This window comes from Astyanax mexicanus, chromosome 5 (genome assembly GCF_023375975.1).
Source record: "Astyanax mexicanus isolate ESR-SI-001 chromosome 5, AstMex3_surface, whole genome shotgun sequence".
Lineage (NCBI taxonomy): Eukaryota > Metazoa > Chordata > Actinopteri > Characiformes > Acestrorhamphidae > Astyanax > Astyanax mexicanus.
This window is the reverse complement of record NC_064412.1, coordinates 9,568,543-9,640,631: the sequence shown is the minus strand read 5'-3', so window position 1 is coordinate 9,640,631 and position 72,089 is coordinate 9,568,543. Positions and strand designations below refer to the sequence as shown.

Here is a 72,089-nt window from a genome sequence, read left to right as displayed (position 1 = left end):
CGGGTCCCACAGACCCGAACACCACACAAGGGTTAATCTAAGATTGAGCAGAAAAAGTGTCTGTAATGAAGACCTGAAGTTTAATTCCTGATGATCGTTCCTTCAGTTGGGAGCAACTGCTTTTTGACAATGAGTGTAAATGTCCCTGCACTTATGATAAGCAGTGTATAAAAGCCTGACTACAGTACAAACAAACCATTAAGAGAGCAGAAGAAGTCTGAAAGTGCTCACTCTCACTTCTGCAGTCCTCGATGTTCTGGAGGTCCAGGGAAGTCTTGGTTTGCTGGTGCCGGCTGCAGGAGAGATTTGCATTCTCCTGGTCTCAGAGGTGCAGTTCTCTCAGCCTCTCAGCCACCTGTTCCACTCTCAGCAAAATGAAGGGATAATGAGAGAGAGAGGAGCGGAGGGAGGGATGAGAGGGAAGGACGGGGCCTGTAATGTGGCATTGTGGGCCAGTTTAGAGCTGCGCACTGCAGAAGGAAAGAGACGTGCAGCTGACAGTTTGTTGCTGTTGTGACAAAACCTTATAACTGAATTTCTGAAATGGAAACTTTGCACAGGTTGCAAATGCAAAAAAGTATCAACTCTAATTTACATCAATTTAATTGCCATAAATATAATTAATGGAATTTGTTTGTTATCTTCTGTAAAAATAGTTAATCCTTTATTTAATTTATTTTTGAGGGTAATAAATTTATATTAGTATAATTTATATTAGTAGGAACTACACTGTAAGCCCAGATAAGTTGAATTTACTTAACAAAAATTGCCTTAAAAAAAGTTAAGTAATGGGTTATGAAAATTTAGGTTAGCATAACTTAGAACAGGGGTGTCCAAACTTTTTTTGTTGGGGGCCAGAAGGAGAAATATATTTGAAGTCACGGGCCACACTCTGTAATAAAACAAATAATGAAATATACCACTTTAAATAATACTTTGTTCCTGATTATTTCATTTACAAACCATTTTACTTGAATTGCTATCTTTATCTTTGACAGTGTTGTGTAAACTAAGATTTTTCAAATTGATGCTTAATTTCATGATGTCTCTTAATATTAAACTCCTTAATTACGGCAACTTTAGACTCTTTGCCCCCGTTTTTCTGCGCTAGAAATGCGCACTCTCTCCGCTTTTAGACTCTTTGGCTCATTTTTCTGGGCTAGAAATGCGCACCCTCTCCGTTCTTAGACTCTTTTGCCTGTTTATCTGCGCTAGAAATGCGCACCCTCTCCGCTTTTAGACTCTTTGGCTCGTTTTTCTGCGCTAGAAATGCGCACCCTCTCCGCTTTTAGACTCTTTGGCCTGTTTCTGACACCTAGCATTCAAACTTTGAATCGCACATTATAAAAACCTGCTTAACAGCGGGCCAACTTTCATTCTATTTCTAAAATACCTCGCGGGCCGCTCCAAAACAGCAAACGGGCCGCAAATGGCCCGCGGGCCGTAGTTTGGACACCCCTGACTTAGAACATAAAGTTATTACAACTAAAGGGGAAGTTGATTTAACTTTTTTATTTTTATAATACTGTAAGACTGGATAAGTTGAGATTACTAAATTTTTTTAAGTAATGGGGAATGAAAACTTAAGTTAGCATAACTTAGAATATCAAGTTATTACAACTAAAGGGGAACTTGATTCATTTCTAAGGTAGCCCAGGGGGAATCACTACACACTGATAGTGAGTGTCAGAAACGAAGCTGCCAATGGCAACAGATTAAACTCAGTTATTATAAATTGGTTTAACTGAAAGATCTCAGTATATGTGCCCACAAATGTTTAACTAACTCAAAATAGTTGATTATTGTTTAGAAATATCCAATTTTATGTAAAACAGAACTAAATCATTTAAGTTCAAACAACGTGTGGGTTTACAGTGTAAGTTGCAACCTGTGTTGTGCACGGACCTTTTTTACTAGTGCTGTTATTTTCCGCTGTGAAGATGTGTGAGTCGGGAGAAGATTATTTACCCCATTAAAAGAGTAAAGAGAGTTGAAGACTGTTTAAAATGGATTTACATCGCCTGTACAGAGGTTTCCCTCTTGGTTGTGTGTATTAATGCTGTATTCAAGCATGCACATTTTAACATTCGATTTCTGATGTATGTATCATTGTAACATGTGCTTGTTTTGTGATCTGTGTATTTAAACAGTTTGATGGTGGATTAAAGAAGAGTGAAGTGCAAGCACAAAAAGATTCAATTAAATCCATCAGTGATCAAATAACTAAAGTGTTGTGTGTTTCCTGGAGGGAGTGATAATCAATATAAAGAGATAGTATTCATGTTTGAGAAATGTGTGTTAGCTCGTCTTAGAAATTCTGTTTTCGGATTTTACATTTGCATATAGTGCAATAGTATTGAACTGTGATTTAAGCCTTAACCAACACTATAGGTATAAGTATAAGTTTATCTGAGGTCTTAGAAAGGATATTATCCTGCTTTTGTTGGAGTAACTGTCTCTACTGTCCTTGAATTTTTTCTACAAGATTCTATATTATATAACTTGAGTACTGAGTTAAGAGACATTAACCAATCAACACCTCCTCACAGAATTTGTCATTATGTCTTTAATATTGAAATTTGTGCCGAATATAAGATAAAATGGTATAATAATCTCAATAATCTCTCGTCTGCTTTTTTTTCCATCTGGACAGAAGATTAACTGATAATCTGATTCATTGCAAATCATTTTTGTTTTTTTGAACAAACAGGACAGATAAAGCTGAGAGACAGGTTGAATGTGTTGGTTCGTTTTTGACTGGTGGTTGCACATCATTTATTAATCTGTCCCTGGCTTTTTTTAAGTATTTGATACACCATGGAATTTGTTACATTTCAATAGCTCCTGAACAGATGCTTCAAAATTTGGCAAGACTTTGTTAAACTAACTTTATCTACAAAAAATAGTGTTTGTGTTACTTTTTAAAGGATTACCATATATAAGAATTACACTTTTCAGGAGACAACGTCAATGAATCAGTCGATTAAATCCTAATTTGCCAAGAGTGCTCATAAAGTGCATAATAGCTGTGTCACTATGACTGATAACAACAGTTAGGAGTGGGTGAAAGAAGAACGAGAGGGGAGATATTCATATCTTCAGGGGGTTTAAACTTTCTGAAAATCATTCATCAATTAGAAAAAAAAAAACATTTAGAGCAGCATTATGTGAGAATTGGTATTTTTCTCTAATGCATTTAGCCACCCATCTTTTCACATGCATTTCTGGACAAGCTGAGGTATACAGAACTGTCACTGAAAGTTGATTGATGATTGATTTATACAAATATGGCTACATATACTGTATCAGCATTATGTGAGAATTGGTATTTTTGCTCTTGGGCTCCCCTTGTGGGAATTGTGAATTTAGCAACATATACAGCTCTAGGAAAAAGTAAGAGACCGTTTAAAAATGATGAGTTTCTTTGATTTTAACTAATTGAAAAGCTCTGGAATATAATCAAGAGAAAGATGATCAAAGCCATCAAACCAAGCTGAACTGCTTGAATTTTTGCACCAGGAGTAAAGGCATGAAGTTATCCAAAAGCAGTGTGTAAGACTGGTGGAGGAGAACATGCCAAGATGCATGAAAACTGTGATTAAAAACCAGGGTCCACCACATATTGATTTCTGAACTCTTAAAACTTTATGAATATGAACTTGTTTTCTTTGAATTATTTGAGGTCTGAAAGCTCTGCATCTTTTTTTTTTCTCATTTTCTGCAAATAAATGCTCTAAATGACAATATTTTTATTTGGAATTTAAGAGAAATGCTGTCTGTAGTTTATAGAATAAAAAAACTATGTATATTTTACTCAAACATATAATCTATGAATAGCAAAATCAGAGAAACTGATTCAGAAACTGAAGTGGTCTCTTAATTTTCTCCAGAGCTGTATATACTGTAGCAGAATCATGTGATAATTGGTATTTTTGCATTTAGCCACCCATCAAGAAGGAAACTTTTTATAAATGCATTTTGGATGAGTCGAGAGATACAGAATTATCAGTTCAAATTAATTAATCACTGATGAATGATTTTACACCAATATGGCTTAGGATATGCAGTTTTCCGCAGTTCTTGCAATCGTTGTTCTTCTCAACTGTGTTACACAATGAAATTTCTGGTGTGGCAAATCCAGAGTAGCAGCGATATAGATGCTATTCTACGTATTACAGTTAATGAAGCATCCACACTATTTTAAAGCTGTTATTTTCTACATAATATTGTTTTAAGTGATCGACCCATCCTATGTGGAAGCATAAAAGCCGCAGCATGCAACAGTGTCCCTCATGTACAGTTTAAAAAAGCTTACAGTGATTACACACACTGGGTAAAACTCCTAGCGAGTGATGTAGGCAGTTTGACACATGGTATAGGAGCTGATAATGATGTAGGAGTGGAAACACCAGTGCAGTGCTTTCAGAAGATAATCAGCCAGATAACAGGGCTTTAATAAAAGGGCACACACATACACATACACACACACACTCAGTGTACTTGGTAAGTGGGAGGGTGTGAAGACCAGATGTACTTCATTAGGACCACTGTTACAGTGTGGATGTGTGTTTGTGTGCTCTTTTATTAAACCACCATGTGTGAGTCTGTGTGTGTGTGTGTGTGTGTGTGTGTAACAAAGTGACAGTAAGGAAACGAGAGGATGAGGGTTCTTTCATAGGTGCAAAAAAACACACAAAGCAAGCATGAGACTTGGCTCCAGCATGACATTAGAAAAGATTGAATAATTCTATGGATCATTCGCTTTCGTGCATCTGGGGAAATCAGAGCTTATCAATGTGTGGAAATTTCAGATTTGAGCTTGTCGCTCCTTTGAGTGGAATTCAGCCTCCTGCCAGGGTTTGTGGCCATTTTAAAGCTGAAGTTCAATTTCTGGAGTTTTCAGTCTTTTACAGTAGGCAGGATCTGTTCATGTTCAGTGTTTTTAGATGGTAACATTTACCTAAAAAGGTTCATAGTTACCATCAGTGATAAATATGGGTTATTTCTGTTTTAATACTTCTCTGCCATTCGGTCATTAACAATAAGTGCAACTAGTGCCAGAAAAAAGAAGCATGTGCATGCTAGCATATGCTTTATCGGTACCACTCTAAAATAAGACTACCTTTATAAAGGGTTTATAAATGGTTTAGTTTATTAATGGTTACTAATTAGGTTGTAAATGCCTTTAAAATCATTAATAATCAGTTATATTCATACGTAGAAATGTACATAGAACTGCTGTTTGCCAAATAGTGAACCCACAGAAACATAACTGATTATTAACGATTTTAAGGCATTTACAACCTAATTAGTAATCATTAATAAACTAATTGTAAACCATTTATTAACCCTTTATAAAGGAAGTCTTATTTTAAAGTGGTACCGCTTTATCTAAGCCAATCACGCTTTCTTGCACTGTGAAAAATGAAAAGCTAAACCAGCTTAAAATTATAAAACAAGTAATTACTTGTTATAACTAGTGATAACTAAACTTAATTTAATTTACCACATGCAATTTAATTTAGCTGCAGAATATTTGATACTGTTGAGTTTTCAAATTGCTCAGAGAATTTTTTGAATATTTAACAGAACGTATGCATATGGTGTGTTTAAATATAGGAGGAGATATTTTATTCATTGTGATTTTAATCTTACTCCTGAACTTACTTGTTTTTTTTTTTTTTTACTGAAAACATGGATATTTAACCTTTTTTGTCATTTCTTGATATCAAAACAAATCTATAGAAGAAGGCAAGTGCAGATTAAAAAGAATGTTAACACATGAAAACAAAACTCACCTATGACAAAAACAGGTTCCAGTCACTTGCATGGCCACAGGTGTATAAAACCAATCACCTAGGCATGCAGACTCCATCTACAAACATTAGTGCAAGAATGGGTCTCAGGCTCTCAGGAGATCAAAGAACTCCAGCACTGTGGTACTGTGATAGGATGCAGCACCTGTGCAACAACAGGTCCAGTCGTGAAATTTCACTACTCACTACTAAATATTCCACAGCCAACTGTCAGTGATATTATAACACAGTGGAAGAAACTGGGAACGACAGCAACTCTGTGCTCTGTCAGTGTAAAATAACTACATCACTACACCCCTCCAAACTTCATGTAGCTTCAGGTTAAATTAAGAATACTAGAGCATAGAGAGATTTGTTGAATGGGTTTTAATGGCCGAACAGCTCCATCCAAGCCTCACATCACCAAATAAAGCAATGCAGGTGAGTGGATACCTTTGGCAATATAGTGTATTAAACAAAGCCAGAAATGATTACCACAGGTCCTGGATCAGACAGGGAGCAGTAAGAGAGCAGTCTCCTCCAGCAGCAGGTTTCACTCATTGGTAGTATTAAGTGATGATTGAGAGATAACGAGCAGTGCAGCTGTAGATGAGTCTTTAAAGAGAGAGAATTTAAAGGCACATAGAGAACCGTAGCTCATCTGTACAGCTGTGCAAAAGGTCACAGGCATCAGACTCAGGAGAAGGTCAGCTGTGCTGAAGTCACTTGGCTGCACCTCTCTGAGAACTCTGCTTTACTGTGATTTTATGGGATTAAAAACCATTTCAAACATTTTTGAAATGGAACATTTGGAACATTTTACACCTTTCTTTCTTTCTTTCTTTCTTTCTTGCTTGCTTTATTTTTTACAGGAGAGGTTTTTGAGGATGGAGAGAGATGGAGAGAAAGAGAGAGAGATAGCATTACTCCAGTTTTACACATCCAGTCCATCCAGGTTCCAGTGCTTACAGGCTCAAAAGTAATTGGTCAATCATCTGGTGAGCAATTTCATTGCCAGATATGTCATTTTTCCCAAGCACTTACATTCATCATCATTACATTCACACATAAAAAAGACATATGGCACAAACCAGGAATACCCCATAGAAGTCATTACCACACACAGTGGACAGTGCAGTGTGTCTGACTGGAAATGTCCATGCAAACAGACATCAGACAACCACTTTCAATGAATCTGAGCTGAAAGTACTCTGAAAGTACACTTCAGAATTTCAGAACTTCAGAATGCACTTTTTTCCCCAGAATGTACCAAACTGTTGATTTGGCCACCTGTAACATTTCTCTCTTGTGCATTTCTTCTTTTTTCAGGCTAATGATGGTCTGTTTCTCTTCTGTTAAGAGCTCCTTTAGCTGCATGTTGTGGGTTCACAGCAAAAGCATGCAAATGCAATTGCCTCACCTGGAATTAACTGCAGACCATTTTACCTGTTTAACTGATGGCGAATTATTTAATCTGGTAAATAAATATGTTCAGAACGCTGTATGTTTTATTCTGTGTACATTTAACTCCTAAATATCATTGGATCCTCTGAATTACGAGATCATTTAAGGATAGTAATTAAAAAAATGCGCTACACCAGGAACTCTGTCCGCATCGCGTTTTAGATTATTGTACTTCTTTACAGAGGATCATTAAAGTATTTAAACAGGTGAACACTCTTTTAAAGATGGTTGTGGAGTATCACTGTCATGTTTTAGTGATTTCCTGCTGTAACACTCTCAGTTCTCCCGAGTAAGGGCAGTTAGTTCATTATTTGGATCAGCTGTGTGTAATATGCTGTAAATATACGACCAGTGTTTGCTGGTGTTGCGCCGAAAAGAGTCCCCTGCTGATATCTGCAGCTGAGCTGGGAAGTCAGTTTTTTTACTCCGCTGTAGCATTAGCTTAAAGCTAGCATTTTTCTCGCTACAACTCTTAAACGATCTCACATCAGTGATGTTTGGGAGTAAAATGTACACTGAATTAAACATACAGGGTTTAGAACATATTTAATTAGTACACAATGTGATAGAGTCATTTTTTGAAAAGTCCATTCATTTTCCTTTTAGGAAAAAAAGGCTTGGACATTGAAGCCATACAAGGACTACAGAATGACGCACGACTTCAGTGGTCTACTGCATATGGAGACCACAAAATAGCTTGTGAGATCATTTGTCTAATTACTTTTTATCTCCTGAAATGAGGAGGCTTTATAGATAAATGCTTTTAATTCAACTTCATACGATATTTTTGTTCAACCCCTTGAATTAAACCTAAAAGTCTAAACCTTAAATGCATATCATTTGTTTCAATTTAATTCCATGTCTGGTGTCATGAAGTGCTCAAATCATGAAAATTGTGTCACTGTCCAAATATTTATGGGCCTAACTGTATGCATGGCAGTGTGTGTGTGTGTGTGTGTGTGTGTGTGTGTTCTGGTGGAGTAGAGTTGTAGGTGACCTTTTCTGTGCTGTAGAGGTGGCGTCTCTCTGACAGTGTGACAGAGAGAGCAGCAGTCTGCCTATAATGGATGAGCTCTCTCAAGGTTAACACCCCCCCACACACTCTCTCGTCCTCCTCCTACTATCATTCCTTTCTCCTTATTCCTAATCCTCTCACTTTTTTACAGATGTGGTTGCTGCTGTTCTTTTACCACTCTCCTTTTACTTCTTCTGTCTCTCTTTCCCACCTCACTTTTCCTCCGGTCTCCTCACACCTCCTCCTCTCCTCTCATTCATTTCTTATTCTCACTCATCATCTGCAGACATTTCTCACTCATTCTTTGGTCTTAAAATGGATCTCAGTGGCTCTCCTTCTTCATCAGCATCATCTTAGCTCATCTTCTTTTATTACTGTGGATGCAGAAGGCACATATTTCCTGGAGGCCAAACTAAATTTACATCTATACTGAATTAATGTTACATTTTACAACACATAAAATAAGGCATTATACTTAAACATAAACACATATGAGTTAAATATGAGTCCAACATTGAGACTTTATCATAATGTGGCTTTTTAATGGACGTTAACAGTCCAACATTGAGCCTTAATAACATAAGGCCTTTTTAAAGGCTTTTAAACAGTCCTACATTGAGCCTTAATAACAGTAGACCTTTTTAATGGCTTTTAAACAGTCCAACATTGAGCCTTAATAACAGTAGACCTTTTTAATGGCTTTTAAACAGTCCATTATTGAACCTTTATAACATTAGGCCTTTTAAGGGCTTTCTAACAGTCTAACATTGAATCAAATATTAGGCCCATATATGTCTCTGAAACAAAATATGAGGCAATTACTACACCGATATAATGGATTGAGTAAAATATTAGAACTATATAATCACAACGCATCATGATAAAAAAATGTGCTGATGTGCTTTGTAGGAACAGACGATTTATGTTCTGTTTTTTGTGAAATCTCATGCATGTAATAAAATCGTAATTACTAAAATATGTTTAGAAATTATTCAGGGCAGTAATACAGCTCTAGAAAAAGAATTAAGAGACCACTTAAGTTTTTGAATCAGTTTCTCTGATTTTGCTATTGTCATTTAAAGCATTTATTTGCACAAAAAAAAAGGAACAAATGGCTGAAATAACAAAAAAGATGCAGAGCTTTCAGACCTCAAATAATGCAAAGAAAACAAGTTCATATTCATAAAGTTTAGAGTATAGAATTCAATATTTGGTGGAATAACCCTGGTTTTTAAGCACAGTTTTCATGCATCTTGGTATGTTCTCCTCCACTAGTCATAAACACTGCTTTTGGATAACTTCATGCCACTCCTGGAGCAAAAATTCCAGCAGTACAGCTTGGTTTGATGACTTGTGATCATCCATATTACAGAGGTTTTCAATCTGGTCAAATCAAATAAACTCATCATTTCTAAGTGGTCTTTTATTTTTCCAGAGCTGTCTCAAAAAATAAATAATTTAACATGCTAAATACTGTAGATTAAACCAGTTGTGATTTTTTGATTTAGTCTACAGTATGTTATAAATTAGTTTTGGCTGTTGTTAACATGAACCAATAATAACTGTTAAATTAGCAGGGAAAAAAATCACATTTACAGAAAACACTTTGCCTATAAAGTTTATCTCGCACAGCTAAACTGCACAGCCGTAACATGCTCTTTGGGAACTCTTTGGGCATCAGAGCAGGAAGTATCTTCACAGCCACCACATTTATTGTCTCCTTGAACAAAAAAAAAAGAAAGCAATTAACATCACTTTCTACGTGTGTTACTCAGCTGTAAATGAGAAATTCTGGGAAACATTATGTTGTAATTGCAATGTTAGTGTCGGGCTCTCTAGGCGGCGTGTGCTGTGTTAGCATCGCAGAGCAGATATGAAACCCAAAACGGCCCTCGCATCTGTGACAAACACCATTCTGTCCTCATCCATCACAGGTGCCAAACTCAAACATTCATCACAAAGTTTGCAGATCCCTGCTGTTCTCATTTCTCTGCTCTTCACTTAATCTCTCCCTTTCTGGTTCCGCGGCCGTGTAGCGCGGCGGAATATTAGTTCTTTGTTTTTTGTCCGTATTGGCAGCGGAAAGATGCTGAGCAGCCGTAACAGAACCACTACATTAATTAAATACAGAAATTTGCCTTACTCCGTTTAGTTGGCAGGATGGGCGCTGCTAAGATTGATGAACTTCTCCTGGATATGCCAGCGCTGCGCTACATCTATATCAGAGCTTAATTGAGACAGAATATCTATTAGGTGAGAGGTATATATTAAGATGCCAGCTTCTGTATTCTAATCTCACCTCCTCTTATTTCCTGGGATCGGCACTTTGTATGGAAATGATGTTCCCAGCCGCACGCAGCAGTAATGCTAACATGAGCGTCGAGAGATGTGAGGGACTTCTCACACTCACATTCTTTCCTAAGGAGTCCCACATGGCTTACTCTGAACTAATAAGGTCCATGCTATTCACAAGGAAATGTATATGTGTAAAATGCTAATTTCAAGAATATTTATTTTCTTTCTTTTTCCATTTGGCCCTTTTTGTAATGGTTAAGACATTGTGGAGTCCTGGAGTGCTGGCATACTGATATCTGCTGAAATACACCATCAAAAAATTTATTTATCATCAAAAAATAGTTGCACCTAGACAATTACCAAGAAAAAGAAAAGATAAAGTTAATGACGTTCATATACATTAAATCCCTTGGCAAATACTAGACAAAACGTCCGTAAATTGACATGTATATGCTTATATAAAGCAAAAAAGTGCCAATGGGATGAACAAAATGAGTGAAGTAAGATTTAAATCAAGCAAAACTTCAGCATAAAAGAATCAGCATAACTTGACAGGTGAGTTAAGACAGGTGTTTAAGTATCTAAAATAGGGTGAAAAATCTAAGTAAGTCTGATTAAGATCATTATGCGTAATTTATTGCCTTATTAATGTTTTTTTTTTTTTTTTTTTTTTTTGCAGCTTATGTAATGCAACAGGCCATACGGCATGGAGTTGTAATTTCTGTATCCTGCTACAGTATTTTCCATCCCATGTATTTTGAATATTCCTTCAGACTTTTTGTAGCATCCCACTCAATTTCAATTTCAGTCTAGAATAGGTCATGACATAGCATCTGGGTCTCAAGAAAAGACAGCAAACAGTACATCAAAGGTCCAAAATCTAGTACAAAGTCTTGTCTGGCCAGTGAAGATAATCTTTTTAATACCCCATATCCCAATATCCCATTAACCTTGTCCTAACCCAGCCAACAACTTCCTGTGTGCATCATTCACACCATGACCAATTATACTGATCAGCAAACATTTAAATTTTTGGTAGGAAAAGTTGCCTGAATGGCACAATTACGGTAAAGGTGTGCATAAAATGTGTAGTCTTTGCCTGACTTCATATACACTCCCTGCCCAAAAAAAAGTCACCACCTGGATTTAGCTAAGTAAATGATGTGGGGTTGATGCTGCCAAGGGCGTAGGAGCAGGTTTGATATTGGGGGGGGACACATTTGCCAATATGAACCCAAGCCCACCCTATAGTTTCTTAGAACAACATTTGTGGAAATTACTTTTAATCACAAATAATATTTTTTTTTCTGTATTTTGTTTTTCATTAGTTAACAAGGTGATTTTACAACCTAAACATGTTACTTTACATTACATTTACTGTTGTAAGAAAAAAATTATGCAAATACATATACATATGACAAAAATGATCAGTTATCACCTAATATTTAAAATAATATAACAGATTTGGTTATTATTATTATTATTATTATTATTATTATTATTATTATTATTATTATTATTATTATTATTATTATTATCATGTATTGGCATGTCAATTCTGTTGTATATTTACATTTTCTCCACTCTCCACTCTTTCTTTCATAAAGATTTTAATTATAAATGTCAGGACATGTGGCCTTACTGTGAACCCTGTTCTTACATATTCTACTGAATATTAACACTGTTCTACATATTCTAGAGCTTTCTCTGCTTTAAAGACATTTAATAAAGTAAGTGGTGGTATGATGTGTCTAATACACTGCTGAATATACATGATTAAACTCAGTAAACTCAGTAAATGACTTTTTATTAGCTGATCAGCTGGATCAGGTGGAAAACACAATTTTGGGGCAGTGATCAGAGTTAAGAAACTGCTTTAAACTACAAACATAAAGTACTGTACTAAATTCTGACTATCCACTACATCTGGCTTCTAGATAACTAGTTAACTAAATGAATTTTTGTTCATTATTGCTCACAGTAAATCCTGTAATCCTAAATTAATAAAGACAGTTTAAAAATGAAACAGTAATTAGCTGATCAGGTACAGGGCAAGTTGAACATTACGTATATAGTTTATTTTTTCTTTAACGTTGACTTCCAATCTATCTAATTCCAAAGTTAAGCTAACTCACTCACACAGCTGCAGTTTATTAATCACAGTGGGTTTAAACTGTGTGCTGATTTAGAGTCTTGTATTTTTAACCAGCTATCAGAAACATCATCACAGTTTATGTGGTTAGCCTATCGTTACCTTTCTTTTAGAAAAATCCCCGTATATCCAGATCTTAATCAGCTGAAGCTGCTGCAGCCCGATCCCGCTGCTAAATCTCACAGCGAGGGGGCGGGGCTTCCCCCACTAGCACACCGCGGGCCGCAAAACCAGCAAGCTGATTGGCTGTTTGTGCTGAGAGGCGGGACTTAATACCTGAACCGGCTCCGTGATTGGTCCGGTCTGTCTCCTCATTAATAGTACAGCTGATCTGAGCGAAACGATATAATTTTTGGGGGGGACAAATCCACCTGTTTCCAATATTGGGTGGGACATGTCCCACCCATCCCCCCCGGTTCCTACGCCAATGGATGCTGCAGTTGGTCTGCAGGTTTAGGTTCAGCAACAGTATGTGCTGAAAGAATGAGGTCAGCTGACTACCTGAATATACTGAATATAGACCAGGTTATTCCATCAATGGATTTTCATTCCAAGATGATAATGCCAGGATTCATGGGGCTGGAATTGTGAAAGAGTGATTCAGGGAGCATGAGATCATTTTCACACATGGATTGAGAGAGTTCACCACAGAGTCCAGACCTTAACCTCATTGAGAATCTTTGGGATGTGCTGGATGGAGAAGAGCTGCTTTGTGCAGTGGTCAGTCTCTACCATCATCAATGCTGCTGCAAGATCTTGGTGAAAAATTAATGCAACACTGGATTGAAATAAATCTTGTGACATTGCAGAAGCTTATTGAAACAATGCCACAGTGAATGTGTGACCCAATCAAATCTATAGGCGGTCCAACACAATATTAGAGTGTCTAACCGTTTTTTTTTTTTTTTTTTTTGGTGCAGACATTAAATAAATGAAATGCATACATGAAATACAAATGATAGAACAAACGTAGCTTTACATTAAACAAAAGCCAATACAGAAAAAAAACACAGAATCTGATCTTCCTACTGAGTTAACAACACAGTCAAAGCAAGCTCACCTCTATGATTGCATAGCCCACTAAACCTACATCTTTTTCCAGAGAGAAAGATGTTGGCTGATACCTGAAAGTATGACATAATGATACTGCAAAACACCTCTATAGTCACCATAATGTGCCTTAATCTCGTGTCTAAAAATGGCATAACTGCTCTGCGCCCAGCAAGAGAAGCCAGCAAAACACCACTATCACTATTGAACGATCAGAATTTACACAACATCAACATCACGCAACAATTTACTCCATTGATTTCTGAGGAGTGTATGGGAGATGAGCTCTGCTGAATGGCGAAGAGTTACAAAATGACCCAGAGTGTGACGCTGGGCTGAATTAGAGTGGTCGATGTAATGTGATTGCTATTGCTTGTTCTGATTACTTCTGCTAGGTTGTGTGTATGTGTGCGAGTAAAAATGAAGGTTTGTGCTGTTATAAGTGGTCCACATATAGAGCAAGAAGAGATGGAGATATGGACCGAGAATATGAGACCCCTGCATTTCCAACTTAACCGAGAAGACAAGAGAAAATGAAGAACATACGAGAGAGAGATGATTACCCGAGTGTGAGTGCTTCATGCTCGGGTAAATCACCTCTTATAATGACTTTCCACCCAAGGGTGCCCTCTGTTAGACCACTGCTTAACAGTGCAGATGTGTGCTCTACAGCTGGGATTCAGGTTCAAATTCCAGCTGTGACTGGGAGAGACTATTTTATTGCCTGTTTCTCTTTGTTGTTCAATGTTTGAGCTATTTGAGCAATATATATGAAAATTGAATACAGTTCTGATAATGTTTGTGATACAGGATATGGTTAATATCTGTTTCCAGAGTAGTTGTGACTTAGGCATGTTATGTTGGCCATATACATTTTGATTAAATGTAAAGTTGGTTATTAACAATGTATTCGCTTGCAAAATTAAACAAAAATAAATGTCTATGAGTAGCGGTGTTGGGCACGTTACTTTGAAAAAGTAATTCGTTTTAGTTACTTGTTACTTCTCCAAAAAATACTCCACTATAAAAGTAACTAGTTACCAGTAAAAGTAACTATCGCATTACTTTTGTGTTACTCACCCCCATAACCCCCACCTTCTCAGAGCATGTTTCATAAGCCAGATGAATAGAGTGCACGACAGCAAAGACAACAATCATTGCTTAGGAGGTTCTCTCATCCTCCCCTCCCTTGTGACTCACACACACAACGCACACACTTGCGCCTTTGTCTGTATGCGCAAAGTAAAAAAAAAAAAAGTTCATTGAGCGGCTAAAGTACCGTGCAGTGACGGGGTGTTGGAAATGGTAACAGCGTTATAGTGACAGAGTAATTTGTTAGATCACTCGTTACTGAAAAAAGTAACAGCGTTAGTAACTCTGTTTATTTCAACGCTGTTCTTCCCATCACTGATCAGTAGTCATACTTATTATGCTTCCATTAAAACACCAACCTGGCAACAAACAGTAGAGCATGGGCAGGCCTAGCTCACCTTGAGAAAGCTACGGTTACCCCAGGCACAACCCAAAAAGTCTACCATAGATAGCTTACTGTAAATATTATATATCAATTAAAAATAGATGAATTACATCATATGATTTAAGGTAAAGACATTTTATTTCCAAACCATATATTGATCACACCTTTTTTACCCACTACATACAGTATACCCCTTCACTTCTAACACTCTTTGCAGAGTATTTGATCTGGTCCGGTCCGTCATGTACAAAAGAGTTTATCCTGCCAGTGTTTTGTTTGTTGTGTTTATGACCCTTTTCATGCATCTATTATATTTTTGTTCTCTGATACTGCCCTGCCATGCTATTGACCTGGACTGTCTCACCCTCCTTGGTAAGTTAAGTTTTGGATTGTCCTTTTTCAATAAAGCCTCTTTATTTAATCATGGCTTGTGTCATCCCTGCCTAGTCCTGACACCTACAATCTGAATCAGTACATGATGATTTTTATAATCAAGTGATGTAGGTGGATAGCTGTGCTGAACTTTAAGTCAAGAGTTAATTACTTTAATTATTTCCTTCTTAACCTGTTTGAGAGCATCAGTTGTAAAGTTGTGAAGAGGTAGAGTTAAAGGTATACAGTGAATGGCTCTATTTGAGTAATGTTCTTATCCATATTATGAGAAGCAAGAACTACTTAAATAAGTAAAGAAAAAAATACTTTTTTGAAATGAAGGTCAATCCAAAAAATGTTAAGAATTTTAAAAACAGTGCAATAGTGCGAAGACCATCAAAAATGTAATCATGAAACTGGCCCTCATCAGGACCACCCCAAAGCAAGAAGATCGAGAGTTCCCTCTGTTGCACAGGATAAGTTCATCAGAGTTAACAGCTTCAGAAACTGCAAGTAAATAGCACCTATATATACTACATGATTCCTTACGTGTTCCTTCATAGTCTGGATAGTAAAAATAAAAATAAAAATATTCAATAAGAAGTTGTGTCCAATATTTTGGCTGCTACTGTATAAACTGAATAATATAAAATGATTATGGATTACTCTTAAAATGACAATCCAAATAACACAGGTGATTTTAAACAAGTTAAAATGATAGTAAGCTATATTTTAATTGTGCAGTCTAGCCCTAAACATTAGGAAGCAAGGGCTGCATAGCTGAACAGCAGCGCATCTCCACCTGCAAGCTGCCATTGAGGATGGATTGTAATTCATTTCCAATAAGGTGCTTAAGCACGACTCCTAATCAGAGGTTTAATTACACACCGTGCTCATTAGGGAGATAGTTTGGTGAAAAAATACCTGCATCAGGCCAGACTGCCCACACAGCAGTATTTTGTCGTTAATATCAACCTACAGGTATTAGCACAGCGAAAACACATCCTTTCAATTGCATTTGCTTGCAATTTCATGTTGTCTTGCTTATCAGTATTGCGAGCTATCGAGTGTAGCATCTCTATACACATACTTTGAAATGTTGATCCTACATTATTTCAATCTTAATGTGCTACTTGACTTAATGGTACCATAGAATGTACAAGTGCATTTTAAGCTTGCTTCCCTCTGGTTATGACTTTTGTTGAGAATTTCATTTTTCAGCAGGACTTGGCACACTGCTCACACTGCCAAAAGTACCCATTGCTCTTATATAATATTCTAATTTTCTGAAACACTTATTTTTAGGTTTTCATTGGCTGTAAACCATAACCATCATCAATAATAAAAGCTATAAACAGCTAAAATAGATCACTCTGTGTGTAATACATCTATCACACCTTGCTTACAGGTGGGGGTAGTTGTGCCTCAAAAAGGTAGTGGGTTGTAGAAAAAATCATGGCAAACTGTAGTAGCACATCCAGTGCAAGCGTTTTTATTAGGTGAAAGATGCAAAAAAATAATTTAAAAATATAGTAAAAATATCAAAACAAAACAAAATCTATTTACAAAAAAATGTCTTAACTTCTTAACATTGGATCATATATAAACCAACCATACACTGGAAAATGAGGCCTTAAATTGGCCACTGTTGGTCTACACAACCCAACCAACCCAAAGTATTTTCCACTGCAGGGGAATACATTACTAAACAAGCACACAAACAATAAATAAAATATTAGTTATTGTGCACAATAATGTGCCACAACTCTATAAATAAACGTGGGCAAAAAAAACACAAAACAATAATTAAAATCGTATGAACCCCCTAAAAAAATGTTATGGCCCAAAATGGGGCCTACTCAGCATGCCTCATTTTGCTTAGGCACTATTTAAGGCCAGCTAAAACTGAGATTGGGCCCGTCATCTAGATCAGATGAAAGGGTAGGAGTGGCATTTGTTGTCCCAAATCTGGAAATTGCAGTTACTAAAAGAGTGACTGATAAATTGGCAGTGTATACAGCGGAGCTTGTGGCAATATGGCAGGCATTACAATGGGTGGAGATTCAAAGACCAAGTAAAATAACAATTGCATCAGATTCGAGTTCAGCGTTAATAAGTCTGAAGAATGGACAGTCTGACTCAAGGCAGGATATTGTTTATGAAGTGTTACATATTTCGAATAATCTGGTCAAGTCTGGAATAGTTCTGTCATTTATATGGGTACTAGCTCATGTGGGTGTAGCAGGGAATGAGCTGGCAGACCAGTATGCTAAGCAAGCAACACAGGAATCCACTGTACAAATTCAGATACCATACAGCAAAGCTGAAATTAAAAGCATAATTAAAGCAAAAATATCTCACAAGTGGCAAAACGTTTGGAACACTGGGCATACTGGATGTCAGTATTATAATATCCAAAATAAAGTTGGCAGGGGCAGGTGTGCAGGTAGATGTAAAAAAGAAGAAGATGTGTTCTCTAGAATGAGGCTTGGGCATACGGCACTCAACAGCTCGCTGTATTTGATAAGAAAACATGTTGATGGAACTTGTGAGTGTGGTGACAGCCAGGAGACCATAGAGCATGTACTTATACAGTGTCCCAAATACAACAGGGAAAGACAAAGACTAGCTGTGCAGTTGGAACAAAAGCATGTCCAGTTTAGTCTACAGAAGGTACTGCAACTAAGCTCAGGTGACATCTGTTTCAATTACTTACGTTGTTTTTTAAGGGACACAGGTCTAATTAGCAGAATTTAGTATGTGTGTATTATTGTTATTATTTTTATTATTACTATTATTATTATTATTATTATTATTATTATTATTATTGTTGTTGTTTTTTGTTTTGTTTTTTTTTTGGACAAATTAAGTTCTTTTATTAAAAACAACTGACGCACACTCCAGTCCAGATGGTGGCGGTAATGCTCCATATACGTTGGTTGCCAACCGCCATAAACCTGAAGAAGAAGAAGAAGAAGATTGGGCCCTTTGCCAGACCAGGAAGAAAACACAGGAGCACATGTGAGCATGAAAATGTAATAATTGTACCTGCGGCTATTAAAAAAATAGGTATAGCCCAGTAGCAAATGTAGCAGGAGGGGTTTTTGTATTTACCCCACCTTTCTTCAGTCAGTAATGATGTGCGGGCACTTTAATGTGCTGGGCGGGACTTCTATTTCCTATATACAGATGGTTGATTTAGCGCGGTTTTTGGCTCACTTCCAAAAAATTCCAGCGGCGTTGTATTGTGCTCTTGTGGGTCTAGTTTCACTTTCAGTTTCATAAGGTAATTCTGCTCTGCTTATTATTTTATTAATTCTCAAATTGGCTATTTTAAATGGTTTAATTAAAAATTGTGTATTTTCTCACCCAGACTGTGCTGATTGTGGCCTTTAGCTTCTCACAGTGCTGCTGTTTTGTTTCTCTATTTTTGTTGTTAATTTTCTTTTGTTATTTTCTGTCTTATCCATTCTTTGTTTTGGATTATTATTTCTTTGTTCAAATTTGGTTTCTTTTTTGCCTGAGTTTGTATTCTATTTTTATAATTTTGCTTTGCGTTATCAACCCTAACTATCTGTTGCTTCTTTTTGTTTTGTTTGGAATTGGGGTTGATTTCTTATTGACTACGTTCTCATTTATGATTTGGTGTCTTGTCATTTATTAAGTATTTCTCATTTGTTTCATATATTTGATTTCTTTATAATTTGAGTTTGAGTGTTGGTTAATTTGGTGGGATTATTTTATTTTGAAGATTAGTGCAGTCAGTCGACTGTTTGGATTACTTTAATTTGGGTTAAATTTTGGTTATTTGGGCTTTCTTCTCTTTCTTCTGTTTAGCAGAACTGTGTGTGTGTGTGTGTGTGTGTGTGTGTGTTGTGGTGGTTGTACTGTGGTGTGTTAAAGAGGGGCTGCGAGAGACCAGGACTAAATAAGATAAGTGCCTTTCTCTTTTATATAGTTGTTGCAATTAATTGTGTAGTTTTAATTTGAAATATAGTTCTGGTAAAATTATTAGTGGTCTCTCCCCTCTACCATTTGCCATACTTAATTTTGTTTCTTTTTTGGCTGGACAGGAGCTGTGGGCCAAAGTGACAGAGCTTGGGGTGTGGAGTACCTTTTCACCATTCTGTAGTGTAGAGCACTTGGTGTTTGAGATATGCAGTGCAGTCACGTGTGGTGTGTGTAGTGTAGGTGACCTTGTATCCTTTTTCTGCTCCTTTCTGCCGCGGTAAGCCCTCAGTCCAGTCCTGGCCTGAGTCTTAATATTAATTTGTCTGTCCAGTGTTTGTGTGTGAAAATGTTTTAAAAATAATTGTTAATAAAATTGTGTTTAAATATTTGGAACTCCGTCTCTGGTCTCAAAGTGTTCTAGATCTGCGTGTCTTTAATTTTCTTGGCTTTAAGGGCCAGTTATATTTCCTAGGGGTGAAATTCCCTTAGGTGGTGTAGTCGTGCACTATTTACTATAAATATTTATTAGTATTCTTACCCTCTCTTGCCACACAAACTTAAACTGTAAAATGTGATTAATGTTCTAAGTCAGCAAAATGTTCAACTTCTAAAGTGGGAATTAGTGTTAACTGAAAAAAATTGCTGAGTAAATGTTTATGCACTGAGTAAATAGAGCAGGGACAGAACAGGTCTGAAAACTAAATGTGAATTACTGAAATAAAGTAACTTTTCAATGATATTCAAATTTTTTGTATTGTAAATTATATTGATTTATTGCGACAATTTTTGAAGTTGTTTTGTTGTTTATGCTTTAATAGAATAAGTGTGTTGTACTTACCTGCTCTGTTGAGGTTTCCTGGGGGACTGGCGGCCCGCCAGCTCCTTCTCTTGTACTAGCCGAAGGGCCCTTGGCCTACTAAGAAGAGGGGGGATTTCATCTCTTGTGATACCTGTGGGGAAAGAAATAATAATGTAGTTTATTAAATAATTATGTATACTTACCTTATAGTTCACTATGATACTAAGATATGTCTGTATATATTTTTGCTGCAGTAGATTGTGTAAGAAAGTGTGTAAGTGATTGTGTGTGATTTGTAATTCACCCCTGCTTATAAGCAATGGTTCAGTCCTTCTTAATTAGGGGCGGGGCTACAAGTTTAAAAGGGGCTTCCTTTTGGAGGGAAAAGGTTTGGTTAGTTGGTTGGTTGGTTCTCTTGTTGTTCATTGTGTTTGGCTTGGAAATCTGTATTGCTAGACCTACTGGCTGCTACAAGTCAGCATTATTTTTTTTGTAGCACTGCTTACAAGTCCTCCTGGAATTTAGTACTTATTATTTCTTTATTTTCTTTTAGTATATATATTTTTTCTCTTTTCTATTTTTTTTTCTTTGTTTGATTGTTAAAGCTGTTGAATCACTAATAAAATCACTGGGATTTGGAACTTACCTGGAAGCATTCATCTCACTCTTTGTGGCGAACTCCTCTTCAGAGCCTCCACACGACAGCACGTTCACACATGAACATTGTATTTTTTTGTAATGATTCTCAACTTCTACTGGATAGTTTTGCTGTCCTGCTTGGCAGTTTGTAATTGGATAGGTAAAGCTATTGTAGCCATTGTGGATTCTGTACTTTTAAGAAGTCTACATTGCATTGGATTAAAACATAGCTGGGTTAAAAATGATCTCTCCGGTAGACAACAATGCATGGCCCTGAGACATACTCAATCAGAGCTGCTACCAGTACAAATAAAGAGTGTATTATTTAACATCCATATTAATGATGTTGTCACCACCATTGCTGATTGCAAAGTGCACCTGTATGCTAATTCTCTAGACTTCAACTGACTCAGACTCTGAATCAGAGTAGCAAGAGACTAAACAAACTACAGCATACTTTTAATGTTTAACAATCTGTCATGGTCAGAACAGAATAGCAGACAAGCGCAGATACTGATAAAAACAATAGATGTTTATTATAAGAATAAACAGATGTATTCAGGGTCGATACAGAAACAAGGGTGATCACCAGTAGACAGAGCAATGAAGACAAAACCATACCATAAACGAGAGACAGTCCAGAGTTCATACACAAGCAATCCAGTATCAGAGATAATCCAAGAGGCGGTGGTGAAAGCACAGTCCAGGTCATACACAAAACAATCCAATATCAAAGGCAGAGGCAAAAATCGGCGTCGGGAAACAAAAGGCAAGGTCATACACAAAGTAAACTGAGACAAGAGATAAGTAACGCTTTGTATGAGGATAACCTACAATACGCGGCGATGAAGTCTGTTTGGCGTGCACCTTTATAGTGCCAGTAATTAGTATTCGGGGCTTCCTGGTGGAAGCAGGTGAGGTGTCACGTGATCAGGTGAGTGCGTGATGTCAGCGGGTGGTGCATTCTGGGTAGTGTAGTTGTTAACCTGAGAACCTCCGTTAGAGCTGGGTGTGGAAGGGACAGAGGAGCTAACAGCACCAGACGTGACAGTACCTCCCCCCGAGGGAGTCGAGACGGAGACGGAACGGGGACGACCACGACGACGTCCACCCGACGGGCAGGGAGTACCGGCGGGAGGAGCAGGAGAAACCACAGAGGTGCCAGACAGGCGGGGGATGCGAGACTGGGAACCCCGACGCACCGGAACCGAGGAGGAGAGTGAGCGCTTGGGACGCCCACGGGGTCTAGGAGCAGGTTTACCAGGGTGACGGGCATGAAATTCGGCCAGAAGAGCAGGATCCAGCACATCCCCAGCGGCAACCCAGCAACGCTCCTCAGGGCCGTAACCCTCCCAGTCTATGAGATACTGGAGCACACCGCCACGCCTGCGGGAATCCAGCACCTCTCGAACCGCATAGGTAGACGAAGCCTCCCCCTCCACTGCCGCGGGCGGCACGTCGTCTGGAACACCCTCAGCCAGCGGACCTGGGACAAGAGGCTTGAGCAAGGAAACATGAAATGAGTTATGCACTCTGTACTGAGAAGGCAACTCAATCTTATAAGTAACGTCATTGACTTGTGAAAGAACTTTAAACGGGCCAATATACTTGGGTAGTAGTTTCCTACAGGACCCCTCAAACCTCAAGTCCCGGGTCGACAACCACACACGATCTCCGGGCTGGTATTGGGGGGTGGTACCTCGGTGTCTGTCAGACTGCTCCTTGTATTTGCGCAAGACCTCAGAAACCTGCTGATGTGTTTCCTCCCACACCTGCTCACTCCGCTTCATCCAGTCATCCACGGCGGGTACATCGGAAGACACAGCTGTCCACGGAGCTAACGGAGGCTGGTACCCCAGAACGCACTGAAAGGGTGTAAGACCAGATGTGGAGTTAGTGAGTGAGTTTTGGGCTATTTCCGCCCAAATGAGATACTGAGACCACTCTGTAGGATGTTTGAAACAGTACAATCTAAGAAATTTTCCTAATTCCTGGTTAACTCGTTCACATTGACCATTGCTAGTGGGGTGAAAACCAGAGGTGAGACTAACGTGCACTCCTAAGTGTTCAAAAAAGGATTTCCATACTCTGGAAGTAAATTGAGGACCCCTATCGGAGAGGATGTCCTCCGGAATACCAAAGTGTCTAAAGATGTGTGTGTATATAGCCTGAGCTGTCTGAAGAGCAGTGGGTAGTGCTGGAAAAGGGATAAACTTTACTCCCCTAGAAAATCTGTCAACAACAGTAAGAACAGTGGTGTAACCCTCAGATTCAGGTAGGTCTGTGACAAAGTCTACAGCAATGTGTGACCAGGGTCTGTCTGGGACGGGTAGAGGAACTAGCTTACCGGCTGGAAGGGTTTTGGGTGTTTTGCATTGTGCACAGACAGAACAGGAAGCTACGAATGAGTGTATGTCAGCTCGCATGGTTTCCCACCAATAGCGAGCTGAGATCAGTTGCAGCGTACGTGTAACCCCTGGGTGACCAGAAGTAAGGGCAGAATGTGCCCAGCCAATGAGTCGTTCGCGAAATTGCTCAGGTACAAAAATCTTGTGAGGAGGACAACCCTCCGGAGGTGGTGTGTTAACTGAACCTTGCTGAATAAGATCGTCAAGTTCCCATCTAATGGCAGCTATACGAACTGTGGGTGGTAGAATGCGTTCTGGTTCGGAAGGGTGGCTACCCTCATTTGACGAACTGAAAACCCGGGATAATGCGTCAGCTTTAGTATTACGGTGACCTGGACGAAATGAGATAGAAAAATCAAATCGCGAGAAAAACAAGGACCAACGAGCTTGACGGGGGTTTAGACGTTTAGCAGTGCGTAGATATTCCAAGTTTTTGTGATCAGTAAGTACGGTAAATGGGTGTGCAGCCCCCTCCAGCCAGTGACGCCACTCCTCTAGAGCCAATTTGACAGCCAATAACTCTCTATCCCCTATACCATAGTTGCGCTCAGCAGGTGACATTTTACGAGAGAAGAAGGCTATGGGATGTAGCTTAGGCGGTGAACCGCTGCGTTGGGAAAGAACAGCCCCAACGCCAGTATCAGATGCGTCGACCTCGACTGTAAACGGTAGTTCAGGTTTGGGGTGCATGAGAACTGGAGCTGAAACGAAAGCAGCTTTTAACTTATTAAATGCCTGGTCGGCTTCAGGAGACCATTTAAGGATCTTAGTGGCGTTCTTAGTGAGTGCGGTGAGTGGGGCAGCTATACTGCTGAAGTTACGAATAAAACGCCTATAAAAATTTGCAAATCCCAAAAAACGCTGGAGATCTTTGATGGACAGGGGAGTGGGCCAACTAGTGACGGCGTCTACTTTACAGTCATCCATAAGAACTCCCTGGGAGCTGATAACATAGCCGAGAAATGCGACTCTCTGAAGATGGAACTCGCATTTCTCGGCTTTAGCATAGAGATTGTTCTCCAATAAACGTTGGAGGACCGAACGAACATGCTGCACGTGAGAGTCAAAATCAGACGAATAGATCAGAATGTCGTCTATAAAAAGTGTGACGAACTTGCCAATCATGTCTCTAAAAATGTCATTCATAAATGACTGAAACACGGCGGGGGCGTTAGCGAGACCATAACTCATAACCATGTATTCATAGTGGCCATTAGTAGTAGTGAATGCAGTTTTCCACTCATCCCCCTCCTTAATGCGGATTAAATTGTACGCACTACGCAAATCGAGTTTGGTGAAGTAAGAGGCGTTGCGCAACTGTTCAAGTGCACACGGAATGAGAGGCAGGGGGTACGCAAATTTTTTAGTGATAGCGTTTAAACCTCGGTAATCTATACAGGGCCTCAGTCCACCGTCTTTTTTCTTCACAAAGAAGAAACCCGAACCAACAGGAGATTTTGACGGGCGAATGAAACCCTGAGCTAACGCTTCGGAAACGTAATCTGTCATAGCCTTCTCCTCATCGAGAGTAAGGGGGTAAACTCTAGCTTTGGGTAAGGTGGCACCCTCCACTAGGTCAATGGCACAATCACATGGGCGATGAGGAGGCAACTTAGTAGCATTGTCTTTACTGAAAACCTCAAGCAAATCAGAGTATTCGGGAGGAATAACAGGAGATTCAGAAACATGGGGACTTTCCACAGTAGTGGACTGAATAACTAAACTATCCAGAGCTAAACAATGTTCATGACAGTGAGCAGACCAAACCGTGATATCCCCATCGCGCCAGGAGACAGTGGGATCGTGAGTCTTCAGCCATGGCATGCCCAGGATAACAGGATGTTCGGTGCAGGGAAGCACGAAGAGTGGTAGTTCCTCATAATGGAGAGCGCTGGCTTGAAGAGTGATGGGCAGAGTCTGCAGGGTAACCGGCTTGGAGCGAACAGTCTTTCCATCAACAGCATGGATGGCTAATGGACGTAGAAGTTCTCTGGTGGGTACTCCATGCTCCTTAACTAGGTCCAGACTGATGAAGTTCCCCTCCGACCCGGAATCTACAAGCGCTGGGACAGAGAGCATACCAGTAGGTAACATAATATTTACAGGCAAAGAAAAACATTTAGAGCGAAGGATTGTGTTATGCTTACGTACCACGTTAGCGCGTGGAGAGCACTCCACGCGCTGTCCCAGGGCTGGAGCTTTCACAGGTCGGGTCAGGAGACCACACTCAGCCTTGAAATGCCCGGCCTCCCCACAATAAAGGCATAGGCGAAGCCGGATTCGACGCTGTCGCTCCTCTGGAGTTAGCCGGGTTTTCTGGATATCCATGGGCTCTGGGGCAGGCAGCGCAGCTTTCTCCGGAGTGGGAGCGCGGGTCAGAGACACAGGAGTGTGTTGAGTGCGAGGACTGATCTTGGGTCGGCGCGAGAGAAGTTGATCCAACCGGATCGACAGTGAGATGAGCTGATCCAGGGTCAGTGAATCATCTCTGCAGGCTAATTCCCTCTGTACATCTGGGTTAAGTCCGCATCTAAACACGTTGATCAAAGCAGCGTTATTCCACCCACTACCAGCTGCAAGAGTGCGAAACTCCAGAGCGTAGGAAGCCACCGGCTTCTGACCTTGCTTTAGAGCCAGCAAAAGTTCTCCATTAGATTGTCCATAACGCGAATGATCAAACACTGAGCGGAAAGTAGCTAAAAAGTCAGTGTAACTAGCCCCAGAAAGTTTTTCCCAAATAGCTGTAGCCCACTCGAGTGCCTTACCAGAAAGCCGTGAGATAACAAAACCGATCTTAGCTTTATCGGTTGTAGGCGGTGAATTACTGAAAAACACGGAGCATTGTAAAAGAAAACCGCTGCATTTTTCCGGATCCCCATCAAACAACTCCGGTTTAGAGACAGAAAATCCAGGCACAGAAGAGTTAGCGTTAGGCATACTGGGGGTAGCTAACGGGCTAGGGCTAGGCTCAGTTACGCCTCTGAGGTGAGCTAGCAGCTCAGCTAGTTGTTGCTGCTGCGTGGTTTGCTGGCGGGCTAGCTCCGAAACAGCTTGGGTCACACCAGCGAGCGTTTGCTGGTGCTGACCGAGTAGCCTCCCCTGGTTGGCTAAACCAGATCTAATAGCCTCAGTATCTGCTATCTGATCTTGTACGGCCGCGTATTCTGTCATGGTCAGAACAGAATAGCAGACAAGCGCAGATACTGATAAAAACAATAGATGTTTATTATAAGAATAAACAGATGTATTCAGGGTCGATACAGAAACAAGGGTGATCACCAGTAGACAGAGCAATGAAGACAAAACCATACCATAAACGAGAGACAGTCCAGAGTTCATACACAAGCAATCCAGTATCAGAGATAATCCAAGAGGCGGTGGTGAAAGCACAGTCCAGGTCATACACAAAACAATCCAATATCAAAGGCAGAGGCAAAAATCGGCGTCGGGAAACAAAAGGCAAGGTCATACACAAAGTAAACTGAGACAAGAGATAAGTAACGCTTTGTATGAGGATAACCTACAATACGCGGCGATGAAGTCTGTTTGGCGTGCACCTTTATAGTGCCAGTAATTAGTATTCGGGGCTTCCTGGTGGAAGCAGGTGAGGTGTCACGTGATCAGGTGAGTGCGTGATGTCAGCGGGTGGTGCATTCTGGGTAGTGTAGTTGTTAACCTGAGAACCTCCGTTAGAGCTGGGTGTGGAAGGGACAGAGGAGCTAACAGCACCAGACGTGACACAATCTGCCTTTTATAGCCGTAAACTCGTTTTAAATTAGTTTCAGGAATTAAAAAAAAGAAGCTAAGTGTGTTATTTTACAGGCCTTTTAGTATTGATTCAATATAATGAATTGCTAACCTAAATGTATCTATCACAAAATCTATGAAAATTATAGAATATTCTAGACCATCCCCTTTATTTTACAAAATATTTCTGTAAGATATATCTATTGAGTTGGCAGGGACAGAAACTACGCTGTGAAGATTTTACCATCAAACACACAAGAAGCTAATATAATAATCAACATACTACTAATACTATATATGGTGAGTTTGCAGCCTGTTTAAGTGTTCGAACTAAGCTGATGATAAAAACCTCTCCCTTTGGTTAAACATAGATTGTTCTGGTCTCTTAGTGGGGAGTAAATAAGTTTATTCTTACAAGTTCTCTCAGTGGGAGAAAGAGTCTTTTTACAATTTTTTACAAATAGGTGTATGTGTGGTTGGGGAACGAGGAGGGCACAGGGGTCTCTTTTATTTATGTTAGGCGCTGACCTAGATCAGGTCGTAACAATTATACTGTTCAGCTCATACTATATATAGTCTTCCAATATTTGTAGCTACCTATGTGCATAACCCCAAAAGCAAATTATTGCATTTTGCAGATTTTTTTGCTACATTTGGGACCAGGAAAAACTGTAAACCTATATCCCATACACTTCACTGATAGGAAGATGCTGGCCAACTGACTCTTCCTTGCATAGGGAAAAATTAAAGCAGAATGACCTTACATTTGACCACTGTTCTGTTCTACTCTGAACACTCTGTTTTTGATCAGTATTGCTGTAGTCTTTCCAAACCACCTCTTTTACAGGTCCTACACCAAACTACACCAATCTCTTTATATTCTTAATCTCCATTTCACCTTTTTCTTTTTCTTCTTCTTCTTCTCTCTCATTATTTCGTGAGCTGCCCTCTGCTGTCTGCTATTGTTTGCTTTTGTTGTCACAAATCTCTTCATGGTTGGGTGCTGGTGCTTGCCTACCTCTGAATTAGGCTCTTTCCACTGTATAAACTCACCAATATTTGGCATAATTATCTAAATCATCTTGTTTTACTTCTTTCTGTCTTCTATACTAACCTGCTGCCCACCTCTATGCTGTCCTGCATTGGTTTATTCATGCCACACTGCAGAGATTAATTCAATGTAACCTTTGATTGAACCATCACTGTTAATATTGTCTTGTGGTACAGGAGGAGAGGGAATATCTGTGTTTTTTTTTCTAGCACTGTTCAGAGCCTGAATGCACCTCCAACATAAACAGACATGCAGTTTATATAATGCATGCTTTGCATGTTTTGGTTGCTGGAGTTGAGCTGGGATGGCACGATTCGGCTGTGCACAGCTTACACATCTGCTCATTTGTATTTGTCAAAGAACGTAACACATCGTGCATAGATGAAAAGAGGTTTGCCACGGCGCTTTGTCTTTTGCAGAAAGCTGCATTACAGAACAACACGGGGGGGATAACAGCATTTCCACTTGACCTATTGCTCTATCAGTAGAGCTAGTATACCTCTGGTCTTTTTTGGGGGCCATCCCTTTCTTTGTCTTCTTTTTATATCTCCGTTTAATGAAAGTCATACACCATGGTGGCTTGAGGCCACACACTTTGTGCCATTTCACCTGGGCAGGCAGTTGTTTTGGCTGCAATACCTTCTAGAAAAGCTTCCGCGCTCTCTCACTATCTCTCTCTTTCTCTCTCTCTTTCACACACACTTCCTCTCTCTCTATCAACAAACATCAGACAAATGGGTAAAATGACTCAGTGACAACATGTGGGCGCGATCCCTCTTTTTCTCATAGTGTGTGAGGAAGTGTGAGTCTATGTGTGTGTATGTGTGTGTTGTGGTGGTTTGGTTAATAATCCCCTGACCGTTTCATTATAGTAATCAGAGAGCGATCGGCCAGTGCTGGCAGGATGAGTAAGAGCTCACACGCTCGCCTCATTAACTCACACACACACACACACACACCACACCACCACAATGCTCACCGACAAATTGGAATTGCCTTTGCGGTCGGCAGCCCCCTCAACACCCTCAACCCACCCTCTCTCCTCTCGTATCTGGCCCTCTCTCCTCAAGTATCTCCTCTGCTATCATCTTTCTCCCAGTCACATTACTTCTCCTCTTCTTCTTCAAGCAGCAGATGGAGGAAAGCGATGGAGAAAGAAAGAGACCATAAAATCAATGGGCTGATATCAGTTACTACTCAGCTTTAATCTGCATTCCTCTCCCTGTTATTATCTATAAGAACAGAGACTCCAAACAACTGTTGTACACTGACCATCAAAACTGAAGCTGTAAGTACAAATCCTCACATGAGACTGCTTTAATGAAAGGGTTTGGCAATGTTTCCTCTTTTCCCAGAAGAAGGGATGTACCAGATGTACAGATGTACAGTCCCATACCTAATTAAAAGTACAAATATTCCAGTTATACAATACTTAAATAAAAGCTGAAGTATGATTTACATTGCTCATGTAAAAGCAGAAAAGTACACACATTAAAAGTGGGTTTATCCTTTTTTTTAATTTTATACATTTAAATAAGTTTTCCTATTTATAGCAAAACCTAAAACTAAGATCATCAGATGATAAATGTTGTAATATGTGGTTCTTATGCCTGATACCCTAAAGTGAATATTTTTGAATATTTACTTATATAGTTTTAGTATTTTAAACTAGCATAGCCATCTAAAATCACAGACTTCAGATTAATTATGTTGGTTTCCAGTTATTTACTGATTTTGCTGGTTGGAAATTGGTTCTAAAGTTACAGTTTAAAGTTACAGTTTATCAAGTTAATACAACCTCTCTGAGTGTTGTCCATTCAGATTTGGAAACCTATTTCTCATATTACTGAGTGATATGAGTTTTGCACTCATTGTTCACTATTAATCTGTATTTAATATAAATCAATATTAGACAGTATTATCTAGCCTTTGAATGTGCTAAATATAGCTGTGTGCCAACAAAATGTTTTAACACCTGGCTTCTCCATGTATCTGACAGAACAGTTTCTGATACACATTTCTGACACTTTTACTTCAGATCTGTACAGCAATCTGATCTACTGAAAGGCAGAGGAATATGTTTAGCTGTTTATTAGACATTATTATCCAGCAACAAAACTCACTCAACTCAAATGTGTGATACCAAAAGAATGAACTAGATCTATTGAGCTGAAGGTCAGTCTGCATGAGTGTGTCCGTTTAATAGTTTAATAGTTTTAATGACATTAGTTTGGAGAAACCAATATTTGCTTGAATCAAATAACAAAACCGAAGCTCAGTGGAGTTTGAACATTTCAGAGATTCATATTTACTATAACAGCAGAACGTGATTATCTGATTAAATTCTGAGTGATGTATATATGGTGTTTGAAAATTTTAAGTGTGATTTGAAAATATGTGTGTTTGAAAAATAGATTTTTTTCTGAATGAGAAATGAGAGAGAGAGAGGAATAAAGCAAGGTAAAGGCACCAACAAATCTACTGAAGTTCTGTAAAAAAGAAAAAAAAACAGTGTAGTTGAGCCACTAACTGGAACAATATTTAAGTAAGGAAATTTTAGGTGAATAAATATGTGAATAAATATGAATAAATAAATTTGCTTGAATTAAATAACAAAACCGAAGCTCAGTGAAGTTTTAACATTTCAGAGAGTCATATTTACTAACAGCAGAACGTGATTATCTGATTAAATTCTGAGTGATGTATATATAGTGTTTGAAAATTTTAAGTGTGATTTCAAAATGTAGTATTTATAAAATTTATTTATTTTTTTCTGAATGAGAAATGAGAGAGAGGAATAAAGCAAGGTAAAGGTACCAAAAAGTCTACTGAAGTTCTGTAAAAAAGAAAAAACAGTGTAGCTGAGCCACTAACTGGAACAATATTTAAGTAAGGAAATTTTAGGTGAATAAATATGTGAATAAATATGAATAAATAAATTTGCTCAACAATAAATGATGCCAAAAAAAAAAATATTTTATCTCACTAAAAATAGATCAAATGTTGATAAGAAAGCATGAGGCTCCAAACTTGGAGAAGGGAAGACAACAGACTGATACTTTCAGTTTTCTATTTTTTTGTTTGTTTGTATTTACTTTTGGTTCATTATGAAGAAATTCGGAGCATCTATCTTTGGCTGCCAGTGAACTTTCTGTTTAGTGTCTGTAATTTGATTCCTCACTTCTGTCCCTTAAGCACAGTGTGACAGTTCGAGACTCTCACTGACCTTTTTAATCACTGTAGTAAAACTTTTCCATCTCTAAACTGACTGGAGGAGAGGTGCGGATTGTTTTGGGCTTGTGGCAAAAAGCACTGAACCTGGAAACAGCACCCATTAGACAGCAAAATAGCATCTTTAAAACGAGACACATCGGTTTGAGGCAGAGCTGAAGAGCTTTTGGAGAATTCAAAACTCTCTCATTTTCTCTTGCGCTCTCTCTCTCTCTCTCTCTCTCTCGCTCTATCTATTTCTCTCTCTATCTATCTCTCACAGACACACAGATATTTGGTTTAACTTGTGCCACTTATGCATGATTGACAGCTGGGACTGGCATCACCCGTCAGAACTAATGACAGGGATGTGAGACGTCGTTATCTCAACACATACCTAAGCACAATCAGATGTACAGAAAGTTTGCTTTTAGCAGCTGCTTCCTATACCACACTTCCCATTCTCTTCACTCTGCTTCTCAGAACATCTTTAAAATGTCTCCATAATATGCATACTTCATTTCTGGAATTGTACATTTAAACCATATCCAAATACAGACTGATCCAATACCCCCACAATCCTCTACTGCAACCCAAAACTCATTCTAAACTTTACCTGAACTTAACTAGCCTAAACCTGAATTTGGATGATTTTTCTCATCAGATATAGACAAATATATAATGCGACATCCAATCTTTGCTTTCATCAGATATAGATAGATATATAATGCGATATCAATCTTTTCTCTCATCAGATATAGACAGATATATAACCAAATATCCAAGTTCTTCTCACAACAGGTATACTACAAAACAAGCAAACCTCTAGCAAACAGGTAATGAGAAACCCAAAAGTGAAATATAAACCTCATTAACCTCATGATTCGAAAAAACAATCCCCAAACCCCACCGAACCTGCAGTGAATACCTTTTCTTGCAGCACTCTGATTAGCCTGCAGTTAAATAAGCAGCATATTTCCACTCTCACTGACACTAATGTTATCCAGACTGGACCAGCAAACTGCTCAGCCTCAGCACCTCCTTCATCTCTCGCCAAACTGACTTATGGAGGGAAACTTCAATAAGCCACTGGCTAATGCAATTAGCAACAAAGAACACCATTCATTACAACAGCAGCAGAGTGGATACAATACGTGGATGCACTGAGTGCTTGTGTGTGTGCTCGTGTGTGTGTGTGTGTGTGTTTGTAAGAGAGAGACAGAGTGAGTCTGAGGATCAGGGAGTAAGGGGGACATTTCATTAAGTGAAGAGGTAGTCTAAGATATGATTGAGTGAGAGAGAGAGAGAGAGAGAGAGAGAGAGAGAGAGAGAGAGAGAAATGCTAGAGGATATTATCTCTTTCAGGATGAATGCACCGCTTGCTCTGAAGTACCGGAGTCAGGGGAGCACATTTATGGTTATGGAATATTTAAGATTGCCTGTGGAGAAATTCTCATGGAACACACACTGTGGTCGGTAACACGGTCAAAACTGTGGAGCATCACCACAGACTCTATGTTGCATAAAAAAATGCTCCTGGGTCAGCTGTGAATTTCACTACAGAGACCGGTAATTAAAAAACGTGTCTGAACCTGACATTGATCTAATAATATTTTCCTTTATATATGTTTATTATCCAACATATTTGACCACACAGAAAAGTCTTATTGCATGTACAGTACAGGCCTTTCTTTATTTTCATGACTATTTACATTGTAGATTCTCACTAAAGGCATCAAAACTGTGGAGTTTTATGTACTTAACAAAAAATGAGCTAAACCTCCACAGTCACCGGACCTGAACCCAATACAGATGGTTTGGGGTGAACTGAACCACAGAGTGAAGAAGGCAAAGGGGCAACAAGTGCTAAACACCTCTGGGAACTCCTTCCTTCAAGACTGTTGGAAAACCATTTTAGATGGCCACCTCTTGAAGCTCATTGAGAGAAAGGAGGCAAAGCAGTAATCAGAGCAAAGGGTGGCTATTTTTTGTTATTTCAATTTTTCTGTTAAGTACATAACTCCAGATGTGTTCATTCACAGTTTTGATGCCTTCAGTGAGATTTTACAATGTAAATAGTCATGACAATAAAGAAAACGCATTGAAAAAAAAAATAAGTGTCCAAACTTTTGGCCTGTACTGTACATATACACTATATTACCAAAAATATCCATTAGCCTGCATTGTCTTGTTTGGTGATATGAGGCTTGGATGGAAGCCCGAACAATAAAGCTATCTACTGTTCTCTACTGTTGTTGATCTAATCTGAAGCTACATGAAGTTTGGAGGTGTGTAGTGATGAACTCTGAAGCTACAAGAAGTTTGAAGTTGTATAGTGATGAACTCTGAAGCTACATGAAGTTTGGAGGTGTGTAGTGATGAACTCTGAAGCTACATGAAGTTTGGAGGTGTGTAGTGATGATGAACCCTAAAGCTACATGACGTTTGGAGGTGTGTAGTGATGATGAACTCTGAAGTTACATGAAGTTTGGAGGTGTGTACTGATGAACTCTGAAGCTACATAAAGTTTGGAGGTGTGTAGTGATGAACTCTGAAGTTACATGAAGTTTGGAGGTGTGTAGTGATGAACTCTGAAGCTACATAAAGTTTGGAGGTGTGTAGTGATGAACTCTGAAGCTACATGAAGTTTGGAGGTGTGTAGTGATGAACTCTGAATTACATGAAGTTTGGAGGTGTGTACTGATGAACTCTGAAGCTACATAAAGTTTGGAGGTGTGTAGTGATGAACTCTGAAGCTACATGAAGTTTGGAGGTGTATAGTGATGAACTCTGAAGCTACAAGAAGTTTGAAGGTGTGTAGTGATGAACTCTGAAGCTACATAAAGTTTGGAGGTGTGTAGTGATGAACTCTGAAGCTACATGAAGTTTGGAGGTGTGTAGTGATGAACTCTGAAGCTACATGAAGTTTGGAGGTGTGTAGTGATGAACTCTGAATTACATGAAGTTTGGAGGTGTGTACTGATGAACTCTGAAGCTACATAAAGTTTGGAGGTGTGTAGTGATGAACTCTGAAGCTACATGAAGTTTGGAGGTGTATAGTGATGAACTCTGAAGCTACAAGAAGTTTGAAGGTGTGTAGTGATGAACTCTGAAGCTACATAAAGTTTGGAGGTGTGTAGTGATGAACTCTGAAGCTACATGAAGTTTGGAGGTGTGTAGTGATGAACTCTGAAGCTACATGAAGTTTGGAGGTGTGTAGTGATGATGAACTCTGAAGCTACATGAAGTTTGGAGGTGTGTAGTGATGAACTCTGAAGCTACATGAAGTTTGGAGGTGTATAGTGATGAACTCTGAAGCTACAAGAAGTTTGAAGGTGTGTAGTGATGAACTCTGAAGCTACATAAAGTTTGGAGGTGTGTAGTGATGAACTCTGAAGCTACATGAAGTTTGGAGGTGTATAGTGATGAACTCTGAAGCTACAAGAAGTTTGAAGGTGTGTAGTGATGAACTCTGAAGCTACATAAAGTTTGGAGGTGTGTAGTGATGAACTCTGAAGCTACATGAAGTTTGGAGGTGTGTAGTGATGAACTCTGAAGCTACATGAAGTTTGGAGGTGTGTAGTGATGAACTCTGAAGCTACATGAAGTTTGGAGGTGTGTAGTGATGAACTCTGAAGCTACATGAAGTTTGGAGGTGTGTAGTGATGAACTCTGAAGCTACATGAAGTTTGGAGGTGTGTAGTGATGAACTCTGAAGCTACAAGAAGTTTGGAGGTGTGTAGTGATGAACTCTGAAGTTACATGAAGTTTGGAGGTGTGTAGTGATGAACTCTGAAGCTACATAAAGTTTGGAGGTGTGTAGTGATGAACTCTGAAGCTACATGAAGTTTGGAGGTGTGTAGTGATGAACTCTGAATTACATGAAGTTTGGAGGTGTGTACTGATGAACTCTGAAGCTACATAAAGTTTGGAGGTGTGTAGTGATGAACTCTGAAGCTACATGAAGTTTGGAGGTGTATAGTGATGAACTCTGAAGCTACAAGAAGTTTGAAGGTGTGTAGTGATGAACTCTGAAGCTACATAAAGTTTGGAGGTGTGTAGTGATGAACTCTGAAGCTACATGAAGTTTGGAGGTGTGTAGTGATGAACTCTGAAGCTACATGAAGTTTGGAGGTGTGTAGTGATGAACTCTGAAGCTACATGAAGTTTGGAGGTGTGTAGTGATGATGAACCCTAAAGCTACATGACGTTTGGAGGTGTGTAGTGATGATGAACTCTGAAGTTACATGAAGTTTGGAGGTGTGTACTGATGAACTCTGAAGCTACATAAAGTTTGGAGGTGTGTAGTGATGAACTCTGAAGTTACATGAAGTTTGGAGGTGTGTAGTGATGAACTCTGAAGCTACATAAAGTTTGGAGGTGTGTAGTGATGAACTCTGAAGCTACATGAAGTTTGGAGGTGTGTAGTGATGATGAACCCTAAAGCTACATGACGTTTGGAGGTGTGTAGTGATGATGAACTCTGAAGTTACATGAAGTTTGGAGGTGTGTACTGATGAACTCTGAAGCTACATAAAGTTTGGAGGTGTGTAGTGATGAACTCTGAAGTTACATGAAGTTTGGAGGTGTGTAGTGATGAACTCTGAAGCTACATAAAGTTTGGAGGTGTGTAGTGATGAACTCTGAAGCTACATGAAGTTTGGAGGTGTGTAGTGATGAACTCTGAATTACATGAAGTTTGGAGGTGTGTACTGATGAACTCTGAAGCTACATAAAGTTTGGAGGTGTGTAGTGATGAACTCTGAAGCTACATGAAGTTTGGAGGTGTATAGTGATGAACTCTGAAGCTACAAGAAGTTTGAAGGTGTGTAGTGATGAACTCTGAAGCTACATAAAGTTTGGAGGTGTGTAGTGATGAACTCTGAAGCTACATGAAGTTTGGAGGTGTGTAGTGATGAACTCTGAAGCCACATGAAGTTCAGAGGTGTGTAGAGATTGGTGTAGTGACTGCAGAAAGTTGGTGAACTCTGTGCACTATGCTCCTCAGCATCCGCTGACCCCGCTCTGTTATTTTACACTGACAGAGCACAGAGTCGCTGTCGTTCTCAGTCTCTTCCACTGTGTTATAATATCACTGACAGTTGGCTGTGGAATATTTAGTAGTGAGAAGTGAAATTTTATGACTGTACTTGTTTCACAGGTGCTGCATCCTGTCACTGTACCACAGTGCTGGAGTTCACTGATCTCCTGAGAGAGACACATTCTTTCACTAAAGTTTGTAGAAGCAATCTGCTTATCTACAGTAGGTGCTGTTTTTATACACCTGTGAGGTTAATGATTCAGATGGTTAAGTGACTGTCTGGAGAGGGATTTTAAGAGCACATAAATATAGAATTTAATATCCAGCATCCAATCACAGGTACAGATATAATTTAATAAGACATTTTAGATTTGATACCGCTATTAAATATTTGCTTTTTTCCTGTGTGGTTCTTTTTATTGTATTTCATCAAACACAACTTTAATATTGTTATTATTTCCTTAAATAAAAAACTGTATTCAAATTCAGTTCACTTACTGTAATACCAGAGTCATGATAAGGAGCAACATAAGGAACCCAGACAAAACCCTTAATAGTTGCATGCCTGTCAAGTCTACCGCTTTGGCCAGGAAACTACTATATATTACCGCTCTTTCCCACTGCCCTTCCATATTAGTATTTTCTCATAAATTTCCTGTATTATATTAAATAATAATAAAAACATTCCAAACTCCAAACTAAAATGTAAATTTCCCTTATTCTTAAATCCAAACTCTTAACAGGTGACAATTAGCACTATATTACCAGAGTTTAATGTGTAGTTTCAATGTTTTATGGCCACATCCTTCATAACAAGCATAAAAAGGATAGCTAGTCGTTTGTCTCATTAGATAGCTAGCTAACTTTCCCTTTCCACCTTAAATGGTGCAACAGACAGCAGGGGCTGCAGCATTAAAGGCAGAAAGGAAAAAACTAATAAAAAACAAATAAAAGCTTATCAAAGCTTATTTTAGCCTAATAACAGATAAATAAAGCCTTGGAAAATAATAATTAATTTCTGCACCATTTCTCCCCTTTCTGAAGACATACAATGCCCTAAAGTTAACTAGTTAACCAGCAGCAGCAGCTAGGTTACTAAACATTAGTGATCCTGTTGACGTATTGGGTGCTTGAAGGGTTGTCCCAATTTGGGGTAAGTGGTAGGGCCAAGGGGTGAATAGAGCATGCCCTCTAAGTTATTTTCAGACCATGCTGACATAAAAAACCTTACTTTCTATATTTTTATTCTCTAGCAATGTAAATAAAGACATAAAAATAACCCTGGCAGCTTCTCTGATCCAATTAATCAGCTGATTAATCATCAGATTGGCTCTAATCAAGTTAAACACTGGAAATCAATAAAACTCCACCCTGTGCTAAGCCTTTTGCTAAGCCCGAGTTTTCACATCATTTACTGTATATGAATAAACATGAATAGACAGATTTTATTTAACAAACCTCATGCGAATAAATAAACGAGGCGTGCAGTGAATAAATCAGAGGCACCAGTTTTAGGATACAGCCTCCATTCGAAGTGTGAAACCCCACCCTGCTTCTATCAGCCCAAACTGTGAGCAACTGCTAAATCGGCTCCACAGGCAGATGATCTCCCCGCAGGCTGTACTTGATCTCAGCTTCCTCAGACTGGGAGCTCTGCGTGCTGAGAACCAAAATTAGCGTCGAGGGCATGTAAACATGGTTAGCACATGCAGCTTTAGTGGATTACTTTTACCTGTACAGACGACTGTAATATATCATTCATTTAAAAAGATTGATGAATCTTATTCATTTATTAAAACTGAATATTCACCCTTCAATCCAATTGATTCATAAACTCCACAAATTCAATCTCTTCATAAATTTTATCACATTTTCTCCCCAGTTTGGAAAGCCAATTACCCCACATTTATCCCCCTTTCACTAGTAATGCCTCAACACTAAGAGGATGAAGACTAGTGAAGTCATCCACTGCCTCTTTTCCAACTGCTGCTGATGTAGCATTGGCGAGTAGAATCACAGCACACTCAGAGGAAAGTGCAGCGATTCAGTTTTGATACATCAGCTCACAGATGCCTGTGCTGACCGACATCACTTTAGGAGTGATGTAAGAGAGAGCGCCATCTACCCACCCAGAGCATGGCTAATTGTGCTCTCTCAGACTCAGGCTGCTGATGGCAAGCAGCATGATCCAGGATTCAAACTAGTGATCATCATATCATAGTGGCAGTGCCCTAATCTTAATCTGCTGGACCACTCAGAGCACCATCCAGAATATTTTAGTGCTAAAATTATGAGAATAATAATTACATATGTTTACTTACTTAACTGAGACACAATTGTGTTTTTTTCTGTTGAGGCTCTTCTTAAAATTGAGTGTTTCTGACCATTATCATTTGCATGCCCGTCTCCAGTTTGGTTGGGTCTTCTGAAAAGAGCTATATTTTAAGCAAACCTGGATGTGTAGACCCATGATGCAGGAACCTGAATCAAATTCAAAGATTTCAAAGAGTCAAAAGAGTCAAATGGTGAATCAGTCTGTGTGATTCAGTGAAAGGAAAACTCTGGATATTCGGGATTCAGTTCGGGATCTGATTCTTCAACTCAACAAACTCGAAGCAGCATTTCTATGTCTGATGTACTTATACCAGCACAACTCACACTAACACCTCATACACCACCACCATGTCAGTCTCTCACTACAGTGCTGAGAATGTATAACCACCCAAATAATAATGGCTGTTGGTGTGGTGAAGCATTGAAAATCAGGGTGAAAAAAGGGTAACTATATATGTAAAGAAGCTGATGGATTACAAAATACTCCTATATAATCAGTGGAGCTAATAAGATGGACAGTGTGTGTAAAAACAAGGTGGTCATAATATCATGACAAAAACCAATACATATACATGTATATAAAGGACTAGAGACCCAGGCTTAAGTAAAGTACAAGTGCTCTATCAAAAAAGGTCTATATGCGACCACAGTGTAGATAATACCAAACCCTTTTTCTCTACAGAAAAATATGTTTTTTACATTGTGAAAACTTTGAGGACTTTGGAGACTCCTCCTACAGGCCATTTTGTGATTTTTCCTGTCCACTCTCTATTCCACTTAATAATTTCAGATCAGTAACAGAAATCCACCCCAAATTCTGTATGTTTGGAATTAGACATAAAAACTAGACAAATGTGATGAAACTAATGGTGTGGAGGACATTAAATGTTTTATTTTTATTCATTAAAATATAGATTTTACAATGAAGCTTAGGAAAGCACCAATTTTATGATTTTTATTCATTTTATTTTGACAGTTGCAGATTTACAGTAATGTTTCTTATCAAACATAAAAGCTTTTTAGGTATTGTTTGAAATAGAAATCCTTAAGATGTTAAATATTAGGCAAAACATTTGCAAAAAGGCCTGCCTGTTAAGGGGTTAAGCTCCACACATATGTGGAAGTACTAACGTGTTCAACATACAGTATTTTAACTTTAGCATTGCAAGTAGTTAATTGTAAAATGTAGTAGTGAAGTAGTGAAAGTAAAAGTACAGTACTGTGTTATTAGTGTAGTTATTACAGAAAGCAGTGGAAAGTTCTCAGAGTGAAGGGACGAACGGGAGCAGGGAGGTCTTAAGTACAGTAGTGACTTAGTTCTGCTTTGTTACTATACATCTTTGTGTAAACAGTTTATAAGATCATTTTTAGGCATGACACCCTAAATACACTTCTTTAATGATCAATATGAGATGAGTATAGTGATGAGATTACTGGAGAGTCCTGAGTCAGGCAGGGTTTTTGTCAGTGTACATGTTGTTACCAGCACTCGAAACAAATACGCTGGTATTTCCTGTAGTGAAGACTTTTGCTGTGTTCTGTTTAGGGAAGCAGACAGGGCTCACTTGGCAGGGGTGGCCTGTGCTGCACAGACGGAGGAGGAAAGGTGACCCTGTGTGTGTTAGTGTGTGCGTGTGTGTAAGTGTGTGTGAGTGTGTGTTTATTTGCAGAGGCAGGTAACAGGGCACACAGACAGCGGCCACCCGGGAAAGAGGGGATAGAAGGAAAAGGGATACCACGTCTGAAGAAATGAAGGAGAAAAAATGAGCGAGGAGAGAATGTGGGAGGTGGTGGGGGGGCTGGTGGGAGGAACACGTGAGGTGGGCTGTGAGAAGCTTTGTGCTGTCTGATGCATTTATATCTCCTGATTACAGTCTGCGGAGAAGATAAGATTCTAGATAGTGACTGGAGTGACAGCAGATCGGGTGTGTGTGTGCTCACTCAGGTGAGATGGAGTGAAAGTGATCTTTGGGTGTTTGCACTTTACGTGTGTGTGTGTGTGCGTGTGTGTGTGTGTGCATTCAGGTGAGAAAAAGAAGGAGTGAAAATGATTTGTGTGTGTTTTGCACTTTGCCAGTGTGTGTGTGTGTGTGTGTGTGTGTGTGTTTGCTATTCCAGATGTCAGCATTCTCTCTAGGCCGTCTTGACAGGATGGCAGTGGCAGCACCAAACAACGCCACACACACACACACACACACACATGTTGGTTTCCATGCTGGATGGGGACCAATGTTATGAACGTCACCTGTGGGGACGACCCTTTCTAAAGGTACTAGAGGTACAAAAATAATAATCCATACTTACCGATTTTTTGTAAGCTTATACACGACTTCAAATATCCAATTTGAGCAAGTAAGATGTCATGACCATGCTAAATGGGGACCTTAGAAAATCAAGTTAACATTAATAATGGGGACATAATTTTAATATTATCTGCATATTATTTAAATAATTCACACAAATTCCAGTGTGTTTAGTGGGGACCTTGCAAAAACAATAAATGCATTACAAATAAATCTAAATCAGGTTTAATCTACAGCAAATTATAAGATCCTGAAATAAACAAAAACATGTTGAATTTTAGCTTAGCTTAAATGTTCATAAATGATGTATAGAGATTTAGCATGTGTCCAGCAATAATACAACACAACCAGATTCAAAGATAGAGAAATAAATATGATTAAATAAAATTCTAATTGGTTATTAAAAGTGGGAATTGGTATTTTTTTACTCCTAGCCTCCATCTACAGCTGATAAGTGCCCTGGACTGAGGGAGTAGAGTAATATTACAGGATTTTACATGAATATGAGACAACTTTATATTTCTTGTTACAGTGTTTGTACCATCACTATGATACAGTTAGGTAAAACACATAATTGGGTAAATCAAAAAACATTTGTTTCCATTTGCATAAAAGTTCAAAGAATAGTGGAATTTTCCATATATTTGCAAACTCATATAGTCAATCCAACCTTCAAACACTTTAAGTTCCCACTGTTAGAGCTTTTATTTTCTTTTTTTTTCCAGATACAAGCATTTGTTTTTATATTTTTATCCACAGTCAATCACCCAGCAACAGGTTTAAGCACTTTCACTATCACAACTCAATGAAATCCAGTTGTTATGAGTTATGTAAAGCTGAACTCAAATTAACATCAATTAACACTGTATATATATAAAACATATACATACAACAGAACAACCACCAATGTGGTATATTTTGCTGAAGCATGAACAGGAACAAAAATGGTCCTACCTGAAAGTCTTTACATTTTTTTCTGGAATTTCCTCTTGTGTGACATAATGCGATTATGGACATAAAATTTTACATTCTGCCATTCCCTGTTTTTAAGGGCTTCTGGTTCAGCTCTTATGCACTTTTCGCAGTCAGCTTTTCCAGGAACAATGCAAGATGTAATGAAGCGCTTCATGTGCTTTTCCACTGCCTGCACCTCTGTCTGCTGCCATGGAGTCTTCTTTTGCAAAGGTTTACCTTAAAGTAGTCAGAAAAACACGTGTTATAAAAAAAAAAAAAAAAAAAAAAAATCCAGTTCTGCATCTTATATCAATATGTGCAAGCATCTACAGTATAGTAGGGGTGAAACGATTACTCGAGTAAATCGAGTAACTCGATTCACAAAATTGATCGATTAATTTTCTGTGCCTCGAGTAATCGTTTATTTAATTAATAAACTCAGCGCGCGGTATTTTCGCGACTTTTATTTTGACAACGCGCTCAGCGTTACGTCACCCTGCCCGGGAACAAGGAGACGGAGGTTTGAGCAGCGGCAAAAATGGAAGCGACGAGAGAAAACAGCGATTTTAAAGGAATAAAAGCATTTTATGTTCGAACTGTGACCTGTACTCGGTGCAGTGCCAAAACAGTGCGTTTTAATGCTGCACCATCTGAGCCGAGGACACCCGAGACGGGAGGACGCAGAGAGAGCAGGTAAATATAACTTATAATAAATCAATGAGATTAACGTTAATGTGAATTAATAACAAAACGACAGCGCTTTGGAGTGTGAATTAATAGAAGCACTGTCTATAATGTGTGGTTAGTTTATTAGAACAGAGACAAGTTCATACGTGCTTTATGTAAACAGTAAACACAGCGCTGTGGAGTTCTGAATATAAACAATAACAATGTTAAAAGTTAGCTAAACTGAAGTTACTTTGGCTGGAAATTAAATGCTTGATTTCTTCATCTAAGAGTACATTTGGCCAGTGAGACAAAAAAGTATGAACACTGTTGTTTATAAGGAAGTGTGTCTCTTATTTATTGGGTAAAATATTGATTACCACTAGTGTCTAATATGCCCCAATGTGATAGGTGTCAATCTTAATAAATGCACGGCCATGACTTTATTATTAGAGTTATTAGTCTTAGTGATGTAATTAGACCCAAATAGTCCAACATATAAATAAAGAAAAAAGCAACATTTGTAATACTTGTGTGTCACAATTATTGCACAGGTCCTGATATATTTTGGAGAAGCGGCTTGGTGGTAAAAGAATGCAGCACACTGATCCAACACTGGCAGAACTGACAACGTCTCAGAAGCTAAGATGCACAACACAAAGACGATGTTTATGCCTTTTTTATTGATTTATACACTATATTTGTTATTTACAAGAAATCCAAATGTGAAAGTAATGTAATTAAATTTATTTTTTTTATTGTGGTATTTATTTATTTATTGTGTTTTATTTATTTGTATTTGCAATTTGGAAATGTTGTGAATTTAAAATATAACTTATCTAAAAAAGGAAACCAATTGGTCATTCATTATTGAGTAAAATTCCTTTTTAATTGCTCTTTAACAAAAAAAAGTTTTATCCGATTACTCGATTAATCGAATCGATTTTTCAGTAGAGTACCCGATTACAAAAAGAATCGATAGCTGCAGCCCTACAGTATAGTACATGCTATTTGCACTGGGTACAGAAACAGCTTTATTTCATGCATCCTTAATCCCTAGTTTAACTTTTTTTTGTGCAGTCAGGTTGATTCAAAATTAATCTCATTCATAACTTTTTGCTAAGAAAGTATTTAAAACTGTAAAAAAAAATGTAAAAAAAAACCTTTGAGAGGTAGAAACAGAGATAGACAAGACGTCTTAGTAGGAGCATTTCCATTAAAAAATGTGAAGGACTTAAGAACACCAGTGAGGCTAACCAGCAAAAACATAATTTTTTGTACAGAGCATAAAGAGTCAACTATGGAGCAATGGAAAAAGGTCATGTGAAGGTCTGATAAGTAAAGATTTACCCTGTTCCAAAGTGAGGGTTCATTAGTGTAAAAAGAGAGACAGCTGAAGTGATTCATCCATCATGCCTTATTTTCTATTTTCAAAGTTAACAGCGAAGCACTAATGCAAGTCGCTCTGGATGATGATGCCCGCTAACTGTGGTATAGAACTCACCTTTGGATGAAGGATTTTTAGTACTGACTTCTGATGATGGTTTGTACCTCTTGGAGGGTGGTGGTGGTGGTGGTGGAGGCATTTCTTCCCTCTCTGCAGGAGGAAGTGTCTCTTCTGCCAATAGTTCTATAAAAAAAAAAAACTTAAAAAATATAACATTTTCAGAAACATTTAATCTTCACATACACAAAGCTGAATATAAGAAAAATAAAATCCTCTGTTTATTGTCTAAGTTTACCCCCTTTCAAAGAACAGTCTAATTTTTATGGTTGGCTTATTTTAACTGAGACAAATGTATTAAAATGGTCTGGTGCTGTAAGAGAGAACCAGTATTTACGGCAGTTACTAACTGATACTCATCACAGCACACTACCATCAGTTCACTGCATTAAAGCAGAGCTGAAAACAGCAGAAAACTATAGAATACTATAGCCTGGCAATATCAGTTTGTGATGATGTAAACCACAGGAGGTGAAATTAGATAAGTGGTTAGGAAGTGGAAAGGACTTGTATTGAAGAACTTTGGGTTTGGTGGATTTTGAGTAATTTATTTAGGTCTATTCTCATTTGTAGTATGTAAATGTAGCCCCCTTAGGTTAGTGGTAGGTATTGCAGGTTAGATTTGCCCAGTCATGTTCTTTTCCTTCATTCCCAAGATGGCAGTTTAGTGGAAAGATGTGTGAAGACACAATCTGATTAATATCTTATGTTTAGTTCGCCATCCACTGATTTTTGTGTTCTGTGTGCGTCCAAGGACATGTAAGTAAATGACTAATGTCATTATTTCTAGTTAGATGTATTTTGGTGCAGTTTGATGATGGTTGGTAATTGTAATTATGATGACTAGCCAACCACATGGCAATGCTAATTAGGTATATTTTCTGCTCTTTCTGTTTGTAGAACCTCACACACACACACACATACCACACTCCTAATGATCCAACTGCACCAGTGTGCAAGTATATGTAAAACCTTCTTTTATGGCGAATAAATATCCAAGAATTTGACAGAGAGCATTTTGACTGATGCCTCACAGCGGTCACCACTCCCACAACGAGTTTGATATAATTATTGGAACCCCTCATTACAGGACTGTTAGTAGGGATGGGCAATATGGAAAAAAATCTTATCACGATATGGCTTTTCCATACCAGCCGATATCGATTTGTATCACAATATAAATCAAATCACTTTCTTTTACACTTAACGGTTTCTTTTTACTCATAAGTGAGAGAATAAGGAAGTTATGGCTAAGCTCACTAGCAGCTCAGAGTCTTGTGGACAGACACAGGGATGTCCACATCTTACCAGGTGGGCACAAGGTGCTCAGACAGCTTTTAAATTAATTTTAAAAGTCATTATACATCCACACAGGTCCAGAGTTTAGTCTTAGCCTTTTGACTAAAATGTATAATAGTTTTAGTTACATTTTAGTCTATCGGATATTATTAGTTTTACTCACATTTTAGTCTAGTTTTAGTCTAATACATTTTGGTCATATAAAAAGTATGTATTACATATGTTTTACTGTTTTTCTATTTTATATTTGTTGTTATTTTGAGATTATTTACTGCTAATGTTTATTAAAACAATAGCCTTTAAGTTTTGTTGCATTTAAATTATGCTACATTTAAATATTTTAAAGTAAGTGAGCTGTAATGAAGGAGGGAGGAATAAAGTCAAGTTTCTAAAATGAAACACTTCTCCTGCAGTACAGATTTATACTAACATTACTGGCTTTCAGTAGACTAGACTACATTACTTAACAAGTGTATTTAAAACTCATCCAGTTTAGTAACAGCAATATTTATCTCTTTTCAAATACAGCTACACAGATTATATAATCTTCTTTATTTAGTAAAATATCCAGAACAACAGACTCTCTATCTGTTAAAAACTAAAAACACAGAGACAGAGGAGAATTCTGCTCTCAGGGTTTTCTAACAGAAACAGTAAGGGGTTAGGAAAAAATGGAAAGTGCTTCTTTTCTGTGCGTTTATATACTAACCCATCACTCGCGCTGAAGTTAACGTTAATTTACACGGAAAGTGGATTAACACGGCTAACGTGTGTTACCCATTAGTTTATTTATCAGACAAGCTAACTTAACCTAGCAGCAAACAGCGTTACCTGCCTTCAGAAATCTGAACAAGCTCAGCTCTCTAAATATCTTGGTGAGGAGACTCCATACTACATATTTAGAACTGAGTTTTCCACTGTAGAGCAGCTAAACTTATAAATGGTGTTTATCCAGTAAATGAGAGAGCAGCCGCTGTTTGGATCAGCTGTGTGAGGTTCAGAGTGAGAGGCTCGCGGGTGGGGGGAGGGGGAGTCCTGAGCATGCAGTTCAGAGCGCTGCCTGATCACGTGCTGCGCCTGTTCGCAGCGCTACTTAAAGGGGAAATAGAGAAAGTTTATCCTATCGCCCCGGCTTATTATAGTTATCGCGATATACATTTTCCTCGATAACTATCGTTATTGTTTTATCGACCAGAACTAACTGCTAGGGCATTTTGTTCCATTCAGGTTGTAATTTTTGCCTCAAAGATGCTGGTAAGGTAAATGTCTGAATTAAAGTTAAATTTCTTTTTTCTTCAAATTATAACATACTGTGGGAAACCCAGCATTTGTACAGTAACTTACTAACAATACACACCATCAGGAGTGGATGAGCAGATTTCCTCCTGTATGCTTCCATCTTCCTCATCACTGGCCTGAACCTTTTCTGTAAAAGTCATACAAAAAGTACATGATTAAACAAAAAGGAATATACAGAACCAGGGCAGAATAACAAAAAAATACATTAAAAAAAATTATATATATATATATATATATATATATACACATACATACATACATACCATCAGGATCTATGCCAATTTCATCCAAATTCTTGCCCTGAAACTCAGCTAATCGTCCTTTCTCGAGAGCCACAAGAACTTTGCTGATCTTGGCAAGTTGCAGGGTCTTTTCTGGGAGTCGATAGAACTCACGATGGATTCTTATGTCATGTCCCAGGAAGTTGGCTAGTTGGTCCATCTCTGTGTCTGTCATGTTTAGCACCGTTGAAAGGGTTGCAGCATGCTTTCTCAGCCTGGTTGAGGTCAGTGACTCTGGACACTTCGCACCACATGCCTTCGCGAAGCCACGAATGCAGTCTGAACCTCTGAAATGTGTTGCCGCTTCCGGTCTTGCAAACATGTAACTGTTATCTTTTAGAACTCCACAAGCCTCTCTTTGTTTAACAAGGAGTTCTAAAGCAGACATCATTTTTGGAGTCAACAGAATTGGAACTGGGCGACCACGTTTTCCTCTGATGATGATCCTAGAGAAGTGTCTGCAGAGTTTTTTTTCCACTTCAGAGAGCGCCCAGTCCACATCCTCGTGTGGATCGGTAGTGTCTCTAGATAAATATGCTGATAACGGCATGCTTGCCACCTCTCCTTCCCTGCGTCGGTTAAAAAGAATGATCTGGGTCAGACACACTTTTGCCAGTTCCATCCAGGCCTTTGTACATGGACTTTCTGTGAGTGAATTGTACCACTCATCTTGCACTTGACTAAGATATGCATGCAGTTTTTGGACATCTTCGGTAAAGGGCATTAGGGTGGGCACATTCCACTTTGCTTCCCTGATGTTCCTTAAGGCTGCAGATGAAATCATCTCATTCCACTTCTCCCGATGAACTTCTTGAAACTCACTGGCATTCTTCACAAGCTCCTTGTTATCTGTGATTAAACCCTGAGCTTTTAAGAGTTTGCTTACTTTAACTAGGACATTTCCAAGCTTGTTTGCTAGTGATGGAACAGAGAACTTGTTTGTTTCATTGTTGAACCCACATGTGATTCTAACAGCTTCAACAGTCTCCATGTAGTTTTGTGGATTTATCAGATCTTCCATTTTTTTCAAGCTGGTGACTCTCCTGGCACTGCACATGAGCCGTCCCATTTCTCGCATCTTCTCTCGCACATACTGTTGGTTTTTGGCTGACAGCCCACCTTTATTTAGCAAGTGTTGCCCAACGTCAATAATGGCCTGGTCAGTCTTTATTATATCAGTGACTGGGTCAGGATTCATGGCGCTGATTACTTTCCACAGCTGTTTGCTAATGTGTGAAGGCACAGGTCCTGTGTATGTACACATGGACTGAACACGGTTCTTTCCTGGTTTGGGGACGACTGATCCAGGTTTGAATTGACAGCTACGCATATGTCGCCACAGAACCTTTCTTGTAAATAGTCCTTGACAGTATGCACAGTGCATGAAGTCATTTCCCTGCTCATCTTTAGGTGGTCGCTTAAAGGGTACTAACTTCCCCTTTCCTGATTCCATGACAGTAGCATTGTGAATGTAATTTCCTTTGTTACGAATATAATCCAGCTGTTTCTTTCTCTCACTGGAACCTTTTGAAAAGCTTAGCGCTTTAGCAACATCAGATTCATTTTTATGTGCACCTTGAAGATGCCTTGCCATCTTAGCAAAAGGTTTAAGGCAATATACGCAGTAATGTCTCTTGTCGTACACTCTCTTCCCACCTCGTTTTTTGCATGCACTAACAACCACGCTGTTACTTATGCTTTGACTTGAACAAGGTTCTTCTTCTGTTTCAGTGTTTTCAGATGTAAGGTGGTGCCTTTCAAAAACCAATTTGTCTGAAGTTGTGGTGTCACAGACAGGTGATCTATCTGATCCAGAGTCACTTGGCAAATCAAGAGACTGACGTTTCCTTGAGTTTTGTTTAAGGCTACTACTACTGTCACTATCGCTGTCGCTAGTTGTATCTGGAATGTAATCATCTGAACTCTCTGGAGTAGAATCATACAGTTCATCAGAATTGTCCAGATCAGCATTTTCCATCTAAGAAAACAAAACACAAAACTAATTAGGACTAAATTAATAATTCATAGTTGAATAAGTAACAAAGTGACTTCATTTTAATCATTTTACTACTCAGGGTTTTTTTATACATTTAAAGTTTTATAGTTTATGATTTTTTGCTGGTATTTTATAATAATATTTATAAATAATTAATGAATTTTAAAACCTACAAACAATGAAATTCAGAAATTGACAATCAATTGAGAGCTTACTATGATGCTTTTAGTGCGTCTTAGTCTTGGTAACGTCTCATTTTCATTTTCAGACTCAGTCACAATCTGTAAATAAAACCAACATTTTTTTTTATAATTATACTTTTGCAAATAAACAATAATAATAACATAATAGTACAACCCAAACACAAAAAGTTGGGAAAGTATACAGAATGCAATAGCCATGCCTTTCTAATGTGTGCACCAAATAGTTTTGCACCATCTTGCCTCAGACCCCAAAGAAGTAGACACCACTACTGGACAAGCTTAACATAAGGCTTCTGTTTTGCACAGTAAGTTTAAACAGGCATTTGTAAAAAGTAACTTGACTGTATTAAAAAACAAAATTTGTCAAGTTGACCAGATGCAACATGAAATAAAAAACACTAAATGTATAGGCAGTGTGCCTCCAGAACCAAAGGTGAGAAACAATAATCTAAATCAAAGACTTATAAAATAAACACTGAAAGCTACTTTGTGACATTTTTTCTAAAAAGCATTATATAAAAAAAACTTAATTTAACCCAGTGAGCTGAATTAAATCTAAAGTGAAGAAAATGAACTTACCTGTTCAGGAGAATAGTCTGGACCAGGAGAGACACTAGTCTGAGCCTGAGATGGTTGAGGAAGATCAGAATCACCCACCACAGCATGGGAAGTAGCACTGGTCGTCTGTAATCACATTTTATGAAGACAACTTTAACAATATGAAACCACTAAAATACAAATATGTTATTATTAAATTGATATTTCATACTGCCCATCCCATTTCAATTACTAATAACACAGAGTATATAAAACATGCTCTGTGGGAACGTTACACACACTCTAACCGTTCCTTGTGGGGACGGTTCCTTGCACGGACTGTTATGACCAATTTTACACTTATATTTCACTCTAAAACCGACTAAAGGTGTGTTGTGGGGACGCCGTGATTACCCAGAAAAACTATAAAGAGAGAGAGAGTAGAACTAAATCTAAAGTGAAGAAAATGAACTTACCTGTTCAGGAGAATAGTCTGGACCAGGAGAGACACTAGTCTGAGCCTGAGATGGTTGAGGAAGATCAGAATCACCCACCACAGCATGGGAAGTAGCACTGGTCGTCTGTAATCACATTTTATGAAGACAACTTTAACAATATGAAACCACTAAAATACAAATATGTTATTATTAAATTGATATTTCATACTGCCCATCCCATTTCAATTACTAATAACACAGAGTATATAAAACATGCTCTGTGGGAACGTTACACACACTCTAACCGTTCCTTGTGGGGACGGTTCCTTGCACGGACTGTTATGACCAATTTTACACTTATATTTCACTCTAAAACCGACTAAAGGTGTGTTGAGGGGACACCGTGATTACCCAGAAAACTATAAAGAGAGAGAGAGTAGAACTAAATCTAAAGTGAAGAAAATGAACTTACCTGTTCAGGAGAATAGTCTGGACCAGGAGAGTCACTAGTCTGAGCCTGAGATGGTTGAGGAAGATCAGAATCACCCACCACAGCATGGGAAGTAGCACTGGTCGTCTGTAATCACATTTTAAAAAAGACTAAATTTACAATATGAAACCACTAAAATACAAATATAATATTATTTAATTGATATTTCATACTGCCCATCCCATTTCAATTACTAATAACACAGAGTATATAAAACATGCTCTGTGGGAACGTTACACACACTCTAACCGTTCCTTGTGGGGACGGTTCCTTGCACGGACTGTTATGACTAATTTTACACTTATATTTCACTCTAAAACCGACTAAAGGTGTGTTGAGGGGACACCGTGATTACCCAGAAAACTATAAAGAGAAAGAGTAGAACTAAATCTAAAGTGACTTCCTGTCGGCGGCGTGAGTAGTCGCAGCGGCCACTCCGAGAACACGGTGCTTTTTTGGTTTTTTTTGTTGTAACTAATCCGATCTGAACTCGCAACCACGCAAGAGTTCGCCATAAGAACAACTGGCACCCACATTTACGACCGACAGATCCACCTAAACCTGCAAAATCAACCAAAAACTGGACTAACAGATGGTCTACGAGCAGAGCTACGCGCGAGAGGCCTGCTAAGATCCGTGGCGTTTCCTGAGCCTGCTAGCCGGAAGAGGGCTCCCCGAAAGCGGTGCACGAGGAGCCGGAACTGCGGTAAGAGAGCCGGAGTCCACACAAAGCTAATGGCAAACTCCAACTGGCTTGCCATCCATCCTCCTCTCCAACATCTGCTCCTTGGGGAATAAACTAGACTATCTCCGGCTCCAGCGGAAAACCCAGCGTGAGTTCAGGAACTGCTGTGTGTTTGTTTTCACAGAGACGTGGTTAACAGCTGCCTTCCCGGACTCCACCATAGAGGTGAGCGGCATGCTATGCCTCCGCTCGGATCGCGACGCCGGCCTCTCCAGCAAGGTCCGCAGAGGTGGGGTGTGTGTTTACATCAACACAGTATGATGTAACAACGCTGCGCTGATCTCCAGCCCCTACTCGCCGCTGGTGGAGTTTGCTGTAGTCAGAGCCAGGCCATTCTACCTGCCCAGAGAGCTTAGCAGCGTGTACATAATAGCAGTGTATGTAGCACCCAGTGCTAATGCTAATGCTCTGCAAGAACTGTACACTGTTATCTCCTGTAACTCCAGAACTCGACTTATCACTGTAACTCCTGTATCACTGTAACTCCAGAACTCGACTTATCACTGTAACTCCTGTATCACTGTAACTCCAGAACTCGACTTATCACTGTAACTCCTGTATCACTGTAACTCCAGAACTCGACGGACTGTTTATTGTTGCTGGTGATTTCAATCATATCTCTGTGATGCTCATCCCAGCATACAAACAGCTCATCAGACATGCCAAATCGGAGAAGAAGCAAGTAACAACCTGGCCTCCAGGAGCCATCTGTGCTCTTCAGGACTGTTTTGAGCACACTGACTGGGACATGTTCAGAGAAGCTGCTACTTCTGATGACTCCATCAACCTGGAGGAGTACACAGACTCAGTGACTGGCTACATCAGCAAATGCATTGAGGATGTTACTGTCTCCAAAACCATCACAACCCGCCCCAACCAGAAGCCGTGGATGACTGCAGAGGTGCGTGTGCTGCTGAGATCCCGAGACAAGGCCTTTAAGTCAGGGGACAGGGCTGGCCTCCGAACAGCTAGAGCCAAGCTCTCCCGGGGGATCAGAGAGGCAAAGCGCACCTACGCAAAGAAAATCCACGCCCACTTCCAGGACACTACTGACACTCGGCGCATGTGGCAGGGCATCCAGACCATCACCAACTACAAGTCACCTCCACCTGCTTGTAACAGTGATGCCTCCCTTCCAGATGCACGGAACTACTTCGATGCAAAGTTCGAACACAGAACTACACGACAGCAAGGAAGATCACACCTCCTCCAAACGACCAGGTACTGTGCCTGTCCTCAGCTGATGTGCGGAGAACTCTACTCAGAGTCAACCCACGGAAAGCCCCAGGACCAGACAGCATACCTGGCAGAGTGCTCAGAGGATGTGCAGAACAACTCACGGTGTTCTCCAGGACATTTTCAACATCTCTCTGAGCACCGCGTGTGTGCCAACATGCTTCAAGACGTCCACCATCGTCCCTATGCCAAAGAAGTCTCGAGTGTCTCAATTACTACCGTCCCATTGCACTTACTCCCATCATCATGAAGTACTTAGAGAAGCTGGTCATGAGGCACATCAAACACCAGCTCCCCTCCACACTGGACCCTCTGCAGTTTGCGTATCGTCCAAACAGATCAACAGACGATGCCATCTCTACTGCGCTCCACCTGGCTCTCACCCACCTGGACAACAAAGACTGCTATGTTCGAATGCTGTTCATTGACTTCAGTTCAGCATTCACACCCTCATCCCTCAGCATCTGATCGGAAAACTGAGCTTGCTGGGCCTGAACTCCTCCCTCTGTAACTGGGTTTTGGACTTCCTGACTGAGAGACCACAATCAGTCAGGATTGGAAACAACACCTCCAGCACCACCATACTGAGCACCGGTGCCCCCCAGGGCTGTGTGCTCAGTCCACTTCTGTTCACTCTGCTGACTCATGACTGTACTGCAAAATACAGCTCAAACCACATCAAGTTCGCTGATGACACAACTGTGGTTGGCCTCATCAGCAAGAACGATGAGTCAGCATACAGAGAGGAGATCTACACCACAAGCTGCATCCGCAAAGCCACCAGCATTGTGGACGACCCCACCCATCCCTCACACGAACACTTCGCTCTGATGCCGTCCGGCAGAAGATACAGGAGCATCCGAGCCTCCACTAACAGACTCTACAACAGCTTCATCCACCAGGCAGTCAGACTCCTCAACACACAGAGACAGAACTGAACCCCACCCCACCTACCACACACAAAGACTGAACTTCACTCACACACACACTCAGCACACAGAGACTGAAATGTCTTTATCCCTATCAGCCACTCTCAAAAACTATAAACTCTCTACCTCAGTAACTGCTGTGATTATATATGTTCTATATGTTACAGTATGTTACACATCTCTGCACCTTATCCTCACTTTACACTTTATTATACCATATCGGTACTGCACTGTCCTGTCTATTATATTGTCTCGTTTTTTTTATTTATTGTTAATACAAACTACTTCCGGCGCCGACGCGAGTGGCTGTCTGTTCCAGAAGCTCCGTCTCTTTGTGTGTTTTTCTGAGTTTTTTTACGTTTATTTATCGTCTCTGTGCTACTACACACGTCTAGTGTGCATCTTATTTATATCCTAAGGATATTTTTGGTGTAAATATGCGGGGCAGCGAGGAATACCGTGTTTATTCCCGGGAAGAACTGCTAGCCCTCCGACCCGCGGGACGTGGGGGCATTGTCCACACAATACCGGATGATCTGAGAAGGAGGTACCGAGGTTGCAGGGCCGGCGCTATGCTAAAGGCTAAGCTAAAGGCTAAGAAGTCGGAGCAGCGCTGGAGGTACAAACCCTCAGTTCCGTCGGTGGTTATGGGGAATGTTAACTCACTGACCAACAAAACCGACGAGCTAGCGTGTCTGGTGAAGAATCAGAAGCTCTACAGGGAGTGTAGCGTGCTGTGTTTCACCGAGACCTGGCTCACCCCCGACACGCCGGATGCTAACGTGCAGCTACCCGGCTTTTCTTCAGTGAGGGCGGATCGGGACCCGGTGCTTTGCGGGAAGCGGAAAGGTGGAGGAATCGCGCTGTTTATTAACAACAGATGGTGCAACCCTGGACATGTGTACGTGAAGGAGGTGATCTGCTGTCGGGATATTGAACTGTTAGCGGTGAGTCTCCGACCTTATTACATGCCGCGGGAGCTCTCTCACGCGATCCTCGTGTGTGTTTACATCCAGCCGAGAGCGGACGTGCAGGCGGCGTGTGACGTCATCCACTCCACCGTCGCAGCGCTGCAGACACAGCACCCTGACGCCTTCTATGTGATCACTGATGACTTTAATCACGTAACGCTGGACTCTACCCTGCCTGCCTTTTTCCAGTTTGTGGACTGTCCCACCAGGAAAAACAGGACCATAGACTTGCTGTATGCTAATGTGAGGGATGCATACAGGGCTATTCCACTACCACCGCTGGGGAAATCAGATCACAATCTGGTGTTCCTGCAGCCTCAGTACAAACCACTGGTACTGAGGCAGCCCACTACCACACGCTCATTCAGAGTCTGGTCTCCTGAAGCAGAAGAAGCCCTAAGGGACTGCTATGAAACCACTGACTGGAGCGTGCTGCTGCACCCACATGGTGAGGACATTGAGGGGGTGACTCACTGTGTTACGGACTACTTGAATTTCTGTATGGATGTTGCTGTTCCCACAAAGACTGTACGCTGCTTTCCAAACAACAAACCCTGGATTACCAGCTCCGTCAAGGACCTCCTCAACCAAAAGAAGAGGGCGTTCAAAGACGGAAACTTGGTAGAGCTGAAGCGCGTACAGGGGGAACTCAAGGTACGTCTTAAAGAGGCCAAGGAGTCTTACAGGAAGAAGGTGGAAAGAAAGCTGCAAGACAACAACATGAAGGAAGTCTGGGGTGCAATGAAAACCATCACTGGGTGCAAGAACAACAACGGCAACCCAGTAGATGGCGGTGTGGACAGAGCAAACCAGTTCAACAACTTTTACAACAGGTTTGACTGTCCTGCTCCTGCTGCCCCCTCCTCCTACCCTCCTGCAGCATCACCAACATCTTCTCCATCTCTACCATCATCACCACCATCTCCATCACCTTCAACTCCAACTCCACCATCTTCATCACCACCACCATTACCCTCACCTCCATCTTCATCAACATCATCACCGTCATCATCATCACCATCAGCACAATCACCCTCACCTCCACCATCTTCATCAGCACCATCATCACCCTCACCTCCACCATCTTCATCATCACCACCATCAACACTATCAACTGGCAGACAAATCATCTCCTCCAGTCCACCAACCTTTACTGCTGACCAGGTCAGGAGACAGCTGAGGAGACTTCACCCCAGGAAGGCAGCTGGCCCGGACAGAGTGTGCCCCAGAATGCTCAAGGCATGTGCTGTTCAACTGGGTGAGCCCCTCCAACATGTTTTTAACCTGAGTCTGCGTATAGGGAGAGTTCCTGCCACGTGGAAGACAACCTGTCTCATTCCTGTTCCCAAGAAGGCACACCCGAAGGAGCTGAATGACTACAGGCCTGTTGCTTTGACATCTCATGTGATGAAGACCATGGAGCGACTGCTGCTGGACCAACTCAGACCTCAGGTCCACCATGCTGAGGACCCACTGCAGTTTGCGTACCGGGAAAAGGTGGGAGTGGAAGATGCCATCCTCTATCTCCTGCACAGAGCTCACTCTCATCTGGACAAGGGGGGAGGTGCTGTGAGGGTCATGTTCTTCGACTTCTCCAGTGCCTTCAACACCATCCAGCCCCTACTACTGAGAGACAAGCTGATGGAGATGGAGGTGGATATGCACCTGGTCACCTGGATCACTGACTACCTTACTGGGAGACCACAACATGTCAGGATCAGGGACTGCTCCTCTGATACAGTGATCAGCAGCACAGGAGCACCACAGGGGACTGTTCTCTCTCCAGTCCTGTTCACACTGTACAGATCAGACTTCAAATACCACTCGGAGTCATGCCACATGCAGAAGTTCTCTGACGACACTGCAATTGTGGGGTGTGTGCGTAATGATGATGAGAGGGAGTACAGAAGCCGGGTTGAGGAATTTGTGATGTGGTGCAAGATGAACCATCTGCAGCTGAACATCTCCAAAACCAAGGAGATGTGCATAGACTTCAGGAGGTCCAGGCCCTCTGCTCAGCAGCCAATCTCCATCGAGGGGGTCGACGTGGAGGTGGTCAAATCCTACAAATACCTTGGTGTGCACCTGGACGACAGGCTGGACTGGTCAGTGAACACTGACTCCCTCTACAGGAAGGCTCAGAGCAGACTGTACTTCCTCAGAAGGCTCAGGGCTTTCAACATCTGCCAGAAACTCCTCCTGATGTTCTACCAGTCTGTGGTAGCCAGCGTCCTCTTTTACACTGTTGTGTGTTGGGGAGGCAGCATCAGCAAGAGGGATGCTGGACGACTGGACAGGCTGGTGAGGAAAGCTGGTTCTGTGCTGGGATTAGAGCTGGAGTCCTTAACACCACTGGCAGAGAGGAGAGCCCTCAGCAAGCTGCTGAACATCATGGACAATGTTCACCACCCTCTGCACAGCACCATCACCAGGCAGAGGAGCTCATTCAGCGGCAGACTGCTGTCCCAGTCCTGCTCCACAGACAGACTCCGAAAGTCTTTTTTCCTCAGGCCATAAGACTGTTCAACTCCTCTCAGCACAGCAAACTAAAGACTCTGTGAAACTTTTTCATTCCGGCCACTCTGGCCACACCATGGACACACCCCCAGCTATGGACACACTCTCAGACTTGCTGATGCCTAGAACACTTTTTATAGTTCTACCATATTTTGCACTAGTAGTTCATTCACTAGTTAATTCATCTACTGTTTACGTATCTTTTGCACTGTTTACGTATCTTTTGCACTGCTTAATTTATTTTAAATTATTATATAACTGTGTATTTGCACTTTCTGTTTGGCTGACATCAGTTATCCTCACATTATGCACATCAACTGGTGTTCACTGTCTATTGTGTTCAACTGCACTACCTCCATTCTCCATCTCCATTACACACACACACACGAAGACTGTACATTTACACTGTATATTCTATTTCTTATTTGATTGTATTTATATGTATCTTTATATTTTATATTTTATCTTTTTTAACTTTGTGTATTGTGTAACCTGCTGCTGGATGCCAAGAATTTCCCCCCGGGGATCAATAAAGTATCTATCTATCTATCTATCTATCTATCTAATAGTGTAATAGTTTTATGTTGCACTGTCGTCACTCCTGCACTTTATGTTGTCTATTGCTTCTTGTTCCATGTTGCACCATGGTTCCAGAGGAATGTAATTTCACTACACTGTGTACCTGTACTCAGTTGTAATGACAATAAAAGCCTCTTCACTTGACTTAATGAAAATGAACTTACCTGTTCAGGAGAATAGTCTGGACCAGGAGAGTCACTAGTCTGAGCCTGAGATGGTTGAGGAAGATCAGAATCACCCACCACAGCATGGGAAGTAGCACTGGTCGTCTGTAATCACATTTAAAAAAAGACTAAATTTACAATATGAAACAACTAAAATACAAATATAACATTATTTAATTGATATTTCATACTGCCCATCCCATTTCAATTACTAATAACACAGAGTATATAAAACATGCTCTGTGGGAACGTTACACACACTCTAACCGTTCCTTGTGGGGACGGTTCCTTGCACGGACTGTTATGACCAATTTTACACTTATATTTCACTCTAAAACCGACTAAAGGTGTGTTGTGGGGACGCCGTGATTACCCAGAAAAACTATAAAGAGAGAGAGAGTAGAACTAAATCTAAAGTGAAGAAAATGAACTTACCTGTTCAGGAGAATAGTCTGGACCAGGAGAGTCACTAGTCTGAGCCTGAGATGGTTGAGGAAGATCAGAATCACCCACCACAGCATGGGAAGTAGCACTGGTCGTCTGTAATCACATTTTATGAAGACAACTTTAACAATATGAAACCACTAAAATACAAATATGTTATTATTAAATTGATATTTCATGCTGCCCATCCCATTTCAATTACTAATAACACAGAGTATATAAAACATGCTCTGTGGGAACGTTACACACACTCTAACCGTTCCTTGTGGGGACGGTTCCTTGCACGGACTGTTATGACCAATTTTACACTTATATTTCACTCTAAAACCGACTAAAGGTGTGTTGTGGGGACGCCGTGATTACCCAGAAAAACTATAAAGAGAGAGAGAGTAGAACTAAATCTAAAGTGAAGAAAATGAACTTACCTGTTCAGGAGAATAGTCTGGACCAGGAGAGACACTAGTCTGAGCCTGAGATGGTTGAGGAAGATCAGAATCACCCACCACAGCATGGGAAGTAGCACTGGTCGTCTGTAATCACATTTTATAAAGACAATGCAAACATATAAAACCATAAAGACATCATGAACAATACTTAATACATTCTGAATCACAGCATTACGTATACTGCATACTTTGCAACATACTTGTGTTCTCCATGGGTAGTCATCACCCCCATAGTCATAGACAATTTCTTCTCCTTCTTTAATGTCATTCAGGGCAAACAAACAAAGGTGTGGTTTTCCATCCACATCAATTTTTTTCATTTTACAGTTTGGGTGTCTGTGGTCATCGTTAACGAGCCGCCCAAATGATCCATCTTCTCTTGAGGCATCAATACTTAAACACAAAAAGAGAAATACAAATTTCACAATAACAAAAATAATAACTTCATTTGATTAAATACAATAAATAAATTCTGCTAAAAAGTCAAAAACTCATGCTGCATGACTTTACCATCTAGACCAATTTGATTTGGCTAATCAATTATTATGGCCAAGCTGGCTGACCGGGCATAAGCAATCAATTAAACCAGCATTATCAGCATAACCAAGTTCATCCACCACTATTAGTAGCATGACCACTGTGGTCAGCCATCAAGACCATACAACTCAACCCCTGTGACCAATCGGGTTGCATAATCATCATTATCAAGTGGGTATTCAGCTTGACCATCTTGACAACATTGACAGGACCAGTTTAAACCAACCATAACTAGCCCGATTTAAGCCACATGGTATATTATAGTTTTGGAGCAAACAGAAGCCTTACCACCATAGTTTCCCTTTCCACTTGAAGTCAAACATAAATACAGTACATGATGGGTGGTAAATGTTTCTTCTTCTCTGGGATTCTGCTTCATTTATCATATCTCCTCGATATTCAACAAGAAAATCTCCTTTGCAAATAGAACTCTTTGCAAATACTCCACGTCCTGTAAAAGACAGCAAAAACATTTTAACCAGGATAAACTACATTTACTTGAACAGACATTCAGCTCATGATAGATGGCAATTAGACCAACAAAGAAAGAAAGAGGGAACCATATTAAGATAAGCTCTATTTTAACTGAGTCTTCTCATGGATCATCAGGCTGCGTGTAAATGTATGACATTAATGACTAAAAAACTTCAGACGCCTTCTTACCTTTTACTGCATTAATGTACTTCACCTCCAACTTGCTTGTTTTGTCTGTTTTTGAAACCACATGTTCTATGGCATCCCTAAGAGGACTGATCCGTGGTGGCATTTTAAACTGCAAGAATATTAAACAAAAAAATTACTTGCCCTGTGATTAATTACTGTCTGATGTATTAAAGTTGTCAGTTGTATGATTTTTAACTAACTCTTATGGTTAGATATTTTAAAATAAAATTCATTTCTTAGGTTCAGGAGAGGTGGCTGTTTCAGCAGTAGTAAAGTGTGGGGGAACTGCGGCTGAACAGCCACCCCTCCCCCACCATCTACTACTGCTGATACAACCTGACTCTTACATTAATAAACATAAAAATACATACATACACAAACATAATGAATGATTTGCTCATATGCTGCATTTCAAACAGCTATAAATCCCTGTATGCAGTTATATACAATTCTTAAGCAGTTATACATCCATATACAGAGTCATATTCAATCTTTAACCACATATGCATCACTATGCACCATGCTGTACATCTTCATGCACAATGTTATACAATCCTTTACCAGTTAAACATCCTTAACTCCTGCTATACACTACTATACATATTTATACAACCTTTAATCAGATATACATCCCTTTACAGCATTACACAAAATCCTAAACCAACTATACACCCCTACACACCATTATACACAATACTTAACTAGCTATACACTACTATACACAATTACATAGAAACCATAATTAGCTATGCATCCATACACACCACTACATAGAACCCTTAACCAGCTATTCACTGCTTTACACTATTTCATACAACCTTTAACCAGCTATACACTACTATACAGAATTACACAGAACCCCCTAATCAGCTATACATCCTTACACACTGTTACATAGAACCCTTAACCAGCTATACCCTACTATACACATTTACACAGAACCTTAAACCAGCTATACACTACTATACACATTTACACAGAACCTTAAACCAGCTATACACTACTATACACATTTACACAGAACCTTAAACCAGCTATACTTAACCAGCTATACGCTACTATACACCATTACATAGAACCCTTAACCAGCTATACACTACTATACACTTTACATAGAACCCTTAACCAGCTACACCCTACTATACACATTTACACAGAACCTTAAACCAGCTATACACTACTATACACATTTACACAGAACCTTAAACCAGCTATACACTACTATACACATTTACACAGAACCTTAAACCAGCTATACTTAACCAGCTATACGCTACTATACACCATTACATAGAACCCTTAACCAGCTATACACTACTATACACTTTACATAGAACCCTTAACCAGCTATACGCTACTATACACCATTACATAGAACCCTTAACCAGCTATACACTACTATACACCATTACATAGAACCCTTAACCAGCTATACACTACTATACACTTTACATAGAACCCTTAACCAGCTATACGCTACTATACACCTTTACATAGAACCCTTAACCAGCTATACACTACTATACACCTTTACATAGAACCCTTAACCAGCTATACACTACTATACACCTTTACATAGAACCCTTAACCAGCTATACCCTACTATACACCTTTACATAGAACCCTTAACCAGCTATACACTACTATACACTTTACATAGAACCCTTAACCAGCTATACGCTACTATACACCATTACATAGAACCCTTAACCAGCTATACACTACTATACACCATTACATAGAACCCTTAACCAGCTATACACTACTATACACCTTTACATAGAACCCTTAACCAGCTATACCCTACTATACACCTTTACATAGAACCCTTAACCAGCTATACACTACTATACACTTTACATAGAACCCTTAACCAGCTATACGCTACTATACACCATTACATAGAACCCTTAACCAGCTATACCCTACTATACACCTTTACATAGAACCCTTAACCAGCTATACACTACTATACACCTTTACATAGAACCCTTAACCAGCTATACCCTACTATACACCTTTACATAGAACCCTTAACCAGCTATACGCTACTATACACCATTACATAGAACCCTTAACCAGCTATACACTACTATACACCATTACATAGAACCCTTAACCAGCTATACACTACTATACACCTTTACATAGAACCCTTAACCAGCTATACCCTACTATACACCTTTACATAGAACCCTTAACCAGCTATACACTACTATACACTTTACATAGAACCCTTAACCAGCTATACGCTACTATACACCATTACATAGAACCCTTAACCAGCTATACACTACTATACACCTTTACATAGAACCCTTAACCAGCTATACGCTACTATACACCTTTACATAGAACCCTTAACCAGCTATACGCTACTATACGTATTTACACAGAACTTTAAACCAGCTATACACTACTATACACCATCATATACGATCTGTAACCAGTTACATATCTTTATATATTTTTAAAAAATCATGCATTCCTAAATAACAAAATATATTATATATATTCTTATCACTATTATACAATATGTAACCCACTGTTATACACCCTATACACCATAATATATAATTCTTAACCTATTTTAACACCCTTATGCATGAGTCTACACCATTAATCAGATATACATCCACGTTTACAATAATATAGGAATTATAACACCATTAACCAAAATTATCTACTCATTCTGTCACACTAACAAAACAAAGAAATTAAGGGTGCCTGAGCAGCACTGTGAAATACAGTCAGCAAATATCTACCTTTTTTACCCTGCTGAGACTAACTTAACCTGTCAGCTAGCTAAATTTAGGTAGGAAGGTTAGCTAACACTAGCTAGCTTATGTGAGCAGTCTGCAGCCAGTCTAGCATTTGTCACTAGACATTTAAAAGCTTGTTTTTATTCTTAAACTTAAATATTACAAAAAAACACTAACTTCAGAAACTAGCTCTCATCTGCTCACCACACTCTCCAACTCTCCTCTGAACGGCAAAATGGCTTACAGCGATTAACAAGCTCCCTTCCCCCAACACTCGACTGCCGTTCCAGCAGCCGCCCTCCCCCCTCTACTTGCCGTTCCAGCAGCCGCCCTCCCCCCTCTACTTGCCGTTTCACCAGCCGCTCTCCCCCCTCTACTTGCCGTTTCAGCAGCCGCTCTCCCCCCTCTACTTGCCGTTCCAGCAGCCGCTCTCCCCCCTCTACTTGCCGTTTCAGCAGCCGCCCTGTGCTGTTCCAGCAAGCAATCAAGGCCCCTCCCTCTGCTGCTGCTGCTGCTGTTGTTGGAATAGCCAACCCCTCTAACAGTGCAAACAGCCACCACCCCTCCCCCACACTGTAACTACTGCTGCTGCTGAAACAGCCTGACTCTAATAAACTTTAAAACTTTTAAAGCTAAACTTTCAGCTCCTAACTGCTGCTAAACTGGTTAAATCATGAACATCACATGTACTTTTGCAGAGGTTGTGCATAAGGTTTTTTTGAGTAATGTAGAAGATATACTCAGCTTACATGGTATCAAATTAAAAGTCTTATAATGGAGACCACCATTTTTATATAACAAATATAATTGTATCATTTATAATTAAAATGACATGCATTTTGGCATTTTTATTGTCTTTTTATTTAGTTAAATTACTGTGTGAAGCACTTTTTAGAACTAGAACTGTCTGCTAGTTGGGGGAGGGGCGGTAGAAAAAAGAGAGGTATAGGGGGTGTTCAGCAGATCTGTACATGTTATATGCTAAAAGGACAACAGGAGAAATAGCTAGCTAGCTAGTTGACCACTGTGATCATGCTAGTCATTAACCTAATAAAACAACTAACCTAATAAAAAGGAGTAAAAATTTGACAGCACTCATATAATATCCAGTATATATATTTATAAGTCTTGCCGATAAAAAACAAACATTTTAACCTACAGGGACTTTTCAGTATGCTTACTGTACACCATCCAGCATTATTATATAAACCAATCAAGTGTTAACATCTTCTAATTGGATATTTTTTTTAATGGTCTTGAGTTTGATATTACAAATTATTTTCTCAATAATTTTGTTTTAATTGTTATTTAATTTGGAGAATGATGTATTATACTTGAGACTTGTTCATGAGTCAAGACCAAGAGCAGGAGTTTCAAGGACTAAGACAAGACTGAGACAAGACCAAGTTTTTTTTTCACCAAAATAAAAAGAAGGGATTTGGATGTAACTTAACAAACAGGTAAGAGCCTGCCATTGAATAATTACTCCATGGATGATTATGTTTCAGCTGGCAATAAGTTAAAAGTTATTTACCAATGCAGTAATAGCTTCTCATTTCTTAAACAACCATGTTAAAGACATGTTCTGTGGTTGGGAAAAGACATTCATCTGATTGGCCACCACAGAGTCCAGACCTTGTTGAGAATCTTTGGGATGTGCTGTAGGAGACTCCAAATATCCCATCATCAGCACAAGATTACATTACATTACAGTACATAACATTACATTTGGCAGACGCTTTTGTCCAAAGTGACTTACAATAGTGAAGTATAAAAATAATAGAAGTAAAAGTAAAAACATCTTTAGATAGGAAATGAGGTTAGAAGTTGTTAGAGGTTAGAGTTAGAGTGGTTAGGAGAGTAAGAGTTCTTTGAAGAGCTCTGTCTTCAGGAGTTTATTAAAGATAGTGAGAGATTCTCCTGATCTGGTAGTGGATGGTAGTTTGTTCCACCATTGGGTAACTCTGTATGAGAACAGTCTGGATTGTTTTGTGTGAATGTTTGTTTGGTAAAGTGAGGCGACGTTCATTGGAGGAGCGCAGCGGCTGGGAGGTAGCGTAAGCCTTCAGGAGTGAGTGCAGGTAGGAAGGAGCCTGTTCTGTCATCACCTTTTAGGCGATCGTAAGGACTTTGAATTTGATGCAAGCAGCAACTGGTAGCCAATGGAGCTCAATGAGCAGCGGGGTGACGTGCCCGTTTTGGCTGGTTGAAGACCAGACATGCTGCTGCATTCTGGATCATCTGTAGTGGAGGCATGAGATTACCACCGCTTGTACCAGGAGTTGGGTGGCCTGTTGCGTCAGAAATGGTTGAATATTTTTGATGTTGTAAAGTGGATAAGGAGTGGGCTGAAGACAGCTGCCTTGTCAGTGGACTTGCTCGGTGGACTCGCGCAGGTAGACTCGCAGGTCTTTACCCAAGTTGGTCTTCACACAACAGCTGACGCCTTCAGCTGACACCTCGGCGAGTGACGAAATAGGATTCTAAATTGCGCACAGCTGCGGGCGATATAGGAAATTAGCACCACAAGATCTTGGGTAAAAATGACTGCAGCTCTGGACAGAATTAAATGGCCATCAGCGAGGGTGAGAGAGGGAGAGAGGGAACACACTGGAAGAGCTGAAGTGGACACTCCCCCATACTTCATACTTCTGACAGCAGGAAAGTCACACCGCCTCTAGCAAATCAGGCTGAAGTTGCTCCACACTAAGCTCCTGTTTGGACAACCTCTGTCCTCTTACATCTCGAGCCATTAGCTCAAGCAAACCGCAGCCATGGCTAAAAAATAACTCACTCAGGGAACTACGTTCCAAACTCCGAGCTGCCGAAAGAAAATGGCAAAAAAAAAAAAAACTACCAACTGCTCCTGGATTCCTTTACAGCCAGCATCACAACTGCTAAAGCTGAATTTTATCACAATAAATTCAGCTCCCTCACAGACTGCCGGAAAATATTTGCTACATTTAAATCACTAATCAACCCTCCTCCTCCTCCTCCTCCTCTGGCTACATACTGCTGAAACACTTGCCTCATTCTTTACTGGGAAAGTGGCAGCTATCAGCAACCAATTTACTGATGTAACATGTAGCAGTCCTACTACATGCTCTGCAGCCCGGTGTCCCTCCACCGAAGGCGTTGCTTTCTCCTCGTTCACTCCTCTCACTGAGAACAAGACACTGGCTCTCCTAACACGTAGCCGTCCTACTATGTGTCCGCTTGACCCAATTTCCTCAAACCTACTACAAACCATTGCACCTACAATCACTCCGGCTATCACTCACACCATCAATGCCTCTTTAGCTTCTGGTGTTTTCCCAACTGCTTTCAAACAAGCACATGTGACACCAAAAAAAAGGCTTAAAAAGCCTTCTCTCAACCCCGCCCAGGTTGATAACTACAGACCGGTCTCACTACTACCCTTTCTCTCTAAAAAAAAAAAAAAAAAAAAAGTTTTAAATCAGGTCTCTGGCTTCCTCTCCCAGAATGACCTCCTGGACCAGAACCAATCTGAATTTAAAAAAGGACACTCTACCGAGACGGCTCTGTTGTCTGTGACTGAAGCGTTGAAAACTGCTAGAGCTGCAGGCCAGTCCTCAGTGCTCATTCTGCTGGACCTCTCGGCCGCCTTCGACACGGTCAACCACGACTTCCTCCTAACTATACTCTCAAACATGGGGATCTCACACAATGTGCTGTCATGGTTCAGATCATACGTCCCCAGGGTTCGGTTCTGGGTCCCCTTCTCTTCTCAATATATACCGCCTCTCTTGGTCAGGTTATCCACTCTCATGGCTTCTCCTACCATTGCTTTGCTGATGACACCCAGCTATACCTGTCATTCTCACTTGAAGATCACTCAATCTCTGCACGGATATTGCAGTGACATATCCTCATGGATGAAGGAGCATCACCTTCGATTAAATCTCTCAAAGACTGAACTTCTGGTCATACCAGCAAAACCATCTATTCAACCCAACTTCTCTATAAGCATCGACTCTCTCTCTCTCTCACCGTCAAAGGTTGCTAGGAACCTGGGTGTTATGGTTGATGACCAGCTCTCCTTCACGCACCATGTGGCCTCAGTTGCTTGATCCTGCCGCTTCGTGCTTTATAACATCAGAAAAATTAGAGCGTTTCTGACGCAACAGGCCACCCAACTCCTGGTACAAGCAGTCGTCATCTCACGCCTCGACTACTGCAATGCTGTGCTAACTGGCCTCCCGGCCTGCGTAGTAAAACCACTCCAAATCATCCAGAATGCAGCAGCACGTCTGGTCTTCAACCAGCCAAAACGGGCACGTCACCCCACTGCTCATTGAGCTCCATTGGCTACCAGTTGATGCTCGCATCAAATTCAAAGCTCTTACAATCGCCTACAAGGTGATGACAGAACAGCTCCTTCCTACCTGCACTGATCACTCCTGAAGGCTAACGCTACCTCCCGGCCGCTGCGCTCCTCCAATGAACGTCGCCTCGCTTTACCAAACAAACATTCACACAGAACAATCCAGACTGTTCTCATACAGAGTTCCCCAATGGTGGAACAAACTACCTTCCACTACCAGATCAGAAGAATCTCTCACTATCTTTAATAAACTCCTGAAGACAGAGCTCTTCAAAGAGCACTTACTCTCCTAACACCTCTAACACACTAACTACTTCCAACCTCATTTCCTTCTTCCCCTCCTTCACTTCTCTATCCCTTTATTTCACTTCGACCTCCTTTAAGCCCTGTCTAAAAAATGGTTTATCTTTACTTCTATTACTTTTGTACTTGACTATTGTAAGTCGCTTTGGACAAAAGCGTCTGCCAAATGTAATGTAATGTAAAAGTTGGCTCCGTTTGACAAAAAAAATGTTAATGCTAATAGCAATCCATATAATGTGTTGGCAGAGTAGAATTTACAATATTTTGTTATATTTAAGCAGTAAAGTAACACATGACCATCTCATGTTGTATTGCTTAAATATAACAAAATATTGTAAATTCTACACTGACACCACATTATTTGGATTGCTGATGGCCATTAAATGACTGCCAGTATAATCATTTTAGTCAACCAGCATGACCAATTTGATTGACTAGAATGAAAAAACACTGGACTACACAAGCTAACCTGTCTGACAATGATGTGAATGTTAGTTGACCTGCCTGATCAGTATGACCACTCTAGTTGATCCACATGACCAGAATGTTCAAAGTGGTACACCAGTATGACCATAGGGGTAGACAATCATGATTACACAAGTTGACCAGCATCAAGCATGACTGGTCTTTCTTTATAACCAGCATGGCCATGCTAGTTTATCAATATTGTAAAGCTGACTGACCAGCATGACTACACTAGCTCAACCAAAGCATTCAACCAGTAAAACCAACTTGGTCAAGTCAGTTATGCTGACAAACAAGTTAGCCCATCAAACTCAAATAAAAAACATGATGTACAGGTCATTAGCTAAAGTGTCCAACCAGCTTTTGGCTTATCCTAAGCTGAATAAAATGGCTGCCCACTCCCACATTATTATTCCACCATATAGGAAAAAACTGAAGAATATGAACTTGTTGTATTATTTGAGGTCTGAATTTTCTGCAAATAAATGCTCTAAATGACAATATTTTTATTTGGAATTTTGGAGAAATGTCTGTATTTTATAGAATAGAACAACAATGTTAATTTTATTTAAACATATACCTATTAATAGCAAAATCAGAGAAACTGATTCAGAAACAGATGTGGTCTATTCATGGCAATTGTGAATTTAAACCCTACCTCATCAGTAACAGATATTTGCACCACTTACATAAAAACTTGACTGAGCTGTATGCCCAAACAATGTGAATTCTGAATTAAAGAAAGTAAAACCACTTCAGTTTATGGATAAATCTTTGCCCATTATGTTTGAACAATTATTGTTTAAAATAAGCAAGGAAAAACATAATTGGACAAGAGGACAAAATTGCTAAAATGCCAAGATGCTTTGCCCAAAGTTGTTGGATAAATTTTACTCCTTGTTCTAACTTGCTAATCTGTCACAAAGTACCAAGCTAGTTCTGCTGTTGGAAACTAGAATGAACAATGATGTGTTAGTTAGTGGTAACTTCTTTCATTGCTTAAATTTTTATTTTTGTTTAGTTACTTTTCTAAAAGCACATGGTAATATGTCCTATTAAAGCATACATTATATGTGTATTTTTTAATAACTGATAAGTACATATTTAAAATATCAACCTGGTTGCAATAAATTGTATTATATTTTTGATTAGCATTTTGCTGCATTTGTTTTGGCAGAAAACTAGTGTAACAATCTGGCAACCATGGTTGCTTGCTGTTAGCTCCAGTTGTTCCACTGTTGGCTGCTTAGGATGCATATATCTTATATTTAATACAAAAATGGGCTTACCTTGGGTTTGACTTTTGCTCCTTCATCCAAGTTTTAAGCTCCTTAGCTGGTATCTGCTGAAAATAATCTTCTTTCTTGTCCATTGAACTGATTTCCATGTAAACACACCATAAATGTATGTTCCGTTGAAATCCTTCCTTATGAGGACCAGGAAATGTCCATATTTGGAATAAGTGTGTGTGGCACTGTGAGTGCATGACCTGCGGGGGCGCAACTGAGCTCCTGCCCTTACACACACACACTGACCAAAAAACGTGTGGTATGGGCCTGAGCTAAAAATCACATAGACATATTCAGAACAGCTCCTGCACTTTATTTAAACCATTTTCTTTATGGGGACCAGGTTTTTGGTCCCCATACCGCAACAGGTCCCCATGACGTGACTGTGTAAACAGTCTGCTGTCCCCATAACGTGATGAATACCAACACACACACACACACACACACACACACACACACACACACTCGAGTAGCCTATAATGAGCCTAAAGCTTTTCCCCACTTAGACTCTCCTCTCTTCTCATTATTCATTCAATTACAGCCCAACAGCCACATAAATAACATTATGGAGTTTTGCCCAGGAGAGCTAAGCCACCACACACCCACTCACACACACACTCACACACACACACACACACACACTCACACATTTACACACGCAATCACACACACAGGTCTTCTATTTTACACATACTGTAGAGGAAGGCCAAACTCTGCAGCCAAAACTCTACAAAACCTGGGGTCAGCTTAGACACAGTGAATAATAGTAAATACATTACACATACTGAAGTTTGTGAGTTTCTCTTTTTGGAAGGCCAGTTACCCCGCCCACTCATTAGTACTATCTCTAGTAATGCTCCCAACTCTAGAAAAGCAGTCCCTTTGGTATATTAGATTAGAAGTCAGCCACTGTCTCTTCTGGAACTGCCGCTGATGCAGCAGAAAGGACTACAGACACAGACTTGAGTAAAAGTATCAAAAAAGTCATTAGAATAGAAGTTGAAAATCTTTAAGCTCCTCCATGCTTCACCAAACCAGGTGACAGTGCAGAGCATCTAATGCTCTGGTTTTAGTGATAATGTGGGTTTAGAATGATTCCTAACATTTTTCTAATAATTGTAACTAGTAATGATGCAGCACATAAAGTATGTATCGGAGTAAAAGTATTAAACTCATAGAAAATGTTTAATGTTTTTCCCTTTAGATAAGGCTGCAGATCCAGGGGTTCATGGACAGAGGAAATTGTGGTAAACTGAGATGCTGGTGCTGCTGTTCTCCCACTGCACACGGTCACTCAGGTTTGTGGACGGTGGAGTGGGTGGATGCTGGTGTTTCAGGGTGCCTCCATGTCTATGTTACCTTCTGGCTCTCTGCCTTTAGTTAGGCTGTTTTATTTAGATCTGCCGGAGTCATTTGCCACACTCTGATAATGTTTTATATTCTCTGTTTTACATAAATCCAGTCAAAACTAATTCCATCTCTCTGCCTTCCTCCGAGTTACTGACTGCCCACCTGTCTGACCCGATACCGAGGGATGTTGGACCCTCAGGCTCTCATGTCCTCTGTCTGGCCAGACTGGAAGTTTCTGAAGTCAGCTCTTCTCCATCCAGCACCACAGATCAGCTGCTCATCATCCATTTTACTCTATAAGCCATTAGTGGAGCTGCTATACACCTGAATATATAAAACCTATGTGGATGTATGAAAGACTTTTTAAAATTAATTTAAAAGCCATTTGACCAGTGGTAGGATGGTCCCCCCTTTAATGTGAGTCTTGGTCCTCCCAAGGTTTCTTCCTCCTCCTGCAGCTCTGAGGGAGTTTTTCCTTGCCCCCGCGCTCACTGGCGGTTCTGTATTATGTATTTTCTATGTTTAATGTTTTGCCTGATTCTTTGTCCTGTGATCATGTTTCTGTAAAGCTGCTTTGTGTCAACACCAGTTGTAAAAAGCGCTATACAAATAAATTTGATTTGATTTGATTTGAAAATATGTGGTGAAGTAAAAGTATTAGCAAAAATAATACTCCAGTAGATACAGATACAGTATTTTAGTATTTATTAAGTATAGTAGTGAAGTAAAAAAATACTCCAGTAGATACAGATACAGCATTTTAGTACTTAAGTACAGTAGTGAAGTAAAAAAAATACTCCAGTAGATACAGATACAGCATTTTAGTACTTAAGTACAGTAGTGAAGTAAAAATAATACTTCAGTAGATACAGATACAGCATTTTAGTACTTAAGTACAGTAGTAAAGTAAACATAATACTTCAGTAGATACAGATACATTATTTTAGTACTTAAGTACAGTAGTGAAGTAAAAATAATACTCCAGTAGATACAGATACAGCATTTTAGTACTTCATTCTACTTTGTTACAATACTTTTCTGCCGGGTATCCAGTCTCTCAGACTCCAGCTGCTGATGGCAAGCAGCAAGATTCGGACTTTGAAGCAACGAGCCCTTGATGATTACAACTTTCTTTTAACATAAGAATTATTAATAGGATTTTTTCCCCACATTTGCTGCAATAACACACTCGTTCATAATTATTAAAACTGCTGTGACAATTTGCCTGCTTTTAGCCACAAGAGCATTAGTGAGGTCAGTTAATGATCAAAAATGTCACTCCAGCTCATTCGAAAGGTCTAGGATAAACCTCCACCTCTTCTCAGCTCAGTTCTGGGTGCTTTAAACCCATCTAGTGGATGCTTGAGATTGGGTGTATGTTGCTTTTCCATAGTTTTCAATTCTATAGGCAGTGGTGCAGTTCTGTGTCCATTATATGAGCTGTGGGTGCACAACTAAATGGCTGTGTCAGCAGTGAGTGCGGATTTATTCACTGTATAGAAGGAGTTTCAGGATATTTTTGAATAATGGTGTGGACAGATACTGTAGGTATGTTCATGAATACATTACATGTAC

General features: G+C 39.8%; 1 protein-coding gene and 1 long non-coding RNA gene across 2 annotated transcripts; both read right to left on the bottom strand.

The window, feature by feature from the left end:
* Positions 1-41,783: 41,783 nt before the first annotated feature.
* LOC125802264 (uncharacterized) lies at positions 41,784-49,405 on the bottom strand. The gene is made up of 5 exons (XM_049479749.1): positions 49,318-49,405; positions 47,089-49,084; positions 46,884-46,952; positions 44,228-44,353; positions 41,784-42,294 (listed from the first exon to the last, which is right to left on the bottom strand). Exons 2-5 carry the CDS (start codon positions 49,082-49,084, stop codon positions 42,068-42,070), a joined length of 2,418 nt encoding a protein of 805 aa, XP_049335706.1. The 5' UTR covers positions 49,318-49,405; the 3' UTR covers positions 41,784-42,067.
* A 9,426-nt stretch (positions 49,406-58,831) lies between these two features.
* LOC125802265 (uncharacterized) lies at positions 58,832-63,060 on the bottom strand. The gene is made up of 4 exons (XR_007439290.1): positions 62,940-63,060; positions 60,001-60,109; positions 59,626-59,788; positions 58,832-59,193 (listed from the first exon to the last, which is right to left on the bottom strand). It is a non-coding gene; the product is annotated as an uncharacterized LOC125802265 (long non-coding RNA).
* Positions 63,061-72,089: the final 9,029 nt, after the last annotated feature.

Coding starts and splice junctions, on each gene's coding strand:
- LOC125802264 (XM_049479749.1), bottom strand. CDS start 49,084: ATGGAAAATGCTGATCTGGACAATTCTGATGAACTGTATGATTCTACT. Junction 46,953..47,088: donor AATTGGCATAGATCCTGATG/GTATGTATGTAT, acceptor TGACTTTTACAG/AAAAGGTTCAGGCCAGTGAT. Junction 42,295..44,227: donor TAAAAATCCTTCATCCAAAG/GTGAGTTCTATA, acceptor GACTACTTTAAG/GTAAACCTTTGCAAAAGAAG.